The 64381-nt window shown below is 36.5% G+C and overlaps 2 protein-coding genes and 1 long non-coding RNA gene across 5 annotated transcripts; 1 reads left to right on the top strand and 2 right to left on the bottom strand.

Moving 5' to 3' along the window:
- The first annotated feature begins 24628 nt into the window (after positions 1-24628).
- Positions 24629-25561, top strand: LOC105042990 (uncharacterized). The gene is made up of 2 exons (XR_831617.4): positions 24629-24949; positions 25092-25561. It is a non-coding gene; the product is annotated as an uncharacterized lncRNA (long non-coding RNA).
- A 694-nt stretch (positions 25562-26255) lies between these two features.
- LOC140857445 (receptor-like protein EIX2) lies at positions 26256-32247 on the bottom strand. Of its 2 annotated transcripts, none has more exons than XR_012140917.1 (2): positions 29861-32246; positions 26256-26444 (listed from the first exon to the last, which is right to left on the bottom strand). XR_012140917.1 is itself a non-coding variant. In XM_073256292.1 (2 exons), exons 1-2 carry the CDS (start codon positions 31386-31388, stop codon positions 29949-29951), a joined length of 1368 nt encoding a protein of 455 aa, XP_073112393.1. In that variant the 5' UTR covers positions 31389-32247; the 3' UTR covers positions 29757-29948. The 2 variants fall into 2 exon arrangements, 1 of the variants encoding a protein (XP_073112393.1); XM_073256292.1 differs by lacking the exon at positions 26256-26444 and having other exon boundaries at positions 29757-30853; positions 30926-32247.
- A 26454-nt stretch (positions 32248-58701) lies between these two features.
- Positions 58702-64087, bottom strand: LOC105042992 (ruBisCO large subunit-binding protein subunit alpha). Of its 2 annotated transcripts, none has more exons than XM_010920378.3 (8): positions 63929-64087; positions 63659-63827; positions 63315-63436; positions 62482-62689; positions 62111-62256; positions 61684-61990; positions 59437-59888; positions 58702-59296 (listed from the first exon to the last, which is right to left on the bottom strand). In XM_010920378.3, exons 1-8 carry the CDS (start codon positions 63983-63985, stop codon positions 59006-59008), a joined length of 1752 nt encoding a protein of 583 aa, XP_010918680.1. In that variant the 5' UTR covers positions 63986-64087; the 3' UTR covers positions 58702-59005. The 2 variants fall into 2 exon arrangements, with proteins under 2 accessions (XP_010918680.1, XP_010918679.1); XM_010920377.4 differs by having other exon boundaries at positions 63659-63830; positions 63929-64082.
- Positions 64088-64381: the final 294 nt, after the last annotated feature.

Below are 64381 nucleotides of genomic sequence, written 5' to 3'. Positions count from 1 at the left end.
TAGTATCAGATATCTAATCGATCTGCTCGTATCTGCAATCTGTCAACGACCTTTTGTAAGAGCCAACAAGGCCCTCGAGCCAACTATTCTCTAGCTATTTTTCACATAGGACAATCCATGAGCTCTTTATAACTGATCAATTTATTATAACTAATTTTGATCTAACAAACTAAGGTGGTTATCCAAAACCACCTAACAAACAAGATCTTTCGAATCAAGTGATTATCAACGGTCTAACAAACTCTTGTATATAAAGAGGAAAAGAAAACTCTCTAAGGATAAATCAAAACTAAATTCTCAAGTTTGAAATTCTACTGAACCCTCAGTTTTCCGATTTCTCCATTAAAAAAAACTTGAGTTCGCTTACTTCTTCATCTCCACTTTACTCCTTTTGCTCTTTATCTTTTTTTTTTTGCGCTGTGTTTTCAATCTCCAATTGACTTAACCACTGAAAGATTCTGAATTGAAAGATTCTCCTTTTGATTTGTGGGCTTCATTGTAAGTTCATAAGCAGACTTCACCACATTGGTTCACCGCAAATTATCACCAGCTCAATCTTGAACCGACCTAGTCAGTTTTGTCCGAAACGTCACAGCAACAATAACTAGATTTGCTACGATGATATTAATATTTTTTATTAGTACTGCACGCTGTCTATATCCGACAATAGATTATACTAATATTTATTATATTTTATGATCATAATTTTACTTAAAAATAAAAATATAAACACTAATGATCCTACTATATTGCATTTAAATATCTCATAAATTTAATATTTTTTTTATTTTTTATTATGATAGCATGGGTCATAGCTTGGGGAAGTAGATTTTCATGTTTTAATTATAATAAGTGGCTTGTCCTTTATGTTATCAAATATTGACTTGTTCCCATCTTTTGTTGCAAACTATGTCGTTAAAGGGTAGTCAAGCTAGTTTAACCAATCAAGCTTATGAAACGAGCTAAAATTTTCAGCATTAGGGGGGGTAAAAAAATCCAACTAAAGCAAGCTAGAAAGATGTTCTTCAGTGCAACATGTCTTATACATTTACACTGACCCACGTGTTTTGTGTGTTGCTCGGCATGCTGGATTGATTATCAATAGCCTATAATTAGTTTTGGTATCCCTCTCGAAGTTGAAACACAGCAACTGATTTTCTTCAATGTATTGCATAATCTAGCAATCTTGACCATGCTAGCCAATCCTCTAAACTTCTAAGTGACAGCTCTACCAAAAAAAAAAAGAAAAAAAGAACTTCTTGAGTGACGGCACTAAACTACGAGATTGTAAAAGATTTGTTTCACACGCTCAAGGACTCAATATGTAAACGATTGGGGCATCCCTGGCTTGTTGGGTGCTAGTAAGTAGTTAGACTAGCGCTGCTTTAGGCATGCAGCCGTCCAATGGGATCATTATTATAAAGCGTGCCTTCAAGTTGTATCAAGTTCATGGAGGTTACAAGGAGGAGCAAGCAAGAAGTATAAATTAAAATAGAATGAGAACAAATTAATGAGAGACTGAGTTATAAACAATAGATTAATAGAGATGAATAACTAAGAAATCAAATTACTAAAGATGCAAGAGGTTCTCAAGCGAAAATTGGTTAAAAAATTATGTGATGAAATAAGAAAAGATATAAAGACGGTAAGATAAAAAGCTCAGAATGAGCAAATTCATTCTTCACATAAATGAAGCATGCATCGGATTCAATGGTAGAGAGAATAGAGTAATTCCTTCCGGCCACTCAATTTATGTCTCTTAAATCAGAATGAAATAATAAAATGGTGATGGTGAGGCTTTAGATCTTTTATGCTTCTGTCAATAATCAACAAACCAAGTTATAAAGTCTCTATTTATATTATAAGGTCCAAGCTTCATAATTCAGGTTGAACACTACTTTTTTTTCTTGATGCGATCAAAAAAAAGAAAGATTTTATTTAACCTAATTATTGCGGCCAACTCCCTATCGCCTGTCGTTGGTGATGAGCACCTACAAAACAGCATCTACACAGATCGAAATTATGTCCGACGGAGATCCTCCGATGCTTAAGTCAGAATAGGAATTGATGAACAGTAGTATATTTGAGTATCGAAAGTAGCAGAGCTCTAGTCTAGAAGTATCTTAACAGTACTGTTTTCTTATCCTCTTTTTATAGATGAATCTGATGTAACCATCGAGCATGTAGTTCTGCTTTTTATGGTGCTAAATCATCAGACCATAACTGTAGAGTTAGTAGGCCGTTAATTCTTAGTAATTGCCGTGACACGTAGTCGATAACTGTTTATAACGGTTACAGCATGTTGAGCAGATTAGCCGACTATATGTCGATAATCCTGATATGTCGATAAAACGTCCGAGTGATCATCAGCCAGTAGCATATGTTGGCGGCTTTTGATCGAAGATTATTTAAATTGCCTGCTGTTGATCGATAATAGCCGAGTGTCAGTCAATGTTCCGACCATGAGTCGGTTCCAACCGGTGCAAGGTCGGAGTGGTATGTTTGGTCGGTCGGTCTTTGTTGAGTCGAGTGTCGGGTGGTTGACTTGAGTCAGAGGTAGATTGACTTTTTCCAACAGTTACCCTCCACTCCCAAGTCCAAGGTGAATTGACGTGTGCTACCACGTAGTTTGTCACATTAGACGAAGGGAGTCTTTTCAAGTCATGTCGAACCCCGATTTGGCTACTAGCTCCTCCGAGATACGAGCGTTGGCTATTTTTATCGTTTCGATGAGTACAGAATCATCATGTGACTGCCATATTGACAGAACGATTCGGTATCGGATGTCAGTGTCAAACGTCGTTTCGAAAAGATGAATCAACGTCGGACGATATAATTCTGACAAGTAGGTCTTTTCCACGTGTCCGGATGTCATTGGGTCAGAGTTTTTCATATGGATAACGATGACGTGGCTCGATCTGGAGTAGGTGTGTCGAACCGTCCGAATGATGATTGGCCCAAATGTCATCATGTGTCAACATCCAATGAGGTCTTGGTTTTACCACTCTGATCCTAACTGTTGGGAGATCTTATATATATAGGGTCGCTTTCAGCCAATTTTTTACTTTTCATTTATCTTTTTTGCTATGAAAGCTCTGCCGGAGGATTGTCTCAGCGCTTGAAGGCTTCCTTTCCTTGTCCACTTCTTCTTTGAGTTTTAGGTCAAGTCCTTGTCTTTTAAGCCATTCTCTTCTTTAGCTTTCTTTTCTCCCATGGCTAGGGGTGTTTCTTCTCAGGATGGTCAGTTGGAAAATCTGACTGATGACTCCCCATCGGGTCTGGAAGTGGAGACTTTTTCACTTTTGAAACCGAACGTTGAGCAGCTTCGAGAGCAATATCGCATCTCGGAGCAGTATCAGCTTTTCGCCTCTGATGTCGATGATCGGATGAATGTCCCTCCTTCGAGTCAGGTGGACTTCTATGTCGAAGATCTTCAAACGAGTCTTCGATTTTCTATTCTTGAGTTTGTCTGAAATATTTTGGATTACTATAGTCTTTGCCTTGCTCAGCTAGCACTAAACTCGGTCTGACTAATAATTAGTTTCGCTTTGTTATGTCGGTTACTGCTGACTGCTCCTTGTCCTTTCTTTTTTCGTGCTTTCTTTGTTCTCCGACCTCATGCCAAGGCTAAAGGTTGGTGGTTCTTCAACCCTCGAAAAGGGTTTTCTTTCATTACCGATCTTCCATCGTCAATGTTGGGAATAGTGTCCCAAAGCCAATCGTCAGTCTGTTGACGGTTGTGCTCTTTTTTATATTAGTACATGAATTATAAATAAATAAAAATTATTTTGATATTTTTTCATCACAAATATTTCATCTTCTAATGAACTCTTGTGTTGTGGTGAAGTCCTTAGGACTATTTAGACTCGACAAAGGAAGATTTGTCGCTTAGTCCTTAAACATGTTCGCGACCAAATAATACGTTGTTACCAAGGACGACAACGTTTATCGAGCATAGGTTGTTGTGTGCCATATAGGTTGGTTGTCCTCATAACCAAAGAGTGTGGAGACACTGGTATGGCATACAGGTGAGATGTAATGGTACATCTGCACTGAACGTGACCAACTCCGGAGCTATTTCTGCTGTCAAGATTTGCTCCGATGGGATATTGGTATAAATGTCCCTCCGACCTGAGACCGCCACGGTGACTTGCAAGCAACTCACTGCACTTAGGCACTGGACTACCTGAATTTCTAATTCAGTGACGGAAGGTTGCTGGGTGTAGTCAAGTACTTGACTTGTCGATGCGTGTGTCAAGATGGGATTGACCACTCCAGTTTAGGAGCTGTGTACAGTCGTATTTCAATTTAGCAAAACCTTGGTTAGGGTAGTCCTAGTGAGGAGTCACAGGACTAATTGAGTTGAGCACGATTCGGATGATATCATCGGGGTTGACAGTTTAACCCTGAGTCGTCCTAAACACAGGGGTCAAAAGGGATGAATTATACGGTAACTATATTCACGTAGGTTCTGAATGTTGCGATTGTGATTATTCGACCTATCTGATCGTCGGGTACCATTGCTAGATCGTCACTTCGATAGTACAGGAATTGGTTCCTGTGCTATCGGTTTAGGTTCGAACCTGCGAGGTCACACACATTAGAGGTTCCTTTCTGATCTGATGGCTGATTATGAGTCTTATCTATCTGAGACTCTATGATTGAGAATTAGGATTCTCTAATCATGAGTTCCATACATTTTGGGTACCGGGGTCAAAATTTTGAATTTCAAATTTTGAATTTGAAATTTGAACTCTTTGATCAGGGTTTCATATCGATGGTCTCTGATGTCTGATTGCTCATTGGATTTGAACTCAATATTTATGAAAAGTTTAATTAGTGATTTAATCACTAATTAACTTAATTTGATTGAGTAATTATTTTTGGATCAAGTCCAATTGAATTGGATTCAGTTTGGATTGACCCGTTAGGTTAAATATTGACCTAATCGCTAAGGTGGTTTAGTCCCTGATTTGATCAGAGATTAGGTTTAGTTAATTCCTGATTTGATTAGGATTTTATTGAGCCTAATTAAGCCTAATTATGTTGGGTTTAATCTGGTCTAATTGTGCTTGACCTATTTTAAACTAGGTTGGCTCAATTTGAATCAAACCACCTTGTTTTAAATTCCCTACGACACCCAACTTCCTTGCACCCATTTGAATTCACGAGAAGAAACTTCTCATGAAATTTTTTTTACGCAAAACCCTTCCCCACGCCCTCATTTGTGCGCCATATGGATGGATAAAATAATTAGTTAGCCATTCAAATTCAAAGCATGTTTGAATTTGAATGGATAACTTATCACTTGCCCTTTCATCCTTATCTATTTTGTGCGCCACATTACTTACACGAGAAAAGGTTTCTGGTGAAACATTTTTTACGCACAAAGAGCCACGCCCCTTCTCTTCTCACGCCCAAAAGGATAGGGATAAGTTGGTTTTCGTTTGAATTCAAATGTGTAACCTCTTGTCTTTATCCTCTCACGCGGATAAGACACGTTCGACGTTGTTTTAAAAAGAGGAGAAAGGTGGGACGTACGTAGAAATTTTAGGAGAGAAACTTTGGGGCGTGAGGAAGGCTTCTGCGGAAGGTGAAGGTCCAAAACCTTTCGAGAGAAAAGAAAGAAAAGAGAGAAAATTGGACGCAGGATTTTTGGTGTGTACCCTAGGGTTTCTACCTAGGGTTCGGGAAGTGAGATTGGTGTGCCACGAGTGTCGTGAGTCCACCAAATTTTAGGGAGAGATCCATCAGCCTCTCAAGCAACTGTGCAGATGATCCGGAGCATCCGAGAAGTCAGCACACATCGATCGAAGGAGTTCGATCAACATCTGCCATCAAAAGGATGAAATCACGAACTAGCATTCGTGAGGAGCTGATCAGACGGGAGCTTCGTGTGGATGATCCGCAGAGACCAGACATTTGTGTGGCTGCGACATGACGATCAGAGCCCCCCGACGGTGATCAAATTGTGGTGATCGACTACCCGCAAAAGGTGATGTGTTCTGAACACAGTACTGTAAAATGTTTACTGATTCAAATTTGAATTTTAAATTTAAATGCATGCTGTTGTATTATATTTAGATCCTAGTGTAGGGTTAATTAGTATTAATTAATGAGATTAATTAATAATTCCACTGTAAAATAGTAATTTTGAAAAAGTTTTAAAATTACTATTTTGCCCCTGCACTAAATTTTTGCTTCAAATGGTATCAGAACATGGTTCTAGAATATGATATACATATGCATGCGTAGATTAAGGTGTAATCTATAAGTTTAAATTTGAAATTCAAAATTTAAAATTCAAAATTCAAAATGATTTGAAATTTAAAATTTGAAATTTAAAATTTGTTAGAAGTTTCAAATTTGAAATTCAAAAATTTGAAATTTGAAATTTGGTTGAAATCTCAAATTTGAAATTTAAAATTTGAAATTCAAAATTTGAAATTTGAAATTCAAAATTCAAAATTCAAAATTTAAAATTTAAAATTTGGTTGAAATCTAAAATTTAAAATTTGAAATTCGAAATTTGAAATTTGAAATTCAAAATTTAAAATTCAAAGATTGGAAATTCGAAATTTAAAATTTGGTTGAAATCTCAAATTTGAAATTTAAAATTTAAAATTTAAAATTTGAAATTGAAAATTCAAAATTTAAATTTTGAAATTGGTATATTTAGATATACTTGATCCAAGTAGCAAGTAATCTAATTGGGTTGGTTGCCATGGCCGTCCGGTCATAGGAGAAAAGTAGGGTTTAAAGGCCCGCTCTTCCCATTCGATGGGGTCTCCTATGGCGGTAGGGGTGCCGATGCAATTATATCCTATGCCGATGAAGCAGCGAAAGGACTTAATTAAAAAATTTATCATGAATGTGTTAGATTAGATCTAAAAAAAATTTATGATTTATTTTGAGTTATTTTCTGTTATGAAATGAGCAATAGAATTGCTGTTTATGAAATGTGCTGACCCGTTTGTGAAATGAGTTAACATATTTGGTGAACAGAAAATAAAATCTTTCAAATTTGAAAATTATTTTCAAAATGCCAAACCCTAACCCATCAGCCCAAGTACTTAATTAAAAGAATTAAGTGTTGTCTAGTAGGTCTAGAATTGTGAATTAAGACCTAAGACAATTGCATAAACTTGTGGGTCAATGGGTTAGATGAATTAGGTCCATAATTGGGTTAGACCTAAGGTTAGTTTAAAAAATGGACTAAATGGAGTAATTGGTCAAATCTAATCAAAAGTTGAATTAGATTAGGTCAAGGATACTCTAGACTCAACTTCAATAGTTATAGTTGAATGGGTCCATGTCTTTAACTAGATCAAGATGGACTTAATTCATGGCTACGCGGTGGAGCCCTATTTACTAAGTTGATCAAAATTAAAACTAATGAACCGGTTGGTGTCTAAGGTAAGTTCGGCAGTTTTGACCAGTGGTTCTTAAGCGGGAGCTACTCGCATTGATTCGATCATTGACGAGTTAATGGCAAATCCCCACCACTGATCTCACTTACCTGGCCAATCTGGTAAGTTAGATTTTGATTAGATCACTTGGTGATTAGAGCTCACCCATGTCATTAGGTAAATCAGTGTGACTGATTTAGGTGCTCCTAATGCCAGCTTTAATTGAATCTTTTTTAATCTGACTTGGTGAAGTCAGTGGGAGGATTGAAATTGGCTGGATGATTTCTTCTCTACTATTCTTTAATAAAATTCTCAAAATTATTAGGTCCCTAAAATGATTAAGTTATAATGATAACTAAGTCATAGCCTCCCATTAAGTGAGTGATAATGAGTCCATTAGTTCAATGATCATTGGAGGCCCAAAGGCCTGGTGCTCATTGGCTAATGGAATTATTATTCATAATATGATAATTTGATTGAGTCTTTCTGATGGTGGTTAGGTTGGCCGGCCAAAGTCGGGCCTGATCATTTATTGGTTCGATTCACTAAATTAAGTCATGTTAATGGTTGGACCTAACCAGATCTTTTCAGTGAAGGCCAAAGCTTACTGATTAGGTTCTGGGGCAAAATCAATTACTAGAAGTTGTTTAAAGAAATAACTGGTTAAGAACCTACCCATAGATGCACATGGGTTGACCAACCAAAGTTGGGCTCATGTGTAATCTGTGTGGATTCTAGTACCCATTAAGGAATTAAAGTAATTCCTCGAATTGGAGGATGAGGCTACCAGTTCGTAAAAATATTGAGAAAAATTTTAGACTAAAATCTAAGTCTTTAGTATTAATTTATGTACTAATAGAGGTCTCGTTTTCCTTTAAGCAGCTATGGCCACTACCCTGTCGCTCCGGTCATTATTAGATAATGACAAGCTCATGGGACTCAATTTCGATAGCTGGTATCGAAAATTGAAAATCATCCTTGAGCATGAGCGGATCCTTTATGTAGTAACGGATCCAGCACCTGAGGAGCCAGCTCCGAACGCTAGTAAGGCGATCCGAGACACTTACTTGAAGTGGCTCAATGACCGCACCACCGTTCGATGTATTATGCTGGCAGCAATGAATGACGAGTTCAACCGAAGGTTTGAGAGCGCCCAGCCACAGGAGATGCTTCAAATGTTGAACGACTCCTTTGGCACGCCTGACGATGTTGAAAGGCACAAAACTAGTTGTGCCATTTTCAATGCTCGGATGAGGGATGGGGCCTCAGTCACTGATCATGTACTGTACATGATCGAGATGATTGAGCGCCTAAGCAAATTGGGCTTTCCTCTGCACGAGCAGCTCGGTAAGGATGCGATCCTTAATTCCTTGCCCAAGTCCTTCCTCCCATTCCTTACTCATTTTTGAATGACAAAGCCTGCAGTAAACTACCACGGATTGTTGGGGTTGCTGCAGAACTTTGAGAAGGATCACCAACTCCATAAGGAGTCGGTGAATGTAGTGGGAGGGTCTTCTTCTCGTCGTCAACCCTTTGGGAAGGGGAAGAAGAACAAGAAGAAGAAAAATAAGAAGGTACAATCTCATGCTGGGACAGTAGCACGGGGTCAGACCAAGAAGCGCAAGCACGACCAGAGCCAGGCGGAGTGCTTCTTTTGCAAGAAGCACGGGCATTAGAAGAGGAACTGTCCTCAATACATTGCCTCCCTGGACCCGAACAGACCAAAGAAGAAGCAAGATAATTATATGATAACTCCTTACAACTTTTTGATTTGTGATACTACTGCCTGGGTATTGGATACCGGAAGCCCTTATCATATTTGTAATTCGATGCAGGGTCTGCAGGTCAGTAGGAGATTTGATGAACGCGAAAGGTTCCTGAATGTTGGAGATGGAAGCAAAGTTTCAATTCTAGCTTTAGAAATCATGAGTCTGGTAATCAATTCTCGTAATGTAATTCTGAGTGAATATCACTATTGTCCAAGTTTTTTATTAAATATTATTTCTGTAGGCCTTTTGGCCATGTACGGTTATGATTTTTTAATAAAAAGAAATATTTACAATATCATTTTGAATGGTGTTACAATATTTGTTGGATAATTAAATAATAGAATTTACTTACTATCACAGCCTGTTAATGTGGTTCAAAAATTCGGTAAACGCTCTAGAATAGATAATGTGTCAGAAGTCTACCTTTGGCACTGTAGGCTAGGTCATATCAATAAGAACAGGATAAACAGGTTGGCTCAAGAAGGAATTCTTGAAGTTAGTGATTGTGAATCACTTCCAACCTGTGAGTCCTGTCTTCTTGGGAAGATGACCAAGTCACCTTTTACTGGAAAAGGTGAGCGAGCCAGTGAACTCTTAGGTCTGGTACATTCTGATGTATGTGGACCCATGAGCTCAAGTGCAAGAGATGGATTTTTCTACTTCATAACCTTCACAGACGACCTGTCTAGGTATGGGTATGTCTATTTAATGAAGCATAAGTCGGAATCATTTGAAATGTTCAAACTATTTCGAAATGAGGTAGAAAAACAAACTGGGAAGTGTATTAAAACTCTTCGATCTGATCGAGGAGGTGAATACCTTTCCAATGAATTTCTGACGTATCTAGGGAAGAATGAGATTCTCTCTCAGTGGACTCCTCCTGGAACACCACAGCATAATGGTGTGTCTGAAAGGAGGAATCGGACCCTGTTAGACATGGTTCGATCCATGATGGGGTTTGCTGGTCTGTTGATCTCCCTCTGGGGATATGCGCTCGAATCGGCTTGTTACCTTCTAAATAGAGTTTCGAGTAAGTCTGTAGCCAAAACACCATATGAGATATGGATAGGACGTAAGCCAGTACTCTCGCACCTTAGGGTTTGGGGGTGTCCGGCTTATGCTAAACGTTTAATTACAGACAAGCTTGGACCTAGGTCTGACAAGTGTAATTTTATAGGGTACCCAAAAGAGAACAAAGGGTATTATTTCTACCTTGCTGATGAGCAAAAGGTGTTTGTCAGCCTTAAGGCAATCTTTTTAGAAAAGGAGTTCCTTAGTGAAGGAACTGTTGTCTCTAAAGTCGAACTTGACGAAGTTCGACAGGTGGAAAAATCGACACATATTACTGAACCTGAACCGGATTTGATTAGATCAGATCCAGAGCCCATTGATTATGCACCCTTAAGGCGGTCTGGTAGAGTACCACATCAACCGGACAGATACTATGGTTTTTTGGTCCGGGATAGTGATCCTGTCGAACTTGATGAAAACGATGAGGATCCGATCACCTACATGGATGCAATGCAGAGACCTGACTCTGAGAAATGGCTAGAGGCCATGAAATCTGAAATGGAGTCCATGAAGGTCAACGATGTGTGGACATTGGTTGACCCACCCGAAGGAGTAAAACCCATAGGGTGTAAGTGGGTCTTCGAAAGGAAGAGGGGCGCAGACGGAAAGGTGGAGACCTATAAAGCCCGTCTGATTGCCAAGGGATATCGTCAACATTATGGTATAGACTATGACGAGATATTTTCTCCTGTGGCAATGCTCAAATCCATTCGGATCATGCTTGCGATAGCTGCCCATCTGGACTATGAAATCTGGCAGATGGATGTGAAGACAGCTTTTCTAAACGGAGAGCTGGACGAAGAGGTGTATATGATACAACCTGAAGGATTCACATCCACAGATGAGTCTAAGGTGTGTAAGCTACAGAGGTCCATTTATGGACTTAAGCAGGCATCTCGGAGTTGGAACATACGTTTTGATAGGACGATCAAAACGTATGGCTTCGTTAAGAACGGAGAAGAGCCCTGCATTTATAAGTGGGCTAATGGTCCAGTAGTAGTATTTCTTGTATTGTATGTGGATGACATTCTCTTAATCGGAAATGATATCCCTGCATTACAGGGAATAAAGATTTGGCTATCGTCACAGTTCTCCATGAAGAATCTGGGAGAAGCTTCTTACATCCTAGGGATGAGGATCTATAGGGATAGATCCAAAAAGTTGCTTGGCTTATCCCAGTCCACGTACATTGATACTATGCTGAAAAGGCTCAGCATGAAAAATTCCAAGAAAGGCTATCTACCGATAGGTCATGGAATTTCTCTCTCAAAGAGGGATTGTCCGACAACACCTCAAGAGAGAGAGCGTATGGATAGGATTCCATATGCTTCGACAGTGGGATCTATCATGTACGCTATGACATGTACATGATCAGATGTGGCATACTCACTAGGGGTAGTGAGTAGATACCAATCTGATCCAGGAGAGAATCACTGGAAGGTTGTTAAAACCATCCTGAAGTATTTAAGAAATACTAAGGACCAGTGGCTTATATATGGTGAATCGAACTTGAGACTTATAGGGTTTACAGACTCTAGTTTCCAGTCTGATCGCGATGATAGCAAGAGTGTGTCAGGATTTATTTTTACCCTTTATGGTGGGGCTGTCTGCTGGAAGAGTTTCAAGCAGCACACTGTGGCTGATTCAGTATGCGAGGCGGAGTATATTGCTGCATCAGATGCTGCCAAAGAAGCGGTGTGGCTGAAAAAATTCATCACCGAGCTCGGAGTAGCACCCTCCCTTGTTGGTCCAGTTCTGCTCTACTGCGACAGCTCTGGAGCCATTGCTCAGGCGAAGGAACCAAAGGCACACCAGCGGACGAAGCATATTCTGCGCCGCTACCATCTCATCCGGGAGATCGTGGATCAAGGTGACGTCGACCTTCAGAAGATCGATGGGAAGGAGAACCTAGCCGACCCATTCACTAAAGCCATTGTGGTGAAGGAGTTCAACGACTACAAGTTGAAGATGGGTATTAGATACTGCACCGATAGGCTTTAGACCAAGTGGGAGATTGTTGAGAATAGTGTCCCAAAGCCAATCGTCAGCCTGTTGACGGTTGTGCTCCTTTTTGTATTAGTACATGAATTATAAATAAATAAAAGTTATTTTGGTATTTTTTCATCACAAATGTTTCATCTTCTAATGAACTCCTGTGTTGTGGTGAAGTCCTTAGGACTATTTAGACTCGACAAAGGAGGATTTGTCGCTTAGTCCTTAAACATGTTCGCGACCAAATGATACGTTGTTACCAAGGACGACAACGTTTATCGAGCATAGGTCGTTGTGTGCCATATGGGTTGGTTGTCCTCATAACCAAAGAGTGTGGAGATACTGGTATGGCATACAGGTGAGATGTAATGGTACATCTGCACTGAACGTGACCAACTCCGGAGCTATTTTTGCTGTCAAGATTTGCTCCGATGGGATATGGGTATAAATGTCCCTCCGACCTGAGACCGCCACGATGACTTGCAAGCAACTCACTGCACTTAGGCACTGGACTACTTGAATTTTTAATTCAGTGACGGAAGGTTGCTGGGTGTAGTCAAGTACTTGACTTGTCGGTGCGTGTGTCAAGATGGGATTGACCATTCCAGTTTAGGAGCTGTGTACAGTCGTGTTTCAATTTAGCAAAACCTTGGTCAGGGTAGTCCTAGTGAGGAGTCACAGGACTAATTGAGTTGAGCACAATTCGGATGATATCATGAGGGTTGAAAGTTTAACCCTGAGTCGTCCTAAACACAAGGGTCAAAAGGGATGAATTATACGGTAACCATATTCACGTAGGTTCTGAATGTTGCGATTGCGATTATTCGACCTATCCGGTCGTCGGGTACCATTGCTAGATCGTCACTTCGATTAGTACAGGAATTGGTTCCTGTGCTACCGATTTAGGTTCGAACCTGCGGGGTCACACACATTAGAGGTTCCTTTCTGATCTGATGGCTGATTATGAGTCTTATCTATCTGGAACTCTATGATTGAGAATTAGGATTCTCTAATCATGAGTTCCACACATTTTGGGTACCGGGGTCAAAATTTTGAATTTCAAATTTTGAATTTGAAATTTGAACTCTTTGATCAGGGTTTCATATCGATGGTCTCTGATGCCTGATTGTCCATTGGATTTGAACTCAATATTTATAAGAAGTTTAATTAGTGATTTAATCACTAATTAACTCAATTTGATTGAGTAATTATTTTTGGATCAAGTTCAATTGAATTGGATTCAGTTTGGATTGACCCGATTAGGTTAAATGTTGACCTAATTGCTAAGGTGGTTTAGTCCCTGATTTGATCAGAGGTTAGGTTTAGTTAATTTCTGATTTGATTAGGATTTTATTGAGCCTAATTAAGCCTAATTATGTTGAGTTTAATCTGGTCTAATTGTGCTTGACCTATTTTAAACTAGGTTGGCTCAATTTGAATCAAACCACCTTGTTTTAAATTCCCTACGACACCCAACTTCCTTGCACCCATTTGAATTCACGAGAAGAAACTTCTCGTGAAATTTTTCTCACGCAAAACCCTTCCCCACGCCCTCATTTGTGCACCATATGGATGGATAAAATAATTAGTTAGCCATTCAAATTCAAAGCATGTTTGAATTTGAATGGATAACTTATCACTTGCCCTTTCATCCTTATCCATTTTGTGCGCCACATTACTTACATGAGAAAAGATTTCTCGTGAAACATTTTCCACATACAAAGAGCCACGCCCCTTCTCTTCTCATGCCCAAAAGGATAGGGATAAGTTGGTTTTCATTTGAATTCAAATTTGATTTGAATTCAAATGTGTAACCTCTTGTCTTTATCCTCTCACGCGGATAAGACACGTTCGATGTTGTTTTAAAAAGAGGAGAAAGGTGGGACGTGCGTAAAAATGTTAAGAGAGAAACTTTGGGGCGTGAGGAAGGCTTCTGCGCAAGGTGAAGGTCCAAAACCTTCCGAGAGAAAAAGAAAGAAAAGAGAGAAAATTGGGCGCAGAGTTTTTGGTGTGTACCCTAGGGTTTCTACCTAGGGTTCGGGAAGTGAGATTGGTGTGCCACGAGTGTCGTGATTCCACCAAATTTTAGGGAGAGATCCATCAGCCTCTCAAGCAACTGTGCAGATGATCCAGAGCATCCGAGAAGTCGGCACACATCGATCGAAGGAGTTCAATCAACATCTGCCATCAAAAGGGTAAAATCACGAACTAGCATTCGTGAGGAGCTGATCAGACGGGAGCTTCGTGTGGATGATCCGCAGAGGCCAGATATTTGTGTGACTGTGATATGATGATCAGAGCCCTCCGACGGTGATCAGATTGCGGTGATCGACTACCCGCAAAAGGTGATGTGTTCTGAACACAGTACTGTAAAACGTTTACTGATTCAAATTTGAATTTCAAATTTAAATACATGCTGTTGTATCATATTTAGATCCTAGTGTAGGGTTAATTAGTATTAATTAATGAGATTAATTAATAATTCCGCTGTAAAATAGTAATTTTGAAAAAGTTTTAAAATTACCATTTTGCCCCTGCACTAAATTTTCGCTTCAGTCCATCCATAGGTGGAAGAATTAGTTTTTCTTTGCTTCCTCTTCTCTTTCCTAAGGCTTTCCTTCTTGCTGGGGTGATCCAAGAATCGGCTCTAATGATAATAGTCGGATGGAGGCTGACGATCGGGAGGACTTCCATCAGTTGAAGGATATGGCGGTCCTGCTGCAGAGGGAGCTCATGACCAAACAGGTTCTTTATGATGTCGGCCTTAGTTCGGTCATTGACTTAGGTATAGTATAGTCGGTAACCTTCAACTTCATTCTTCCTTTGCTTGTTTCTGGATTGTGCTAACTTTTGTTCGGATTGCAGCCATGCAACCGAGGGTGCGAGTGTCAAGCACCGACATTCGTCAGTATGCTGCCAGGAAGAGAGCCACATTCGAGGCTGAACCTTCACGACCATCAAAGAAGAGTCGAGCTGCAATCCTGACACAAGCTCCAGCTGCTGCTTCAACGCCTGATCCAGTTGCTGTTTCAATGTCGGGTCAAGTTGCTGCTTCGATGCAAGCTCGAGCTACTGCTTCGATGCAAGCTCAAGTTGCTGTTTCAACACCGACTAAGAAACTCGATATGCCATCTACATTGGTTCTAGAGCCGGTCCTGGTGCTGTCCGCTCCGACAGCACTTCTCACGATGCCATCTGAAGGAACTGCCATAGCAAAGTTGGTTGATCCGTCAACCAAGGAGGTTCGGGCCGAGGTGGAGGTTGCTGCCGAACCTGAGCAATCAACGGCTGTGCCGATCGCTCCTTTGATAGGAGTTTCTCTGACGCAGTCGAGTTCAAGTTTTCCCACGCTCTTAAATATGGGACTGCCGACAAGCGATCGGGGAAAAGCTCCAATGACTTCTGCGAAGCGTCAGAGGGCCACACCGTCCACTTCAACCTTGTGGTTTCCGACAATGAGTTGGCGCTGGTCAATCTGATATTGGCTAAGCAGCTTCTCCACATTGCAATTCTCCCGACTGACCAGGAGAGTCGGAGAAGAAGAACAATTGCTGAGATGTTCTCATCCTTCTATCCGATTATGCTTGGGGTAAGCTACTTTTATTTTCATTTTCATCATCATTTTTTTTTGTTTATCATCTGATCCGACTCTTCTTCTGTCCGTAGTTAATTCATGACATGTTTGCTTTAAAAGCTGGCTACGATAAGTTTGGCGACTTTCGTCGAATATGATGAATAAAATAACAGTTGTCAATGCTGAGAAAGTAGCTGCCATCGATCAGCTTAAGTCGGCAGCTGAGTGGGAGGCCAAACTTCAATAGAAAGTTTTTCGATTGACTGATGACTTAAAATCTTCTGGAGCCAAGCTTGAGTCGGCTCGTCAAAATATTTTGGCTCTTGAGTCACGTGCTAAGAGCAAGAAACGTTATATCCACCAGCTCCGATGAGAACGAGATGGGTGTATCGTCGAGCTCGAAGCCGAACGTGGACGTCATCGAGCCAACCTGGAAAGGTTGGCACTGATCGAAGAAGAGTCGTCTTCCGTATGAGCCGACATTGAGTCAACACGAGCCGATGCTGAGTTGGCGAGGGCGGAAGTGGAGTCAGTAAGGGAGGCATTAGATCAAGCAGTCGAAGACTTCAAGAATTTAGAAGAATTCAAAGAAGAAATTCTCGAAGATGGGTACGTCTCCTACTACGTCGGGTATGAAGATGGTCGAGATACGGTCAGAAAGCTATACCCGAATCTCGACCTTAGTAGCATCATCTCTCCAGGGTTGAAAGATGGAGGTGCTGAAGATGATGCAGTGTCGACTGAAGGAAGGGCACTAACAACACCAGAAGTCATCCAAATCTCCAAAGCTTCTCCAGAGCAAAGGGATAAGGACGGTGATGAAGTTTGATCGAAGTCATTTTGATTTTCTTTTATAATCAAACACTCGTAATCGGACCTTGATCTAATTTTGTAGTTTCTTTGTGATAAATAAAAAGAAAATTTTCAAGTTAAGACTTTTTATCTGATTCTGCTCATCTATAATGCAAAGTAATTGTTTAGCTACCGAACATTAATCGATGGACTAAACATTTGATAGAAACTTATAGAATCATCCGTTAGTTGCGTAGTCTTTATGACATACTTATGAGAATTAGGATAAACAATGATAAGTCGAATACCTTAGATCTGATGTCTAATCGATTTATATGTCAAGTCGTTTGATAATCGATGGTAAGCCAAATATCCTTCGACTGGCTGTAGCCAAATCGATATTATTCCAATCTGACCTTGGTCGCATTGGCTTAATATTTCGCTTAGTTAGGACTAAGTTGATATATTAGTCTTTCGACTATGATCAGCTTTTACAGTAAAAAATCTAAATATATTTAATACCGATACATTAGTCAGTACGACGGCCTTTACAATGAAAGCTGATATAATGAGTGTTGATTTTTTCAGTAAAAGATCGAGATAAATTCTGTATTGAAGTATAGTCAATAGTTTGGCTTTTGCAGTGAAAGCCGACATATAGTCAATGGTTGACAGAAGCCGATCAAGAGTTGTGATTCTGAAATTCTGTATTTCATTCCAAACAATGTATACATGGGCAATTTTATTGATGGTACATCTTTAGATTGTCGGCATTACATGTTCGTGGAATAGCCGAGCCTTCAAGTGTTTTTAGTCAATATGCATCGGCCTGAGTGCTTCGATGATCCTATAAGATCCTTCTCAATTCGGAGATAGCTTTTCTTAATTCAAAAATTTTGAGACTTTTGCTTTCCTTAGGATCAAGTCTCCTGTCTGGAAGACCTTCGGTTTGACTCTTGCATTGTAGTATCGGGCCACTCTTTACCGATATGCAACCATCCAAACTTGAGCTTGCTGTCGAACTTCTAAAAATAGATCTAAATCAGCTCTCTGACATTCGAAAGTATTTGGTTCACTATATTGTTCAACCCTTGTCGATGGTAATCTGATCTCAAGTGAGATCATTGCTTCTATCCCACAAGCTAAATTGAATGACGAGTCTCCCATCGATATGTGAAGAGTTATTCGGTATGTCCATAAGATCGGATACAGTTCTTTCACCCAGAGGCCTTTAGCTTCATTCAGTTGGATTTTGAGTCCATATATAATTATTTGATTGGTCACCTCCACTTCTCCGTTTGATTGTGGATGGCCAACTAACGTGAGTTTGTACGTAATATAAAATTTTGCACAAAACTCTTTGAAGTTTTGGTTGTCAAATTACCGACCATTGTCAATAATGATGGTGTGTGGCAAATCGAATCTGCATATGATTGATTTCTGAATGAAGTCTTCCATCTTACTTTTGGTAATTTGTATCAGAGGTTTAGCTTCTACCTATTTGGTGAAGTAGTCGATGGCAACCACTATAAATTTTTTCTGACCAGATGCCAGAGGAAAAGGATCAAATATGTCAATTTTCCACTATGCAAAGGGCCATGGTGCAACAATCGATGTAAGCTGACTGGCCGGTTGGTGCTAGATATTTGCATATCTTTGGCATGGTTCACACCTTCGGACAAGCTCAGCTGCATCTTTCTTCATGGTGGGCAAATAGTATTCTTGTCGTAATACTTTATAGGCTAATGATTTGCCTCCCAAATTATTTTCGCAAATCCCTTTGTGAACCTCTCAGAGTGCATAATCGACATCTGTCGGTCCTAAATACTTCAGTAGGAGAAGAGAGAATGACTTTTTGTAGAGATGTCCATTCATTATGATATATAGAGAGACCGTCCATCGGAGTTGTTTGGCTTTTGAGGGATCTGTAGGAAGAGTTCCATCGGTCAGATACTGGACGATTGGATCCATCCAGCTTGGTTCAACAGTAAGTTGTAACACCTCCTCAATCTTGTCGATACTCGATTATTCGAAGCATTCAACGAATATCCGACCCAACGAGTTGAAAGAAGTAGTTGCAAGTTGGAAAAGTATGTCGGTCCGAGCATTTTCAGTTCTTGGAATGTGAAAGATCTCAAAGTATTTCAGAGTTGATATAAGATCCTTCCTCTTCTGAAGATACTTGATCATGATAGGGTCTCGGACCTCAAATTCATCTTTGATGTGTTCTGCAATCAATTACGAATCAGTGAAGACCTTCAGGCTATCGATGTCAAGCTCTTTGGTAATTTTCAAGTCAGCTAAGAGCACTTTATATTTGACTTGATTATTTGATGCTTTAAAGTTAAACTGAAGGGCATATTCAGTGACTACCCCTTTGAAATTTGTAAAAATGAGACCAGCTCCATTATCCTACGCATTGGATGCTCCGTCAATGTGTAGCACCCAAGTCAATCTTTGGTCGGGTTCGGGAGTCTCGGACTGCTTTATTATATTATCAATTTCATCCTCCGATTTATTGTCAGATACTGTACACTCGACAATGAAGTCGGCTAGAACCTGTGCTTTCATTAATGGACGTGGACGGTATTGTATGTCAAATTCATCCAATTTTACTGCCCATTTTGCCATCCTACCTGATGTATCAGGTTGATATAAGATCGCCTTCAACGGTTGATCTGTCAAGACTACGATCGGATGTGTCTGAAAGTATGGGCGAAGCCGTTGCGATGATATAATCAGAGTGTAAATTATTTTCTCTGCTCTTAAATACCTCACTTCAGCATTATGCAGCACCTTGCTAGTATAATAGATAGGTCGTTGGATTCGATTTTTATCTTTTTGGATGAGCACCAAACTGATCGCTTCAGTTGAGGTTGCGAAATAGAGGTACAGTGCTTCTCCAACCTTAGGTTTTGTGAGCAAAGACAGAGAGACCTAGTATTTTTTTAAGTCTTCGAAGGATTATCAGTATTCATCCAACTATGAAAAATCTTTCGTCTACCGCAAAGTCTTGAAAAAAGGTAAACATCTTTCAGCCGACCTAAAAATAAATCGATTGAGTACAGCGATTCTTCTATTAAGTTGTTGTACCTCCTTTTTGGAGCTCGAATGCTTCATGTTGATGATGGCTTTTATTTTTTCAGGATTAATCTGGATTCCTTGTTATGATACAAAAAATTCAAAAAAATTTTCGAAAGTCATCCCAAAAGCACACTTAGTCAAATTCAATTTCATCTGATATCGTCGAAGTGTACTGAAGGCTTCCTCCAGATCTCGAACATGCTCTAAAGTTTAGGAGCTCTTCACTAGTATGTCATCTACATATACCTCCATATTTCGCTCGATCTGTGTTTTGAAAATCTTGTTGACAAGCTGTTGATAGGTGGCTCTAGCATTTTTCAGATCAAAAGGCATCACTTTATAACAGTACATACCTTTATCGATTACAAAGGCCGTGTGCTCCTCGTCTTCAGACGTCATCTGGATTTGATTGTATCCAATGAAAACATCCATGAAGCTCAAAAGTCGATGGCCTGAAATCGCATCAACCAATTGATCAATCTTTGGTAGTGGAAAGCTGTCTTTTGGATAAGTTTTATTTAAATCTATGTAGTCGATGCAGATTCATCATTTTTCATTGGCCTTCCTCATCATTACCATATTGGCAAGCCAGTCGGGATAAGTAGCTTCTATGATGAAGCCTGCTGTAAGGAGCTTGTCGATCTCTTTGTTAATGACCTTCTATCTTTTGAGGACAAAAGATTATTTTTTCTATCTCACTGGCCTGACATTCAGATTGATGTTGAGTCGGTGAGTTATTACATCCAGAGGAATGCCCGGCATGTCGGTAGCTGATCAAGCAAAAATATTGATATTTGCTCTCAGTAAATTTATTAGTTGCTGCCGCTCCGGATCAGACAGTTGCAATCCAATTTGGATCATCTTCTTTGGATCTTCCTCTTTTAGCGGAATGAAAATCAGTTGTTCAGCTGGTTCACCCTTCTCCTGATTCTCTCTTTGATTTAATTTGTCGATGGATAGAGAGTCTTCAAGTTTATTATTTTGAGTGAAACTAAAAAACAGTATCAGGCTAACCGTTGGTCTCCACGTATTTCTCCAATTCCATTCTTTGTTGGGAATCGGACTAATAAATGGTATGTCAAAACCACAGCTCTCAATGCATTAAGGCTTGGTTGTCCGAGTATGGCATTATAGGTCGAAGGAACTCGGACAACCATAAATGTCACAAGAATAGTACTCTGCAGTGGTTCAGTTCCTGTGGTTAAGGGGAGAGAAATTTTTCCTTCCATAGTCACAGCATCCTCAGTGAAACCGACCAATGGTGTTGAGACTCTTCTGAGTCGATCAGTCGATAGTCGCATTTGAGAGAAAGTCGAGTAAAAAAAGACATCAGTCGAACTTTTATTATCTACAAAGATTCTTTTTACATCATAATTTACTATTATTGTTGAAACAATAATAGCATCATCATGAAAAGTTTGAATTTCTCGAATATCCTTTTTCGAAAAAATTATTACATCATTTAGTCATCGTCTCTTCGCTGACTCATCTTTGAAACTTGCCCCCCAATTCGATCATCCAGAGATCATGTTGATCACCCCTGTAGTCAGTTGATTATTGATGGCCTCCTCAGTTTGCGGCTGAGGTCGTCGATCAGTAGGTAGTTGAGTCGGTTGATCTCTTCAATACTTTTCAAGGTAGCCTCATCAAATTAGGGCCTCTATTTCGTCCCTGAGCTGGATGCATTGTTCGATATCGTGACGGTGGTTATGATGAAACTGACAGTACTTCCTCCGATCACAGTTCCTCGAGGGTGCCTTCATCGGTGGGGGGTGCCGTAAATATTCTGCTCCTTCAATTTTTATGAGAATCTGTGCACGGAGATCAGAGAGAGGAGTATATGAGTCATATCTGTCGTAATTCGACTTTGGGCCGTAGTTCGACTTCGGACTCCGTCGTTGAGGTGAAACTTGCTTATTGGAAGGTGACCGACTTGATTCAGTCAGAGCTCCACCTTTCTTCTATTTCTTCTTCTGATCTTTATTTTTTATCTAGCGTCGGTCAGAAGTAGTCTCGTCTGCGTGGATATACTTATACGTACGTTCGAGAAGTTCAGCATAAGTTCGGAGAAGAGTTTTGTCTAAGGAGTATGCGAATCTGAACCCCTTCAGACCTCTTTTCATGATCAATATGGCCCTGTCTTCATTGAGGTCTCGTTAAGTGTGGCCATGTTGAAACGAGCCACAAAGTCTCTCAATGTTTCAGTCTCTCTCTGTTTGATTGAGAAGTGACTGTCAAAAATTTGTGGCGGCCTTTGACTCATGCTGAAGTGAGCTACAAAAGAATGCTCGAACTGCTCGAAAGAATCGATGCTCTTCAACTAAAACCCGGACCTAAGCAGCTTTTCGAAGAATTGCCGGAAAGCCAATGCATAAGAGGGCGTCGGTTGCCCCCTGGATCATCATCAGAGCTTTATAGCTCTTTAGGTGGTCAATTGGGTTGATGGAGCCGTCGTATAGCTCCACTTGTGGCATCTTGAACCAAGATGGGATCGGCTCGTCTAAGATGTGCTGAGAGAGAGGCTGAACGGTGTGAAAATCGTAGTCACTAGAGGATTTCCGACCTTCCACTTGGAGTCGGGCAAGTCGGCGGTCAATCTTTTGAAACTTTCGTTCGTAGTTGTCCAACCACTGTTGTTGGGAGACCCCGGAGGTGAAAACTCCCGATGAGCTCGAGGGAGAAGGAGAAGGTGTCCGCGACTGTTTTTCCTTCCTAATACTGTGGAGATGGGAAGGAGAGGGGGAACGCCGCGAGCGATGGGTGGCACGATGGGAGTGCTGAGAATATGGTTATCCGTCTCGATGGGAGTGTCGAGGCGACTGCTCTGGAGAGGGAGAACATGATCGCGTAGGGGGTGGTGGCTGTGTCTAGATGGCACCAACTGTGCCATCGGTTGCTCCACTGGCGGCTGTTGTTGTTGCTGGATTTGCTGTTGTTGGAGACTTTTAACTGTCTCCGTCAGAACATTCATCTACTGCACGAGTGCAGCGATTTGGACATCCGTGGTGACCACGGGACGTGAAGAATTGGGCTCTGCTACTGAAAGTGAGGGAGGAGCATCTTTCTGATGGAAAGAGTGCCTTGTCGATTCGATTGTCGAAAGTTGGGCTCTGATTTTCAGCATGATGAATTGCAGATCTTTCTTTCCCCCTATCTGGTGCGCCAATATATTGTGGCCAACTCTCTGTCGCCTATCGCCGGTGATGAGCACCTGCAAAACAGCATCCATATAGATCGAAATTATGTCCGGCGAAGACCCTCCGATGCTTAAGTCAGAGCGAAAATTGGTGAACAGTAGTATATTTGAGTATCGAAAGTAGCAGAGCTCTGATCCAAAAGTATCTTACCAGTACTGTTCTCTTATCCTCTTTTTATAGGTGAATCTGATGTAACCATCGAGCACGTGGTCCCGCTTTTTATAGCGCTAAATCATCGAGCTGTAACTGTGGAGTTAGTAGGCTGTTAATTCTCAGTAATTACCATGACACGTAGTCAATAACCGTTTATAACAGTTACAACATATTGAGCAGATTAGCCGACTATATGTCGGTAATCCTAATATGTCGATAAAACATCCGAGTGACCATCGGTCAGTAGTATATGTTGGCGGTTTTTGGTCGGAGATTGTTTAAATTGTCTGCTGTTGATCGGTCTGTTGATCAGTAATAGCCGAGTGTCAGTCAATGTTCCGATCATGAGTCGGTGCCAGCCGATGCAAGGTCGGAGTGGTATGTTTGGTCGGTCAGCCTTTGTTGAGTCGAGTGTCGGATGGTTAACTTGAGTCGGAGGTCGATTGATTTTCCTCAACACTAATTAACTCGATTTTTTTCAAAAAATTTAAAAGATAAAAAAATTATGAAAGTAGGACTTACTTAAGTCTTTTTTTTATTGATTAATTTAAAATTAAGATACACTGGCTTTATTTATAATAGTGAGTTTCGTCCTTGCATAAGTGAGATCAGATTCCTCCTCTAAATTTTAATAGGACTCTCTTATGTAAAATAAATATGAGCAATATAAATAAATTTTAAAAAAAATAAAATTCTCTATGAGATATATCTCGACTCTTATATCAAGTTTGCCTTCCGCCGCTATACATAATTCTTTTCGAATTGGAAGATATACCTAGTCAAATTCTCATCAGAAAAGAAAACTTTCATTTGATCGATCTATTTCAGCCTCAGGTCCCAAATGATAAAATTTAAGCCCATCACCAAGAGCATGGCCTTCAAAAGAACTAAAAGGATTGGAGCTTATGCACGAATATGGGAGTTAAATTAATTAATTTTTTTTTTCAAATACCATGTCTCTTTTTGATTCTTGAATTGAATTAAGTCTCTTTAACCTTTAAGATACATGTTCAATCTGTGCATATAAATTACATGTAGTGCATTCTCCTATACATGCAATTCCCCTTTGATTAAATATTACTAATAAATCATGCTTCTGCATCCTTTTACCATTCTAATTGATAATTGACATCAGAAGGACTTCATTAACCGGAGTGAATCATACACAGCATAAATTTGAGGAAAAAAAATTGGGGACCTGATCGATACTTAATGCGCCATTATGTAGTGCTATGTTTAATTATATTATGAAATGGGGGGACATTGATTGATATTACCCAAACAATATTGATGCATGGTCTTGGGTGTGACTTAAATTTAAATCATGCTAGTGAGATTAGGCCTAGTAGACGAGCTAGATCAGTTATTAAACAAGCCAAGCCATGCTAGGCTTGGCTCAGTTGACCTTACCTAAATTAGCTCAAGATATTAATATATAAGTAATATATATTATTTTTATAATTTTTTAGATAAGCCATTCATGAACAACGTGAGCCTCGCTTGAATTTGAATGAGCTAGCATGAGCTCGTCTTAATTATATAACATGCTGAGCCAGAGTCAGGCCCAGTATGATGCAAGGACCCAGATTTTTTTAAAATCTCCCGCACGAATCGCAAAGCAAGCAAAAAGAAAGAAAGAAAAAATATGAACCTCACGCGCTGGGCGTATGAGGTGGAAGAGGAGGGGACTCTCGAAGGAGTCCTCTTCGAATGCAACCGGAAAAAGGGTTCCAAGGCTTGTTCAAACTCCGGCGAGGCCCTAGGATCCGTGCCTATAAATCCCTCTCCCATCCTCCTCAACAAGTGACCCAAATCTCCAGTCAATCGTCAGCGAAATCGCACGGATTAGAGGAATTCTTTCCGTCGAACAGTTTTCCATGACCACCGTCAATCAACCCCAAAGTTGAGGTAATAAGCTTCTATTCTTCTTCCTCTTCTTTTTCTGAACTTTAGAGAGCTTTTGACGGTCGGATTGGGTCGCCGGCCGTCGGATTTCTTAGGGGTCGGAACTTTCCCTATTTTGTTCCTTCTTTTCCTTCCGTTGGACCAGTTGCAGTCACCGGATGCGAACTTGCCGTGGTCGCTGAGGACCGGAGCCATCATCACCGGTGTTGAAAGGTCGCCGCCGGTCGTGGTTGCCATCGTGGGGGCGGGGGAGTGGGGTTGGCCGGCCTCGCGAAGAAGAATAAAGTCTCCCATTAGGGGTATTAGAGCTAGGGATCGTATGCATCATTATTTTATTAGTTGTGCAAGTCTCCCATTAGGGGATACCAGGGCCGAGAAAGATCTGGAAGGTTTGAGATAGCTCTAGGCCATGGATGCCCCTCCCCAACCCTTGAGTAGGAGCCAACCATGAGGAGGGCATCTGAGATTGGTTGGGGAAGATTCTCGGCCCCATATGGACTAATGAAAAGGGCCCTATATGGGTTTGTCATCCAAGATTGCTCCTCCACTCAATAGCATAAAGATTTGTACGATGAGACTTAATATAAATGTAATAGGAGAGAACAAACGTTGATATGTGGATTAACTTCACTCTTTTCTTACACAGAAGCATGTTTGTGCCAAAGAATTACTTCTGGGTCAAAGCCTTGAGTCAATGTTTGAAGGCACAAACAAAATTTTCATCAAAAAACAAAAGGTGCAAACAAAATAAATTCATAGTTGGTCAAGTTTGTTTTCAAAACTAAAGGAGTGAGCGAACCATATGGCACAATACTAAATAGATCAGTATCTTTTGATTCCATGTTTGGTTGGCAAGAATTGGGAGTTAGGAATAGTTATTAGTTCTATCTAGCCTATTCTTATGTTTTGCAGCTCATTTTCATATGGGAAATGCTTATTCTCATGAGTATCCGATTCCTATGAAAAGGAAGAATCTATAACCAAGGGACATAGGTATCATTTTTGTAATGTTGGAGACATATCCAAGTAACAATGAAGATAAGTTCTCCTTATATATTCTATTTATTAATATTAGTTTTTTTTTTTTTGGAAGGGAAAAGGGGGGCAACAGAGAGCTACCCGCCTAATTTATGTCATAACAAGAAACAGATACGTATTACGTAATATATACAAGCTGAGCGTCATGGTAAAAAAGAAAGGATTAGATTCTAGAAGGCGATGTCAAGCTTTCAAGTCTCTTCGAAAGGCTCTGTGCCTCAGAATTAGTCTTAGATGGATAGAGAATGCTCTAGCTTCTTAAAGATTGGAGGATGTTTTGTAAAATAGAGTAAATAGACCCTTTCTTGGTTAAGAAGATACGTGCATTTCTCTCCATCCATACCTCCCAACAAACTGCATCCATAAGCATATCCTCTATCTTGTTGTCCAAATAACTTCTATTCTTCTTCCTCCAACTCGTCCAAAGGTTAAAAAATGAAGACGACCTTCCTTTCAGTCTCTGTTGCAGCTTAAAAATAATCTATAAACTTCAAATGAGTGTGTATCTAAAGAAAAGATGATTAGTTGTTTCCATATTTGAGCCACATAGAGCATAGTCATTACTAACATTCTAACCTTTCTTGATGAGTATCTTACCTGTGTGTAGCTTATTATTAATATTAGTTATATCATTAAAATATAATACAGAATATATTATCTATTGTGTAATATAACATTATATAAATTTGTGTTATATGCACTATTATTACACATGTTAAACTCATGCTATTATAATTGTATGGCTATTTTTACTTATATTGAACATATATAAGTATATAATATTACTTACTAAATAATATGGTTTTATATACTATATATGTATTGATACTATATTATTAACTGATAGTTCTATATTATATTACAGATAATTATATTATATTCAATTATATTTATTAATAATATTCTTTTCATATCTTAATATACTATATTTATGTTAAATTGTTCTTGCATTATTAATTTATATTATCATAACAATAATATTATAGTAATTATTATCTTTTTGTAATATATGAATATGGTCAAGTCATTTATGAAAAGGTATAAGTAGCACCAATAAAAGATAAATTGAAAGAAAGATTACTTATATGTTTTGGACATGCATAATGTAGATCGAGAGATGCTGCAAAAAGAGTTATTTGATACATATAAAAGAAAGAATGGTAGAGACAGACTAAAAGTCACATAGGAGGATGAAGCTGTAAGAAGTACTTGATATCACTATATTTTTTTTGAAAGTGTAATCTAAATAGAGAGAAATGGAGAAAAAGAATTCATGTAGTTGACCAAAACTAGTTCGAGATCATAGCTTAATTGGGTTTAATTGATTGATATATGTATATTGTTATTAAAATGTGATAACTATATTGCTATATTGTAGCTGTATTATTTATACTTGCATTATTGTGGAGAACTATAATAATCTTAATATTAGAATAGAAAATTAACATTTTGTTAGAAGATTATCATTTTTTTATAATGTTAATATATATATATATATATATATATATTACAATATATATTAATAGCATAAGTAACACCAAATAATACTTTAATTCTATTACCATATTTGTAGAAACTATAAATTATGTAATATCATATATTATATATCACATTATGTTATTTTATCATATTTTGATAAGTGTTATCATTAGTTTATAATGATATGGTGTCAACAATAATATTCGTAACACTGGTTGTATAATTTTACTAATATAAATACTAATATAACAATTATGTACTATAATAATATTGGTTATAAATAATATATCAGATTACATGTTATAATGTTTATTTCATTCTCTTGAGAAATTTTGGGTTGCAAATGAGCCAAGCTATATTCGCAAGCTACTCAAGCTTGACTAAAGTTCAAGCTCAAATCGACTCAACTATTATCAAGCTTAAATAGCTCAAATAGTTTTTCTAGTTGAGCTTGAGTAGCAAGATATTTGACTTAAAGGCTAGCAAGCCTATTCGAATTTATATATATTTTAATAATATTATTTTTATTTATAATACACATATATATACAATATGAGTAACTAAAGCTCAAATTCTAGTTTGAGCATGGCTCGATTGATATTTGAGTTGAGTCGATCTTGAATATTATTTTTTTTCATTGAGTCAGGCTTGAATTTAGAATATTAAGGTTTGATTGATCTCGGGTCAAGTTTTGAGCTTGCATATTTTGAATCGAGTTAAGCTTGAGCCTCCAGCTACTTGGCTCAGCTCAACTTGGCTTGACCCCACTGTAACTTGAGAGTACCAAACTTATTGAAAAATAGAAATTGAAACTAATCATCATATAGGAACATATTTTATAGATATGAGCAGATTGTGCTTGATTTCTATTTGCGGCAACCAAATGTGGCTTAAGAATGACATGGTTTACATGCCTTTCTAGTCTAAGACTATATGCTAACCTCCTATTCTTCATTCTTGTCGTCATCTATTTTTTATGTTTTAAATTTTTTCTTCAAAGATGTAGGATTAGTGAAGGTTGGTTGAATATAGGAGTAAGGATATATAAAACCCATTTTTTCTGAATCAACACAAGAAAGTTGACCATCTGGACAAGCTGGCACCCTCATATTCTAAGGCATTCTTTTAATTTTTCATTTTTATCAAGATTAAAAATTCTATGAGTCTTGAAAATCACCTTTTCTTTTCCACCAATCACCGACATTCTTCCCTTTTCGATTGTGCGGAACTTAAAGAATTAGAGTCGGGATGTATCTACTTTTTACTGTTTCATCATAAAAAAAATAAAGTTAAACCAGTAGTGATGGACATCCAAGGAGTAGCAAATGTAGTTTCCCACATCGAGTCAAAATAGATAAGTGGGGCATATGGAAGTCTATTTAACCATTTTTAGTATTATGTCATGTCGGTAATCTTGAAGTGCTTATGTTTATCTTCTTATAGGTGGGGCATTTTATGTGAGATATTAGGTGTTTTACTACGATGGGATCACTTTGCTGGTATAACATAAAAATTGAAACAACCAAGTCTAACTAAACATGGTTTCATTTATGAGCATAATGGTGCCAAACAACCATTGATTAGTGAGATGGATGAAATACAGATAGAATTCTAACTGAACGATATACAAGCAGCAAAACAACAGAAGGAACAATCATTAAATTCCTAAGTTCAGATTCTTACATATTTGGACTGGGGGCACTCCCACCATCATTTAGAGAGAGAGAGAGAGAGAGAGCATTATAATTGCATCACCATCCATAGAAAACCATTTAGCTACATTGTGGTTGTTCTTCCCTATGACAAACTTCAGCTTGGCAATTTTTATTGCTAATTTTGTACAAATCCAGTCGCATATACTATCGATGGATCAAAGATAAGAAAGCCTAATATCTTATAAAGTATGAGAAACACCTTTTTCATTAATCACCAAGGTTCTTTCCTTTTTTATTAGGTGGAACTTAAAGAAATGAGTCAGGAAATATATCTACTTTTCAGTATTTCGTCATGCAGGAAAAATTATAATAATAGAAGTAATGGACATCGAAAGAGTAGCAAAGATAGTTTCCCACATGGAGCTAAATTAGATAATTACCTGAGGCACATCTTAGTCTATTTAATGATTTTTATTATTGTGCCATATAGATGAGCTTGAGGTGCTTATGTTTGTCTTATTATAGGTGGGGTATTTTATGTGAGACATTAGGTATTTTACTGTCATGGTATCATTTTACTGGTGTGACATAAAAATAGAAAAAACCGATTCTAACTAAACATTATTACATTTATGAGCAAAATAGTGGCAAATACAGATAGCATTTTAATGGATCGATATACAAGCAGCAAACCAACAAAAGTAATAGTCATTCAAAAACTTCTTGAAGTTCAGATCCTTACATATTTGGATTGGAGGTGCCCCCACATCGGTCAAAGATAGATAGGGAGAGACAGATAGAGCTACAACCATAGCATTATTTGTAACTGCTTAGCTGCACTTGTGGCTGCACTTCCCTACGAGAGACTTCAGCTTGGCAAATTTGATCGCTAATTCTGTATAAACCCAATCACATATTCTGTTGATGAATTGAAGATAAGAAATCCTGATATCCTTTTTGATCATCACCAGAGCAACAAAACCCCATAATCCCCAGATAAATCCCAATGCCGAGCCAGTATAAATCCATATCATATCATAGTCATCTTCATCTTCTTGATGTAGAGGTGCATTGGTAGGGCAATCTGGTAGTGGCTGTCGGCAGAGATTATGATTACCAATATAGATGCAGGGGTCATTGAAGGTCTGAAATTGATTCTTTGATAGAATTCTTCCTAACAAGTTATTATATGACAAGTTCAAATGACTTAAGTAATTCAAAGCAAGCATGGTTTGGGGAATTTGGCTAGAGAGATCGTTCCTTGATAAATCTAGTGATTCCAACTGCCTCATGTTACTAATATTTTGTGGAATTTTTCCAATGAAATGATTTCCAGACAAGTTCAAGAAATGTAGTCCATGAAGATTTGTCACTTCATTAGGGATCTCTCCAAAAAGATTATTCTGTAATAGGTCAATGCTTGTAACCAATAAAAGCACAGTTGTATAGTCAAGTTCTAATCCTTTTGCAGATATTAAGACACTCTCTTGGTAATCTGATGCTGTAGCATCATCTGAAAGCATTGGTTTGCTTCCTTCTTGTAACTTAGCCATGGCAGTGAAATTACTGAACGATGATGGCAGATTTTCTGAAAAATTGTTGTATGCCAAGTCTAAAACCTGAAGGGAAGACAGCCCAGATATCTGCATCGGGATATTACCATCAAAAGAATTTGATCTTACACGAAGAACTCTTAGAGATGAGAGGCTCTGTCCAATCCATGTGGGTATGTTGCCTGAGAATCTATTTTCATCAAGATCAAGAATAACCAATTGTTTACAAAGTCTCAAGAAGGAAAGAAATTTACCAGATAAGCTATTGTTCCTCGCGTGCAAAGATTGGAGATTAATAGGATATGCGACCGTACTGTTTGTATCTTTTAGTCTTCTGTTTTTCTGTACATCATGGTTTCCTGGTTGTGAGATGCTCCAGTAGTTTGGAAATCCTCTGGTTAGCTCATTGTTGGAGAGATCCAAAAGTCCAGAAAAAGAGTTGTTGGAGAGAATCATGAACCTTGCCTTCAAATTAGGTACCGGACCAAAAAAGCAATTAGAGCTCAAATCAAGAACTTCATAATTTTGGCTCCCCGAAGAACTTGGTATCCATCCTTCCATATAATTATGGGATACATTAAGGAAAGACATATCCTTATACCACAACCATGATGGAATCTTGTCTGAGATTCCAGCTTCAGAGAGGCACAATGAATCCAGATATATCTGGGTTCGAAGCCAAGCAGGAAATTTAGATCCCACATGGCAAGAGCACATCCTAATAATACTAGCATTGAAAGAAGGAATCCAACTGTCGGTTAGGTTCACCTTCCAGGAGTTGTAAGACAGATCCAAATAACTTAACCTTGTGAGGTTGGAAAAGTGCACTTCAGTCAAATATCCTGTGAAGCAGTTCGAGGATAGATCTAAAGTTTCAAGCCCAGATAACTGACCCAAACTTTCTGGAATTGCCCCACCGAAAGGATTGTTTGACAAGTCAAGAGATGCTCAACTCTGCAAAAAGCTTCTCCCATCCAATTTATTATTAATGCATTTAGACAATCCTTCTATGAGACTTGTGATATCTCCTCCAATACTGTTATATGATAAGCTCAACACCACCAACTTGCAAAGCGTCGACATGTTTTTTGGTATTTGTCCAGTGATATTGTTATCCCATAAATCTAAATACTTCAAGCTGGCAAAGTTCCCAATAGTTTCTGGTATTTCACCACTAATTTGATTTCCATCCAATGATAAGATCCTCAATTGGCTACGACTCCCCCAACATATCTAAAATAGTTGATAACCTGCCATGAAATCCACAAGCTGAAAGATCCAGGTGAACAAGGCTGCCAATTTTAAGCAGCCAGTGGGGGAAAGCAGATTGAAAATCATTGTCAGAGAGATCGAGCAGGATGAGAGAAGTGAAGTTTACATGATGTAGAGTAGAAGGAATGCCAGGAAGTCTGGTATAACTTAATTTCAAGACTAACAGAGACGCATGCATATTGATCTCATGAAGCCAATTTGATGCCTTGGAGAGGTTGGCAAAACTCAAGTCAAGGTACCGCAGCGACTGGATTCGAGAGAGCCATTGAAGGTCGTTAACATGTAGGGCTATTGGATAAATTTCCACGTACATATTCAATTCACCAACAGCCAAGTACCCACCCCGAAGGTCTAGATATTGCAGGCTCGAGAGATTTCCGATCCGGTGAGGAATGGGTCCACTGAACCCAGTGTTGGAGAGGTTAAGGTACTCAAAAGTGCATGAGAGAACCAATGAATTTTGGGATGAGTGCTCTAGAAAAGTTGTTCAGGCTCAAATCCAGACACCTCAAATATGTCAAGTTGGATATAGAAGGATTAACCTTGGTTGAGGTAATTTTCCAATTCCATAACCAACAAGCAAGTCATAAACATCATATGGGTATCTGAGGTTGAGCTTTACCACATGGCCACTGGTGTTGTCACAGCCGACACCCCTCCATTGGCAACAGTCTTGGCCTGTACAAGAAGAGAGCCAATCATCAGGGTCATAGATATCTGCTCTGATGGCAAGGAGAGCTCTCCTTTCGCTCTCTTGGAGCCACCTCCGCTACCTAGGCAGAGGCAGAAAGGGATGACTCCCACGCATAAGAGAAACCCAATCAACATGACATGCATAATGGTGAGGGATCCCCTCTTGCATCCACCACTGGCCATGAGAGGAAGTCCCGACACCAGCCTGAAGAAATTGAAATGGAAATGATAGACCATAAGAGGTTGCATGGAGGCCTCTGATCAGCATCCATGTGGATTTATAATGGAGGAATTCCATGCCAAGTCATGTTGTCACCTCCTTCTCAAGCCTAAGTTGATGACCAACTGTACACAATTTTGTCTGAATAATAAAGCTGGGTGGTATATCTGGCCTCCCATATCATCATTAAAAAGCAGAAGCTGGTGGTTGGTGGCTGACAGGGACCTGGTGAGATTACGTGTGGAATGGTGATCTGGACGATAACGATAGAGCATGTTTCATGCTGCCATCCCTTTGGTGAATGTTTTTTTCTCGCTTTCACAACCAAGTGAAAAATTGGATCTCCAGAGTCTTATACCAATCCATTCTCCCTCGTTATCAGGTCATATTACAATACAGAAGATAAAATTTTCTCTTGAACTGCTATTTCAGGATTTAGTTTTCTGCCTTTGCTTTTTTTTTTTAAAAAAAAAAAGAGCAAAATTTAGACCACTTTTATTTCAACTGTTCAATTAAGAAGGGGTAAAGATGGGGATAAAAATCCTCTAGTGAGATTACTGGAGCAAAGAATCTTGAGAGGGCTTCTTGGCGTGCCGTGTACCTCATCTCATAGGCTTTAAAGTATACATAGGACAAACTAAAAAATATGTAATAGACTCTCTCCGACGGAGGCTGAACAAAGAACGAAAGAAAGAACTTTACCAAAAAATAAAGAACGAAAGAAAGATAGCGGAACAGCATTGGTCAACGTCGTCCACTTGTGACATATAAAAGAATTATAATTGGCTGCTTTTTTTTTTTTTTTTTTTTGATACAGATCAATAATTACATCAATCTGATGTGAGAACAGTCCAAAAAATCATCATAAAAAATATTACATGAGACTATCGAATATTCATCGCTTTGACGTCAAATCCACTCTCTGGTATGAATGGTAACAAAGGAGGCAATTAACTGCTTTCTTTCTTGGACTTTATGGGAAAAGAAGCAGTAGAGGAGAAGCTTAAAAAAAAAAAACACTTTTTTTTCGTTCCCGGGCGCGCGCAAACGAAAAAAAAAAAAGGCCACTTTACAGTCATATACAGATTGAAATCTTATGTAAATTTGTTGAAGCTCAGATCTCAAAACTAGTTTAGATCGATGCATGTTAAAAATTTTCAAGCTTAAATTATAAAGTTGGAAGGTAGTCCTTGTACCATCAAAATTTCTACAACAAAGGTCATAAACGTAATCTAATTCCAGGGACGGTCTACTAGTCTGTTTTAATAAAGGACTAGGTAGTCCTTGTAACATAAAAATTTCTACAACAAAGGTTATAAACGTAATCTAATTCCAGGGACGGTCTACTGGTCTGTTTTAATAAAGGACTATCACGATGGTTCCAACATTCTATGGACTCGGTTGTACACAAGCAAAGACCCAATTTCATTAAATTTGAAATAGTTACTTCTATATAGAAATGTAAATCTATTTGGGAACTAGTATGTGAGTGATAGAACTATAATCCAAATTATTGATTTAGATAATTTTTTTTCCAAAAAAAATTGACTTGCTTTGCAATGGGAACAACTTTGGGACTTAGTTGAATTTAAAAAAGGAAACTCGACTTGTTTTACGTGCTAAACAACTTTTGGACTTAAAAAAAAAAAGAAAATCCTATTCCTTGGATGAAAACAAGTAATATATTATTAAGAGTCTATAGGTACTTTATCTTTTTTTTATTTAAAGGAAAGAAAAAGGAGCGCACCTATAAAACAAGGCAGCCATCCTATTTGAATAGAATAATAGTAATAATAATATTTCTCTTTCACCTAGTTCTTATTTTCGCTCCCTTGCCTCCGCTCTCAAGTTATTTACAAAAAACCAACAAATATCGGAGAAAGGCTTCAGGCAAGCAGCGAGCCCGATTCCAAGCAAGCCATGCGACAAGAGATCCAAAAAAAAAAAAAAGGTGGGGGGGGGCAAGAAAAAAAAAAATATATATCGGAGAAAGGCTTCAGGCAAGCAGCGAGCCCGATTCCAAGCAAGCCTTGCGACAAGAGATCTAAATAAAAAAAAAGAAGGGCAAGAAAAGAAAAGGAAGTCCGATGGTGGGAGTGCGGAATGCTTTAAGCATTTTCAATCAGTTTATTCCAATCTTAAAACCGGTATATTATCAATTTTGGTCTGTGAATATGATATTTAGTTAGCGTTATTAGCCATAGTGTTATAGCCCAAAACCCAGCCCAACCAAACCCAGCCCAGCAGACCCAAAAAAAAAAAAACAAGGGAATCAAACCGGGAAGAGGACTTCTTCTCCGGCGAGACCCGGGCGAGATCGGACTCCTAGGACCCCTCGGAGTCCTAGGGTTCCCTATAAGAAGACCTCCTCTCCCTTGAGACCGAACATCGGCCTCCTCCCTCTCTCTTTCTCTCCGATTTTCTCGAATTAGAGCCGCGGACACCATTTTGATTCTCGTCGTGATTGCCCGCCGACGAGGTCACCGGAGGCCAAGGTGAGTTTCTTTTTTCTTCCTCTCTTCCTTCCCCTTCCTCCCATGCTCTTGTGCGCGGCTGCCGACGACGAGAGTCGCCGATTTCTGGTCGGAAAAAGGGACCTTTGTTTTGGTCTCTTTCCCGTGGATTTTCCGGCACCGGCGATCGAAATTGACCGCCGGCCACGCTCCTCCGTGACCGGGAGAGTGGTCCCCCCTCTGCCGCCGGCCTCCGCCGCGGCGGCTGTGGCCCGAACGGCCGGTCAAGGCCGGAGAACCATCGTCCCCTGTTCGGCCCGGAAGAAGCCCAAGAAGAAAAAAAAAAAAAAAAAGAAAAGAGAAAAGAAAGAAGAAGAAAAAGAGAAAAAGAAAAGAAAAGAAAAGAAAGAAAAAGAAGAAAAAGAAAAGAAAATAAAAGAAAATAAAAAAATAAAAATAAAAATAATAAATATATATATATATATATATAAATAAATAAATAAATAAAAATAAAAAAAATATAATAAAAAAATGATGAGAGAGAGAGTTTCTCTCTCTCCTCTCTCTTCTTTCAGTCTGAACCCTGACTTTCTCTTTCTGGAATTGAACTTTTTTTCTCCACTTTCTCTCTCTAAAATTTTCTCTCTCTAGATTGTTTCTCTCTCTTGATGGATTTCTCTCTCTCTAAAGTTATCCTTCTAAGATTAGCGTAGTGGAAGGCTTCATCTGATGATTTTGATTGAGTTCAGGGAAGAGTCTGATTTTAAGTGAGATCTTGATTTGAAATTTATTTAGATTGAATTTTGAATTAAAATTAATGTAAAAATATAATTTTGGATAATAGGCACGAAAGAATCTCCTAGAAGTTAGTCGATCTGTTCATTCAGTGCTCCGTAAAAGGTAAGTAATGAATCATCTTCTCGAGATATTTCATATTTATTCTGAAAATAAATAATTATTCTCTGAAATTATGCATGAATTATGAATTATGTTTTGAAAGAAAAGTACTTTTGAAATGTTATGGTATATCGATTTATGCGCATGTTCAGTGAAAAATTATGATATATTATGATACAAAGTGTTTTGATACAGATCGGCTTTTTGCTCTCAGTCTAACTATGTTTCAGTGGGCTCTGTCAATGGGGATTATACGTTGGTACTCAGTGGACCCTGCCAGTGGGGGTTATGCGCTGGTATTTGTGGACCCTGCCAGTGGGGGTTGTGCGCTGGTGTTTGTGGACCCTGTCAGTGGGGGTTGTGCGCTGGTATTCTGTGGACCCCGTCAATGGGGGTTAAACATTGGTCATAGTCGAGGCTGTTGAGTTACGAGTATTTTGAATCGAATCGGATTTATAATTATATTATATGTGAATATTTGAAATTATTGGATTTGCATTAAATCAGCATGAAATATATTTTTATGTTTATTTGCAGCATTATTCTTGAAAATTATATAATATCTGAAATATCTAGTAGAGATACTTGTTACTTACTGGGCTGTCTAGCTCATTTTCTTTTTTTCTATTTTTCAGATTCAGATAATTAATTTCGAGTGTGGGAAGAAATATTGGGATAGAGCTTTTAGAGGTGAGATTTAGTATTGTCAACTTCAATTGAACTTATATCTATTGTTTTATTGTTAGCAAAAAAAAAAATTTATTGGATGTAAGACATTTGATTTAATTACTTGAATTACAGTTGAATAATAATTATTTGAATTTACTCCGCTGTGATGCATTGATATCGTGATGAGATGCCTTATATGCTTATGGAGAGAGTTCTTCATGAGTATGCGGCGGTTGCCGCGACCCTCGATTCACAATCTTGGGTCGGAGGCGTGACACATAGTAAGGACAAAAATACTATATATAAGCACTCTTGATAAACTATACAAATACACTTTGGATCCATTTGATTTGTAAGAACTTTTCTCCTTGAAAAGTTATTTCTTACATGGAAATAAAATTTTGATATGTTTAGTTGATCATAGAAAAGTAGCTTATTTCAAGATGGTTTATATTTGATTGACTATCTATTTTTCTAAAAAATTATATAAAATTTCTATTATACCCTTAATGGATATAAAACTATATATTTTTGCTCTCAAATTCTATAATATTAATACTAATATTAATATAATATAATATAATATAATATAATATAATATAATATTAGATCATAATAATTTATTATATTAATATAATATTACTATATATATTGATTTAATATTAAATATAATATTAATATTTTAATAAAATAAATTTATTAATATCTAACGTTAGATTCATGAGAAGAACTTTTCTCCTTGAAAAGTTACTTCTTGCATGGAAATAAAGTTTTGGCATGTTTGATTGATTATAGAAAAGTAGCTTATTTCAAGATGGTTTATATTTGGTTGACTATCTAGTTTCCTAAAAAATTATATAAAATTCTTATTATATCTTTAATAGATATAAGACTATATATTTTTGTTCTCAAAATCTATATAATATTAATATTAATATTAATATAATATAATATTAGATCATAATAATTTATTATATTAATACAACATTAATATATATTGATTTCATATTAATATAATATTAATATTTTAATAAAATAAATTTATTAATATAGATATTAATATAATAATAATATTTTAATATAAATATTATATTAATAATATTATTATTACTATATTAGTATAAATAAAAGAATATTATTGTTTCAATATAACAAAGTTATTAATATAGATATTAATATAAAATTAGTTTTAAAATTAATATATTAATATAAATATTATATAAATATTAATTAAATATAATATTAGTATAAATATTAAAATAATATTAATATATTATAAATATTATAATATTTATATTAATATAAATATTATATCATACTAATATAAATATTAGCATAATATTAATATGATATTAGATTAATATTTATAAAAATACTATTAGAAGGATAATTTTGAAAAAAAAAAAGACTACTAATTTTCATCCCATTAGGAAGTCTCAAAATCCTCCTCTATAATGGATTTATACTTTTCATGAAATGTAAAAAGTGTCATCCCATGGGAAGAGCTTTTTATATTCTCTTTTTTCTTAAAACTCTAATCAAATAAGGAGACTCTCTTCTACTTCTCAAAAATTGCCACTTTCCTCCTCCACTTTTCACGAACCAAATGAGTCCTATAGGTTTTCACAAATGCATAGATATAATTAATGTATGTTGAAACTTTTCAATTTTTTTACAACACCGATATATCCAAGAAAACTAGCATATGAACCTAGAAGGATTCCTTTGCTAGAAGGATGGAATACTGATCATGCCAGTTAGCCACCGATTTGGTATGATACCAATTTGGTACTGTATTGACAAACAAAATGTCATAACATGCCCGTCATCAAACCAGCAAACCTTTTTTTCATTTTTTTTAAATTTTTAACATTTGATAAAATGTAATCAATTTTTTTAGATTTTATAAATGATTTTAACTTTAATTTGATGGTTCTTGTTCTCTTTTTATATTTTCATTATGGTTAAAATCCTAATTTGATGTTTTTGTCACCCGACACACCTTAAATGATGCTTCTTGAGCCTAGTTAAACCATAATTCTAGCATGAAATAAAATTAAAGTAGATCAAGCTGGCAATATATTTGTAAAGAAAAATAGTGAAATACAAAATCTATAATTAAGTAAATATATTTAAGGATAATATATAGAGAGAGAGATTGGGCTCTGATCAATCGGAGCCCAGCTCAAATCCAGCCACACCCCCCCCCATTGGATTAGGTGTGGATCTCAATGCAATGCTAAAAGATAACGAACGAAAATGAGAGATGTTAGACTAAGCTGGCGTTGTTTAAAAAAAAAAAGTTCTATATTGAATGGGAGAATGAACTCATGTGGCTTTTGTTTGGATGAAGTGGCTTTTTGGGGAAACATAAAACAATCCCTTGATTGGGATGGGACCCTTAAGAGAAGCTCCCTAATTATAACCTATGTGAGATGATGTTTGAAAATAATAAAAAAGAACTCTTCCCTCTCTCTCGCCAGCAAATTAAATACGTTTCATTCTCTCTTTCTTCCTCTGTTTCTCACCAGCAGAACACTTCTCATTCCCTCTCTCTCCCACCAATGCAAATATCTCTCATATCCTTTCTCTCTATCTCTTTTTCTTCGACACAAACATTTCTCATTCCTACTCTTCCTTCTCCCTCTCCAACAAACTATATTTCATTCTATCTTCCTCTATTTCTTACCGACAAGACACCTCTCCTTTCCTCTCTCTCTCTCTCCAGGGTAACTACCTCTCATTGCCTCTCTCTCCATCTCTCTCTCTCTGAGGCAAACACCTCACATTTCCTCTCTCCATCTCTTTGGTGCAAATGCCTCTCATCTCCTCTCTCTCCATTTCTCTCCGACTGAAGCACCTCTCACTCTCTCTCTCTTTATCCCTCTAAAACTCTCTCTCCATCTCCTTCTCATCGAAATCGTGGCCCATCGTCTCATTCTTTCTCCCACTTATCTCTCTCTTATCGGAACAGTCCACTCAAGATAACCTCTTTCGTCTCTCTCCATCTCGACAGTCGATAGAATCAAATTGTTCTTTGCTAATTAAGTATAAGGTATATTTTAAATATTTTTACTTCATTACATGCTAAATATTTCATTGGATATATAAAATATATATGTGACATTTCAAAAAATAAGTATGAGATAATAAATAAAATTTGACAACATAATTTATTTTACCTGTAGATGATCATACAACATTTTAGTTAATAATGTACATTGAGAAAGCTTATAATCTCCTTCTAATATTATGTCATCTTAATCTACACCCAGTAGTATAGTTTCAATTTTATTGACATTTATCCATTACGTAGAGACCTTTCCATTATGAGAACCCACAAATATTTTAATTCATCAGCGAGTAGATGGTTGGACATTGGAATTTTGATTCATCGGATAAGAATTATTATCATGATATGAAAAATAATCAGATCTAATAACTTTATTATTGCATTATTTAGATAAGAAGAGTATTTATTAAAAAAATATTGTTCTCAGAAAAAAAAGTAAAAAAGTAAAAAGTTACTTATATTAGTATCATTTGGTAAAGTCATTTAGATGTTATCAACTGAGTTCAAACTTCAGACTTACTAATTATAAGATCTTTTAATATTCAATAATTATGCTTATAAATGATTAACTTTTAGCATGAGCTGCAGTTTGAAATGCATGGCTATGTTTTTGATTTTAATTATTATAGCACTTCTTTTGAATGGGATAGCACCATTTTGAATTTGATATTTAACTAATATGTTCTAAATTTGAAATGCATAAGTGAAATTGATATATGCATTTGAGTGCTGCTTTTATTAACTCTATTTCATTGACAGTAATTATATCGAATTATAGATATCATGAATGTGGAAAGTATGTATAATGACAATAGAACAATCGTCTTCAGTACACTAACTACTTTTGTAGGAGGAAATAATATGCATGATTATATTTCAGTCAATGACACTCCCAACTTATTCAGCACTGATCGTAGGCTTCTAAGGGAGACGATTGTGTTGACCAGATCCCATACTCAAGAAATACTGAAGGTTTAGCATTGCATGAAGGTATGGTCTTTGATACTCAAGAGGAAGCAATGAAAGCCTACAATCAGTATCCATATAGGAAAGAATTTGGTATTCGAAAGATATCATCATGAAAGCCTACAATCAGTATGCATATAGGAAAGAATTTGGTATTCGAAAGATTTCATTTTATTGATCCTCTAAGGGTAAGAAGATCAGCAGACAAGAATTTATATATTATAAAGAAAGGATATATAAGCTAAGATCAACATGCTAATTGATGGGTAAGATCATACAGCACCCATAATGCTGCACAAAGAAGGATAGAACATTCGCACTGGATGTAAAATAAAAATGCATATTAGAAAGAATGATGTTCGCAAGTGGGAGGTCACAATGCTTCACAATATTCATAATCATGAGCTCATTCAAAGCCCATCAAAAGTTCACTTCCTTCGATCACATAGAAAGATCACCATAGAAGAAAAAAAATTTATAGAGACTTTACATGATCAAAATATTTCAACTCAACAAATCATAGGTGCTATTTTACAATTGCATGGAGGTATACAAAATGTAAGCTTTACTAGAAAGGATCTAAGCAACCTTAAAACCAACCTCCAAAAATAGTTGTTCAATATTGATCTACGAATAATAATTAATTATTTTCGAAGTCGACAAGCCAAGAATCTAGCCTTTTTTTATGCCATCCAATTAGATGCCGATAATAGTGTGCAGGTGATCGCTGTCGTAGGTGGTCAAAAATAAATCTAACTCACTACTATATAGATAGAGTGAATCGGGATCGTATCCACAAGAATCAAAGGGCTGAGATACAATTAACTAAGCAAAAGAGAAAGTTTGGATTCTTAAAAGTTGGTAATCTTTTAATTAATACTAACTAATTTAAATCAAAGATAAAATTAAAAAATAAATAATGAAAAAGATGTCTTCAAATTTCTAGATAATCATAAACAAAAATTTTGATATTTATTCTGATCTAAGCAATTAAATTCATAATCAATTAGGAGTCTTACAAATAAATCTCAAACATAGAGCTATCTTACCGAGTACGAACCATATCCTATCAAGATCATAGTTCGTCCCACAAGTAAAGGCTATCAAACAATTAGATTGTACAGATCCTAACAGATTATGCAAATATGAAATTCTAAAATAAATTACTTTTGTTGAGCATGGATCATATCCTATCAAGATCATGATACATCCCACCTTTAGGTAACTTATTCAGGAATCAAGCATAAAAGAAAGTGAATAGAATTTGAAAGCACTTCATTAATTACAGAGAATAGAAAATAAATACATAAAAGTATGTGAGGATATCTGTACTCTCCTACAGATTGCACCTTAGCCAAGCATGACTCGAACTGGATACATCTTTTGGAAGATTCAAAACCCTATCATAGCACCTCCTCTTCCTGAAGCAATCTTCTTCTTCTCCACTCTCTCTCTCTCAAATCCTAAAACAAAATCTTAAAAAAAATAAAATAAATAAAGAAAGAGAAAAAGAATTTTTATGGCTGCCCACTACTTGCTGCTGCCTTTGTTCTCTATTGTTTTTTCACTGTTCACGATCCCCTATTTTTATAGGCACAAATTGGGTTGAAATTGGGTTAAAATTGGATCTGTTCACATTCAAAATCCTCAACCCATGCTCTCCGTTCAATCAAGACCAAATGGCTCAAATCAAGCCTTAAAAAGTCTCAAATTAGGTCGGCCGCATTCTTAACCATCGGATCAATCTCCAGATCAAACGAGGACCATTGGATCGCACACAAGATCTTCCCAGATTCCTTCTTTCAGCCGCCAATGAACATGGACCATCCGATCAAGTAGAAGAGAGCCACCTAGCTGTCCAATCATGTAGAAGAGAACCACCCAATCATGCACCATGATAAAGACCAGCAGACACTATTCTCTTGGACCGCATGTAGACCTGAGTGTGTTAGCTCATGGACCGCACAGTAGACCGCACATTGTACCTGTGGACCATCGTGGATAGAAATGCAAATTTTTTTCTGTGAACCACCGTGGATCGAGTGGTTAATTGGGCCGACCTACTTTCATTTTTGTGCTGATTTTGGGTCTTTTTTGAGCTGGTTTTTGGAAACATTTTGAATCTCCTTTCAGGATCCATTTTAAGTCCGAATTATCCCAAATTTTCTTCCTTTTAATTTGCAAATCGGACTCTTTTCATTGACAATCATCTTTCCTATAAAACATAAGCAAAAACATCAATTCTTAAGGAATAAAAATTAATTAGTATATATTTTGATACTTTTATTGAGATATTTATTATACTTATCAGCATAATATTTTTTGGATTGATGGAAGGTCAAGATTGACTTATCAATACTTTGGTGATGCAGTGACAGTCAACACTACATATATGACAAACAAATACAACATTTCTTTTGCACTATTTATCGATGTCAACCACCACATGCAGTCCATTCTATTCGGTTGCATACTAGTGCGAGATGAGTGCACTGAATCATTTGTCTAGATCTTTCAATCTTTTCTAGAGATACTTTATAGCAAGCACCCGAGATGCATATTAATCGATCAAGATCCTACAATGAAAAAGGCAATTGAGCATATTTTTTCTAATACCATCCAGAGAATGTCTGTCCATTCTTTTTAATACAAAGGATGGACTCAAGGAAGGCTTCACCATTGCATCAATGCTTCCATCTCTCTAAACCAATTTAAGCATCATTGGGATGTGTTTATCAAGAAGTACTCCTTGGAGTCCAACGTCTATCTTGATCATCTATTTAATATATGAGATCAATGGGTGCCTGCATACTTTAGACATATATTCTTTACTTCTATATCAACAACACAGCACAGTGAAAGTATATACTCATTATTTAAGGATTATGTGGACAATTACATGAATGATTTTAGGTTTGTTACTTAATTTGAGGTAGTTTTGGAGAGTAGATATGATTGAGAGGATGAGGAGGACTTCCGCACGTACTATGCTCAACCAATTTTATGGTCGAAATATCCAATCGAGAAATATGCTCTTGAAATATATACAAAAAATATTTTTAAGCCTTTTAGGAGCAACTCAAAATGACCACAATGTATGATATGGAGGAGGAGAAGAATTGTACAAGTTGTATCATATAACTGAGATTGAGGCTTTTACTGAAAATCTAATTAAAAGAATACCAAATTATGTAATATGTATCATGTTGGAGGAGAATTTTCATGCTCATATCTAATATTTGAATTCAGTGGTGTTCTATATGCTCATGTGTTAAAAGTTCTTATTGTTTTACAAATTCATCATATCCCTACACATTACATATTAAAATGCTGGACGAAATCTGCCAAAGAAGGAGGTACTAATATGGTACAAAGTATAGGTGAAATTCAAGAGGAGACGGCATCCATAACTACAAGATTCAATAGGCTATGTAAAAAGCTTTTGAAATTAGCATATGATGGTTGTACCCTCCAAGAAATATATGATCTCATCATGAATAATGTGGAGTCCATCATGAAAAAGTTTATTCACTGAAGAAGAACCTACTTAAACAATAAAGTATTATAGATGAGAGCCGTACTCAGTTTTCAGTAGCTACGATGCAATGTAGCCAAGCAGAAAAAAAATAAATGATAAATTCTATCTTATTTAAAGATCCTCCAGTTTTTAAGTATAAAGGTCATAAAAAGCTTAGCAGTTTCAAGTATCCAATGGAAGTTGCAGTGAAGAAACAGTGGACATGCAAGAAATATCATCAAAATGATCACAATAGTCGAACATGCAAGGCAAATATTAGTAAAAGTTACATAAGATTATAATTAATTAGTGTTTATTCTATTTTGACAAAATCTTTTCTTGTGACTTACTAGATGGTTGTGCTTTATGCAGGTAGATGATTTCGAAGCCTAAATTAATGGCGATTCATCTAAGGAAGAAGAATTCGATGGCCGTGTAGGATCATCAGTGTTTTAGATCATATGGTTTTTATTATGATGGGCAGTGTTTTGAGTTGTATAGATATTATATATAAATGATGTACATTGTTTGTTCAATCATGAAGATGTAAACATATATAGTTTACAGAGTTGTGAATGAATATTTTACTCCTACACAAACATGCTTGATTTGTTCTGTTTGGTTTTGTACATCTATGTCGCATCGATGATCATGAACTTTAGATATTTACTCTTCATAATAGAGAATGCAAAGTGGTTTAGCACAAACTGACCCATGTGAAGACAAACAAGTAAAGATATATGGTTATATATTATTCTAAATGAATCTATTGGTCATACCCATCTTAAACTCTATTTTTCTAAATAAATAGAAACTCTCCATAATAAATACAAAATTGCCTCCTCATGACTTAGATCATCAAAAGGTGCCTTCCAAGATAAATACAAACTCCATATAATAAACACAAACATTCCTAGGATAAACAGAAACTTTGAGGATTACTCTCTATCCTCTATAGGAGCATGATAGGATAAACACAAACTATCCCAGAATAAATACAAATACTATATCATAAATAAAAACTTCATATAATAAATACAAATTCTATAATGATAAACACAAATAGTCTAAAATAAATACAAACTTGAGATTCAAAACTTAGGTCATCCAAGATCCTCCCAGGATAAACAACAAGAGCAGAAGATAAACACTAACTTCTGTTGGAATAAATACAAACTATTCGAAAATAAATATAAACTTCATATAATAAACACAAATATATCCAGGATAAACAAAAATTTTAGGGAGTGCTCTCTATCCTTTATTAGACCATGGCAGGATAAACATAAACTATCTCAGAATAAATATAAATACTATATAATAAATACAAACTCTATATAATAAATACAAACTCTATGACGATAAATACAAACAGTCCAAAATAAATATAAACTCGAGATCCAAAACTTAGGTCATCCAAGAGTTCTCTCAGGATAAACAATAAGAGTGAAGGATAAACACTAACTTCTATTGAAATAAACACAAACCATTCGAGAATAAATGTAAACTCCATATAATAAATACAAACATATCTAGGATAAATATAAACTTTGGGGATTGCTCTCTGTTTTTTATTGGACCATGACAGGATAAACAAAAACTATCCTAGAATAAATACAAACACTGTATAATAAATAGAAACTCTATATAATAAACACAAACTTTATGATAATAAACACAAACGGTCCAAAATAAATATAAACTTGGGGTTCAAAACTTAGGTCATCCAAGGATCCTCCCAGGATAAATAGTCAAAGGGAAGCATAAATACTAACTTTTATTGAAATAAATATAAATCATTTGAGAATAAATACAAACTCCATATAATAAACACAAACATACCCAAGATAAACAAAAACTTTAGGGATTGCTCTCTATCCTTTATGGACATGGCAGGATAAGCACAAACTATCTTAGAATAAACATAAAAAAAGCAATATAAATAAAATAAAGCTATATAATAAATAAAAACTCCATATAATAAACACAAACTCTATGACAATAAACTTAAATGGCTCAGAATAAACACAAACTTGGGATCCAAAATTTAGATCATCCAAGAATTCTCCCAAGATAAATAACAAGAGGGGAGGATAAACACTAACTTCTATTGAAATAAATAAAACCATTCAAAAATAAATACAAACTCTATACAACAAATATAAATATTTTTAGAATAAACAAAAACTTCAAAGATTACTCTCTGTCCTTTATGGGACCATGATAGGATAAACACAAACTATCTCATCATAAACGTAAATATTGCATAATAAATAGAAACTCTATATAATAAATATAAACTTATGGTGATAAACACAAATAGCTTAGGATAAATATAAATTCTATACTGAAGTTTCTATTTATTCTAGATGGTATATATTTATCACCATAGAATTTATATTTATTATATCGAGTTTCTATTTATTATACAGTGTTGGTGTTTATTTTGAGATAGTTTGTGTTTATTCTGCCATGGTTCCATAAAAGACAGAGAACAACCTCCAAAGTTTATATTTATCTCTAAATATTTATATTTATTATATGAAAAAATGTTAGTGTTTATCCTCCTCTCTTATTGTTTATCATGGAAGGACCCCTAGATCATTCAATTTTGGACTCTAAGTTTGTATTTATTCTGAATGATTTTGTTTATTATTTCAAAATTTTTGTTTATTATATAAAGTTTCTATTTATTAGATAGTATTTATATTTATTCTAGGGCAATTTTTGTTTATCCTATCATGGGATCAAAAAAGACAAAGAACAACCTAGGATAGTTTGTGTTTATCCTAGGTATGTTTGTGTTTATTATATAAAGTTTGTATATATTCTCAGATGGTTTGTATTTATTTAGTAGAGGTTAATGTTTATCCTCCTCTTTTATTGTTTATCATAGAAGGACCCCTGGATCACCCAAGTTTTGGCTCCTAAATTTATGTTTATTCTGGATGGTTTGGGTTTATCATCTCAGAGTTTTTATTTATTATATGAAGTTTTTATTTATTATATAGTATTTATATTTATTTTGAGATAGTTTCTGTTTATCATGTCATGTTATCAAAAAGATAGAGAGCAACCTAGGAAAGTTTGTATTTATCCTGGATATGTTTATATTTATTATGTAGAGTTTATGTTTATCTTCGGATGGTTTATATTTATTTAGTAGAGGTTAGTGTTTATCTTCCTCTTTTGTTGTTTATCATGAAAGATGCCTGAATCATCCAAGGTTTTGGACACCGAAATTGTGTTTATTCTAGATGATTTGTGTTTCTTATCTCAAAGTTTCTGTTTATTATGTGAAGTTTTTATTTATTATATGGCATTTGTGTTTATTTTAAAATTATTTCTATTTATCTTATCATAGGATCAAAAAAGATAAAAAGCAACCTAGGATAGTTTGTATTTATCCTAGGTATGTTTGTGTTTATTATGTCGAATTTCTGTTTATTCTAGTATGGTTTGTATTTATTTCAATAGAGGTTAGTGTATATTCTTCTTTCTTATTGTTTATCATGGGGAGACCCTTGGATCACCCAAATTTTCGACCTCGAGTTTATATTTATTCGGGGCCATTTGTGTTTATCCTATCATGGCATCATAAAAGATAATATTACAACTTCTAAAGTTTGTGTTTGTCATTGTGCTATTCTTATTTACTCTAGCAAGTTCATGTTTATTTTCATCAAAAATTTATTTATCCCTCTTTCTCATTCTCTATCATTGGGGGGGACACAAATTCTGTTACATATATGTCCTAGAAGCCAATATGGCTGATACATTGTAATAATTTAGGACATAATTTTATACTTAATATATTGATATGATCAATGAAAAGATAATTTCTTTTTCATTTAAGTGTGATGTGTTCTTGAATCGTCCATGAAATTAGTTTCGATAATATTCTCAAAGTATTGAGAATTAGAGACATGTATTTTATTCCTAAATACTCTTGGTCATAGGATCATTATGAGGACGGTGATAGATCCGGATAGACTGACACACAAATCACTTCCTTCAGGATAGATGAGTCTCTGATCTACTGTATAGAGACACAGAGTGACGAGTACGGATGGTTGTTAGAGAACAACTAGTACTGAGCGTGATCATATGAGAGATCACTTGAATTTTATTCAATCATCAATGATTGTCTCGATGCTGTAGTTGTGTGACTGATCTTTTGACTTAAGATGGTACTGCTGCTTGCAGTGAGGCTGCTGAAGTTTGACTGACACATAAATATGGGTCTCAATGAGCCCTTGTAGTAGATGTTGGCAACAGTTGGTCCACTATAAGATTGGGATGCACATCTAGATAGGATCTATCGATCTTGATAGAGAGGTGTAGTCCTATGAGATTTGAAAGGCTAAGTCCAAGAATCTATGGCATAGTAATGTGATTGATAGAAAAGAGTTTTCATAGAAGTCACAACTGGACTTGAGCTAATCAAATCTATCATATGACTGATATTGAGGTTTGACGATTTATCCATGACCTGTCATCTAGTCGGGACTCACGATAGAGGACTGAATCATACGTTAACTACACTTAGAGATTCATTTTAGTTCTACTGAGTTGCCACTACATACTGCTAGGTGTCACTGGTGGATTGTGAAAGCTCACTAGGATTGTTCTGGATCAGTAATCTTTGTTGAGCTAGAGTGAAATTATTCCGATCCATTGAAAAGAGTTTCAATGATACAATGATAGAGATCATTATATATCTCACTATCAGATAGAATTGAACCTATGGGTCACATAACAAAGGGATTAGGCCTGGGATAAGTAATTGAGCTTATGAAGTATCAATTGGATTTAGAAAAACTTCTTGGGTTTATGATAATCTTGCTAGCATATAGTTTGACCCAATTCCTCTTTCTATTGGGATTACTTATTTGATAAGATAATTCTAACTTAATTACCTACTAATAACCTATATGAATAAGATTCATGAGATCAATTGTTGGGTGTCTAAAGTTATGGATCACATAAATTAAGGGTGCAAGTCCAAATTAATTTTCTTGATAGTTATTCTGAGGCACCACCTTGATTTGATCAAGTTGGGTGTGTCTATTGATTAGAGAACTTTTAGTTCTCTTATGGGGCATCTCTTGGATGTATTTTGGAGTGTCTAATTACAGGTGCAAGGACCCTACTTGTTGGTGCCTAAAGGATCTCCTAAAGTAAGTTGGATAACTTAAGTTAATAGGAAATCCAATGCACTTATGCCAAAGGCTCTCTCCATGCCCTCTCTTCCTCTTCCTTTCTCTTCTCTTGGGTGTTTTACACGCTCATCCCTTAGGATGCGAGTCCCAAGGAGTTTCATGCCCAAGATGTTGGGCATCCCATAATTTACTGGTTGCTGGTATTTTGTAGCAGTACAAAGCAAGGAGAAACTTTAGAGAAGAGGAGAAGAAAAGATCAAAGAGAAAGATCAAGTATTGATCGCGATCCAGGCTTCGGTCAGATTTAACAGGCTGAATTTTGGAAGAACTAAAATTCAGATTAAAAAGAGCTATTCCAGACTGATCCTGAGTGGATACTCATAGAGGCTGGATACTTGTGCGGCTAAGAAAGAACCTCTTCTCTTTCAGATCCAGATTCGAAGAAAAAGATTGCGAAACAGATATGTGATTTGATCACAATCTGAATTTCAGCATATATCAATTTCAGCATATGAGATAGATCCATGTGGTTTTATATTTTCATGCATGCATAATTCAGATTAAAAATATTTTAATCTTATTCTCCACAGCGATGTTTAGAAAATAAAGTTCTTGAAATATATATGCATACACCAATGCTCGAATTCCAACAAATTCACCTAGTAGAGCATCTGTAATTTGTGAATAAAGAAGATTAAAACTCTCAATAATGACAAACAAAATCCAAAGTGCACAACAAAAATCATTCTGTACAAACAAGCACAAATTGACCTATCATAACTTCGAATACAAAATTATCTAAAAAATAATAATCACAATAATAGCAGAATTGAATTATTATCAGACTTGTCAATAAACATGATAACAACCCGTAAACAAACTTAAAGAAACACAAAAGACAAACTTAGATGTAATCAAACCCATTGCAAAAATCGCACAAAACAAACTTGATTCATTGGTTACAAAATATTTTCATGCATGAAAATAATCGCTCCATTACAGTAATTAATTTTTTTACAGGAGATTTCATACAACTTTATTCACAAGAGATTCCCAAAACATCCAAATATTTTGACAAAATACAAATATCTTACAAATATACACAAAAAGTAGAGCCAACACAAATATGTCACAAAGATAGCATAAAGCAAATTATAATGATCCTACCTTATGACCCTTCACGATCATCTGTGTAGCATATCTGACACCATAACTCCAACACACAAGCATCCATAATTATGATCAGGGCCCCCATCACCATAGTCTCCATAAAATTCATGATGTAGATGGCACAATCAGGCCTGCAAAATATTTCATGCTCATAGTCAATAAAATAAACAAATGATATGCTGGATTAGTTGATACGGATGTGTGTTGGCACATATGAGACCAAAAATTAGAAACATAATTTTTTTTCTAATAATATAAGGGGCATAATGTATTATTTGGCACTATGCAGTACTTGGCATGAGCTATTTTTGGCATGGACCATTAGTTGGCACGATGCATTGTTGGCACGATGCATTAGTTGGCACAGATATGATTTGGCATAAAACATTAGTTGGCATGAAAAAGATTAGTTGGCACTTACAATTACATAATTTGGCACATTCCATTATTTCGAAAAAAAAATCATGCCTCTTATTTGTATAATGTAAAGACACATAAAAAATCAAATTATTATAACAATTACCCAGCACCCTATTGTGAACAGTCAACAAAATGGAGTGGCCAATTATCCATATCAACAAAATAGACATCTCATGCAATCTTAGTCAATCAGGTCACCTACAAACATAAGATTGAAAACCAACTACATTATTAGCAATACATGGGTATACACAATATCCAATAAATATAGTCATTACTTACAAATCTTTTGGTGATAACTCTATACTCTGCACCACTCATAGATGTATAGTGTCTGAAATATTGGACCTCTATATCCATGATAAGCAGGTGTCAGTGCTAAGACGAGCATATAGGCACGAACATCTGCTTGACTTCAGCCAATGAACGAGGCATAAAGTCTCACACAGCTTTATTAGAAATTTTCTATGTGACCATCAACATGCTCTAAAAGGATAAAAAATATGAAATATACATTAGAGTACATAGTGCTAGACCAAAATATGATATTACATGAAGAATGCAAAATAATTATCGTAAAGAAAGGTCGCAATATAAAGGTAGACTCCAAATGCATTGAAGGATCAGTCAAAGCACGCTGCTGCAGAAGGGACTAAAAAATATCTATGGTTTCCATAGTCCATTATAAAAATAAAAATTAACTTGTATATATCTTTAATTTATCTAATTTAGTACATAATACATACATCGTTGTCAATTAAATTCCCAGATAGGATGTCATGAACTTATAGCCGATTGATGATGCTGATCCTATCACTCCAAACTAACGATCTATATGGTGAAATTAGTGTTAGAACCAAAGAGAATTAGTTTGAAAGATATCAAAATTTTATAAGGACTACATACCAATCGATTTTTTTATTTTAAAAAATCTAGGACATGCCGACGTTCCCCGTTATCCAGAAGCTGCAAACCGGAGAAGTCACAATTGGTCTCAAAAAATCTCTGTGTATCGCATGAGCATGTCAGATATGAATGAAGTATGAATGCTCTACTAAATTATAACTTTACTTACCATGTCCTTGTCCCTATGGTGGATTGACTTCTTTTTGAACTTTCTTATGGCATCCAAAGTACTTGAAGGTAGTGAGACGAAAGGACAGGGTAGAAGATAGGAGCCTCTAACTATCCACTATGTAACCCATCTCTCGGTAGCTTGTGAGTTTGCATGCTCCTAAGATACTGCCGGGCTATCAGCACTCACAAACTCAATAGGCAGCTCATCTACCTCCATCTCATGAGTGCTCCCCTCTGCATCCTTCCTCCTCTCCTTGCTCTTCAATGCCGCCTACAGCTCAAAAATCAACTTATCCTCGGAGACAATCCTCCGAAACTCCATTTTCTTGATGTCATCTCGGGCCCTCCTCCTCCTAACCTCCATAGAGATACATCGGTATTTGCGCACGAACTGCAACTGCAGATAAATAGACAATAATTAGATGCACTAGCGATAAATTTAAAAATAAAAAATAAAATTATGAGAGGCCAATATCATGGGAGTGCTCCATGCACTATCGGGTCTAGTCCTCTTCCTAGCTGCCCTACTCATTCCACCTTCATCTCTCTCTATGTGGCAGCTAGAAGGTCCCACCTCAAGGAGCAACACCTCATCCTATGTTGCTCGTAGTGGGTCTCAAATCTAAAAATAAAGACAAAATGGTTAGACTCTTAATCTTAGAAAAGAACTAAATAATACCAAACGTCAAAAGTAATAATACATCTCATTCTTTTAGGCCCTTCAAAACCTATCCAAAGTGGGCCCATTTCTTGAACTAGGTTTGTCCCAATTTAGGATTCGAGGAAGCAGGCCATAAAAAGATGGTTTGACTATGCCAGTTCTCTCAAAAAGCCAAATCTAAAAGAAAAGGAAACAATTATTAGGTGACATAATCAACAATTAGGTATACAAATTCAAAATGATAATCCTCATGAAATAAGTAGATAAACAAATAAGTTAATATCTTTCTTACCATCAAAACTGTAACACGATCATTAATATAATCGATGCTTTTTTTGGCACTTCTTATCCTTCTCTTTACCTTCTCCACAGCCTCTGGAATGAATTGCATCAAGTACTCATGGACTGCTCTGGCTCATGCATAGCGGCCAATCCCCTATGGGGTTGATAATGGAGAAGATCCACGGTGCAATACTAAAATTTGATAATGAACATAAAATTGTACTTAGAAAGCAACAAGTAATTGCACCATAGATCGGATGGTAGAGAAAGATGAATCAGACAATAATATCTTAATCCTATCTTTCAATGCATCCCTCCTAACTATTTTCTCTACAAAATATGTGGTTCTAACCACACACTGGGAAGCCTTCTTCGTATTAATGGCTATCCCATTCAGAGGTAGCTCCAAAATAAGGACGACATCCTTAGCACGAAAGATCAACATCTGCCCTCCCAAATAAAATTCCCCCTACTCTCATCCCAGCAATGGAGGAGTTGGTCTACAACTGCTCGCTCCTATATAATGACTGGGATGTCGAGTATATATAGTTGAAGGGTGTTGCTGTATCAACATCCTATGGGCATCCATCAATCACTCTCCGATGCCTTTGATGAAGTTCACATATCTCCTTAGATAGTATTGATAGTTAATCAATCAGGGAAGAGCTCTCTTTTGTTTTCTCAAAACTCTAGAGCTCTTCTTCCGGCTCCTAGAGAACTTTGCATGAACCATCTGTAAGAAATAATAGAGATCAATTATAAATTATTTGCAACTTAATAAAAAATAAAATATAAATAATATATTAATAAATTAAGCATCTTACTACAATGGAGATCATTTTCTTACTTAGCCGTTGACTACGATAAAGTCATGCAAATAAATGACTATTATTAGTCATAACAAAGAAGAATAGTGTTCTACCAAAAAACAGAAGAAGAATAGTGAATAATAACAGTAAAAAAATGTTTTCTTTTATTCTATACAAGATAACGCACTAATATCACTTGAGTAGGTATGAAATTTTGAATTTATAATAATATTTTTTAATTAATAAATGTTATATAATAATTATTATAACCATATTACAGGTAGTTGCCTAAGTAGTTTAGTCAAAAAAAAAGGTTATAAAAGATAAGGGGGTTCTCTGAAGCAATAACCTTAGCCATTAAAATATTAGAACTATATTATGTTAATCATGATATCCAGATCGTATTTTTTTATAGAAGTAGTACTTTATAGAAGTTACAACATGTACCTAAGTCCTTGTGCATCTTGGACAAAGCAAAAGTAGGTCAAAAAAAACATAACGAGCTATTAAAAGTTCATAGTGACCATTCTCTCCCCCATATTAATCCTGAATTTCTCTTTTGAGCAATTTTAAAATCCTGACTAACTACCTATCCTACTATTGCAGATGAGAAAAATCCATTTGCCATTCATTAATAGATAGGCATTATCTACAAGAATGATTGATGTACATTAATCTGCACAGGTAAATTACAGTACACCATGTATAGTATTACTCACAATCTAGCAAGTAAGATTGTGTTTACAGTCTTAACGATTAAGAGAAAAGACTGAAACCTGTATAGTTCATCATCCTCACTTGAACATATCCTGTCCTTCAACAATATAGACACTAGAGTACATACCCCACCTAGTGCACCCCCACCCACCAAGAGAGATCCTACAAAAGAACAATGTCCCATTCTCAAGAAAAAAATGCCCTGTCGAAATATTTGTTACCTTCCCCAGTCTTGCATTATGAATACCTTCCAAACACCGAGATTGATGTCACAAGAGAAAAATATGTATCATTAGTTCATTTGTTCTCATGTATCTAAATATTTTCTTTTTGTGATTGATTATGACTTAGATATATCAGAGATGCTATGATTATATTTTATGCCTCAATTAAGAGGATTTAAAACTTTTCAAGCTATTGATATAAAGGAAATAAATGAGGAAGATACTCATCTGATATAGAAGAGGTGGACCTCTGCTGTATGTGGGGGCGGCGGTGGCTGGTCACAATGCTGGTTGGGTGCAGCGGCGGTGGTGGCGGCGCCAGTTGGGGGCGATGGCGGGTGTTCATGGATGGGGAAAAGAGAAGATGGTGCGAGTGGGAGTTGCGAGTTGGGAATTGATAGGAGATAAAGGGCATTCAAGTCCAGCCATTTATCAATATTATTTTATGTTAACTACATATATTTGATAATTTTTGAATTAAAAATATAGTTTTATATATCAAAAATTCAAAAAAATATTTTCTACTGAAGAAAATACTTTTGAATTATTTATACATAGTATTAGTTCTTCATATTCTCAAAGCATTCAAGTCCAGCCATTTATCAATATTGCTCATCTTAAATAAAAAATGAATGTCAGCGGTCCTCCTTTGGCCTATATTTTTGGAGGCCGTAATATAAGGTTAGCCTTCTGGTATGCTTTAAATTTCAGGAAATGTGGATTTCTTTTAAAAAAATTGTCTGATGTGCACGCAATGATGGTAGAGCTTGCAATTTACTCCGAGGACAATGTGAAAGAGGGTTTTGCCATCTACATGTTCGGTTATTACTGTGACAAATCACATTCTAGATTCTTAAAAGATACTGGATTCTTGCACCTACAACACCTCTGGTTAAGGTTGCTACCCACAATTATGGTTTTAGAAAATCAAGTGAGTGCAAGGAAGACATACTTCACTATGACAAACCGTGCCATTATTATTATGACTGACCAATCAGTGCTTTTAATTATCCTTGTCATGAAAGTGTGCTGGGTCTCACTTTTATGGCAGTACTTTTTAGGGCATACATGCCATATAACTCAGATTTCAAAAGCTCTCTCTCTTCTCTGGATTCCCTTTCCAATTGTATGATTACTTGGCCTCTGTTATTACCTGTACAATATTTGTACAAATATCAATGGCGCTTCCACTTACTATATGCGCTCGTGCAATTTTTCTTTAATTTTATGTTGCTATTACTTCAGATCAAAAACAAGCCTTTTTCCTGATGTCAATACACACTCACACGTATGTCAATTAGTTGAGTTACTTGGCATCTCTCTCTCTCCCCCAACTTTGAAATTTAAATTACCCATCCACAATGGAGATGACTTGTCGCTGAAGCACTAGCAACACATATGAGAGAAAACAAGAACAGATGTATGCATGTTTGTTGCATCATCTCTCACCTGAAATAAAGAGCGCGAGTGTCCTTTATTTTATCATATTTTTGCTCTAGTGGAAGTGTGATGTTTATAAGAAAATGTTTGGTCGACGAGGAATCTCTTGTCCTTGATGGTGAATGGCTATATTACCTGGACAAATAACAATCATTTGATTTTATAAGTAACTTTCCTTTCCTATTTTTTTGGTCTATTTTTCCTAGAACATTATTTCGTTCGTGTTTCCAACCTACCGGAATGAAAAACAAGATCATGTATTATGTCATTGATGAAAATACCAACATGCCTAGTTGAAATGTGTTTAGAATTGTATACGATTGCATATTACAGACAAAATATGCATTAGATCTCATCTTAATACTGACATATATATATATATATGCAAGCCAATAAAAGTGCTTATTATGATCTAGGAGGGTTATCAGACTCGATGTGAACTACTTTAACCACTATAAATAGAACTGAATGAGATCTCGAAACAAGATCCACCACATCAAAAGATGAATCATGAGTCAAATTTCTGATGGTTATAACTTGATATAGCATCCAATTATGATGATTTTAAAAAAAAAAAAATCGAATGATTTTTCAAGATCTACAATATGCACCCCCCCTCCCCCCTTCAAAGGGTACAATGTACCTAGCATCAATCCCAAATTCTATCAACTAAGCCTTGAAATAGGTTGATCAAATCAAAGTTTCCTTTGTGAGAAAGGTTTTGATCAGATGTATCTTCTAATCTAAGAGGAATCAAATGAAGTGATAAAAGTAAAATTGATGTAAAAATCAAGATGTACCTGTCTTTCAAAGGGCACAATGCATCTAGTGATCCATTCAAAATTCTATCATTTAGGCTTGAAATGAATTGATCAAATCAAAGTTCTCTTTTCGTGAAAGACTCTGGCCAAACATTTCTTCTAATCCAAGAGAAATGAAGCGGAGTGAGAAAAAAAAAAATTTGACGTAAAAATCGAGATCTACTAATCATTACTATTTTAGGAAAATCAGTCCCATTAGAGTTAGGAGAGGAATCTGATCTAAATTATATAAAAACTGACCTCACTATTATACATAAAGGCTATGTAGATTTAATGATCATCAATGAAAGCAAAGGAGATAAATCCTATTTTCACAATTTTTCAATCATTTGTTAATTTTTTTGAGAGATTTAAATTAAGCAAGTTGAGGAAATTATTCTTTCTCTCTGATCAGACCATATTATTTGAAATCTAAACATGGCTATGCATGTAGGTGGATCCTCGGTAGCTAATGCAAGCTTTCCTTTGATGATTCCTTTTGAAGTCATCTTTGCTGCCAAATAGAACAATATAACTGTTGTTTGGGTAGCTAGAATGAGATAATCCTTGTAGTTGCTGTTTACATTTGCCTGTGACGTTTTGAAAACCTACAACAACTACATTCATTACTGTGTTGTCGATTTAGCTTATCCCATTATGTCTAAAGAATTTTCCCATATATGCAAGCCTATCTTTGTGAACCAAAATTTGTGGAATTTTCAGATCGTTAATTCTCGGGCGCGTCCTCATCCCCTTCCTTTTCAATTAGTCTTTCGGTCTACATAACTGTTTATAGTTCAGATAAAAATTATGACCATTAGTTTACAAAACTGTTTGTAGTTCAGATAAAAATTATTACCATTAGTCTTCTGCATGGCACTATTATTTAAATTTTTTTGATCCTATATAAATACAAAAATCAATATGTGACTAATATATACCTATATAAATCCTCATATATTTTAAACAACAACGTCCTCACAAATTAAAGATTAAATCCAAATATCCATTCATACATACAACCACGATCGATCCATGATCAACATCAATAAACTTACACTATGCTATTTTTTAATACATATAAATTAAAAAATGAATCGGATATCATTTATAATAACTAAAATCTCACTTCAAAATATTAACAAAAAATATTATTTTAATTTTTTAATTTTATATAAATATTCAAAATCTTTCTAACAATAAAATACATACCTATATAATCTTACACACATATATTCAAAACTTCACCACCACACAAGTTCTTTCTCCATGCGAAGATCAAAAGATTTTATAAGCCCATTAGGCGAACGATAGCAAAAGGTTGACGCTCTAGCGATCAAGATTCAGCACGTTCACCAATACAAATAGCCTAGCGAAGGCAGTTGATAGCCGTCCAGATTTAACATGTTCAACAACAAAGAGCAGCCTACCGAACGACGGTGTGCAAACTCGTCGCTCGAAGTTTCTCATCGGCGCCCGATGAGAGAAAACATGCCTTCACAAGAGAGTCTGGAAACTCAAATTTTATTTGATTGGGCAACTAGATAGGATTGGGTTATTATCTTTTTCCTTTTTGTTCTTTTCTTTTTTGCTTCATCTGATCAACCACTAATTATGCAACAACAACCAGCCAATCCTGCACTTCGTCCAAAGTTTTAACAGAATGCAATACTCAAGGAAAAGACAAAACCTCGATGAGGGGATAACACTGCAAGGAATCAATGCTGCAACAATATTGTCCCTTTTCCAGTTGCACTCTACCCATTCTGAAACATCTAACCTAATTTTGGGAGACCAAATCGGGCATAGTGCTTAGATGGCAAGACTACCCTCAGGTGGTTCAGCTACTGGTGCCTTTGGTTTGGGCTTCTCCACAACAATGGCCTGTGTTGTTAGGACCATTCCAGCAACTGATGCAGCATTCTGCAGTGCACATCTTGTCACTTTTGCAGGGTCAATTACACCAGCTTCCAACAGATTCTCATACTTGTCCGTCATTGCATTGTAGCCAACCTCCCACTCGCTATCCTTGATTTTCTCCACCACCACTTCTCCTTCCACACCCGCATTATGTGCTATCAAGGCAGCCGGTGCCAACAATGCCTGTCCAGACACAAAATAGCAAGTCAATTAGTCGAATAATGTTTTTTGGAGTTTACCTACAGGGAGTTCACAAGGCCTTAAGTTTTTAGCTGATGAAGTCCTTATGAAACAACTTGATATACACCTATTGTTGGACTTACCTTTTGCACAATGTCAGCACCAAGGCACTCATCTGCATCTTCAAGCTTATCCTTCATAGCAGGAACACGGGTAGAGAGGTGAACAAAAGCAGCACCACCTCCAGGAACAATTCCTTCCTCTATGGCTGCGAAAGTAGCATTCTTGGCATCCTCAACTCTGAGCTTGCGATCCTCAAGCTCCGTCTCTGTTGCGGCACCAACCTTGATAACTGCCACGCCACCAGAGAGCTTTGCAATCCTCTCTGCTAGCTTCTCAGAATCATAAACAGAGTCTGTCTCAGCAAGCTCCTTCTTGATCTGGGCAATTCTCGCCTGTATCTCATCCTTCGTTGCTGCATCTGCAATGATGGTGGTAGAGTTCTGAGAAATGGTAACTTTCCTTGCCGTGCCAAGCTGCTCCACTGATGCATTTTCTACCAATAATCCAAGATCTTTCGCTTGAAACTCAGCTCCTGAATAGGCAAGTGATGAAAAGAATAAAAACAAGACAGCAGATTAATGGACAGACATATTTGCAAAATGAACAGCATAATTGCAAATTGGGATTTTATTGAAGCATGATTGAAACATCAGGTCTCTCAGTTGAAGGTTGTGTTGGAAATAAGTAGAAGAATGGTCAAATCACTTTAAAAATCACAACCAAATAGTATATCTTGAAGTATAATACATCTTACTTACAGGTTATCCTTACAAAACAACACACTAAATGGTACTCGGAAACATGAAACATCCAGAAGAATCCAACACATGAACCTTCCAAAATTGGATTCAAGGAAACACCTGTATCTTATATACCTAAATCTAATTATGTAATCATTGTGCTTGACCTACTGTTCCTCAATAGCATAAAATGATACCATTGATTAAATGTTTGCCAACTGTTATGTAATACTTGGTAACTTTCACATGGAAGTGGCAAAAGTAGACACATAGTGATGATCACATCAACTCTGATGTCATATAAAGTATCAAGGAGTGCCATGAAGTATTTTAGTGTCCGACATGTCAAAAAAACTAGCATAAAATTTCCAGTCTCTAGCTAACACTCTTAACTGTAAAGATGTCACGGACTTTACACTCTGATGGAACATAAATTCTACTGGAGAGTATAGTTCTCTGAATCCTTCCCCTTCACACACAACAAAGAATTTTCTATAACTACTAGTTCAAGGTCTCTCAACAATAATATCAAAAAAAAGAAACTCATAATTAAATGACATGAAAAAAAAAAATATTCTACTCTCAATAATTTTCATGAAATAGATGAGAACAGGAAAATATAAAAAATATATAGTGTAGCTCTGGCATAACCATGGATTTTAAACAAATTTTATATTCTTATTTGTTGTCTCTCCAGATTACAGAGAAAACAGGTCAACAGTTTTAGGACCTAGGAACTCCAAATTCAACTAGGGATTTCACTTGAAGAAGAAGAAGAAAGAAAGAAAAAGTTGAACCCTCCCTCAAAAAGTAGAAATTACTTGGCTCCATCTAGCTAGGTTTTTGACTTTGTAAACTTATGAAGAATTAAGTAAAGTTGGCCTCCTTAACAATCTTAACTCAAACATCAAGCTAAGTTACATGAAGATATGCATCAATAATAACAATTAAAACATTTTGCCTGCTGTATATAAGGATTTTTGGTCCAGTACAAGTCCTATAATTTAATACCCAGGCATAGAGTTCACTTGTTTTTCTTCAAAAAGTTAATCATTTTAAATGAGACAACTAGAATAAATTGAATTTGGGCATCCAATTGGACTTAGTTGGATCTAACCATTTTGGCCTATTACTTAACCTAACTGTGAGCCCACGACCTCAACAAAAATGATTTGCAGACCTATCTACTGAGCTAAGTAGCTAAATGACTAAAGAAAGAACTTTTTTGGCATAATCATTCACAAACGGCTTCAAAACTTCACAAGCCTTATAATTTAATAATACACCAAATGCTCAAGAGACAACAAATTTGAAAAGTAAGGATAAAATGCAAAAAAAGGCTTAAATGAGAACTGCTATCCCATCAGAAAAAGGATATTTTAGATAAGTAAAACCACCAGTAATAATCAGATGATACCAGTTAAAAACAAGCAGATGATGACCTTCATAGACACATGCTCTTTGCTACCAAATGCAGTCAGAATATAGATTTAAATTCGCATGAGGATTGGGATATAAAACTATTTAGTGATTGCAGGAAGTAGCACTACAAAGTAGAAACTAAGAAACAGAAACTCTAAATGTTACCTGTCACAATGGCAATATCTTGAAGAAGAGCCTTCCGCCTCTCACCAAAACCAGGAGCTTTGATAGCAGCAACATTAAGGATACCGCGCAGCTTATTCACAACAAGAGTTGCCAAAGCCTCACCCGTTACATCCTCCGCAATAATGAGAAGAGGAGCTCTCAGTTGTGTGGTTTTCTCCAACAAAGGAATTATTTCTTTAATTGTTGAAATTTTCTGGTCAGTTACTAGAACTTTAGCATTCTCAAATTCAACTAGTAACTTCTCAGGGTTTGTGACAAATTGTGGGGAGACGTAACCTCGGTCAATCTGCAATGGTGGTTTCAAAAATACACATAATGGAGTCAACATGCTACACCATGTGCAGATTTCAAAATATAAAGGAAACAATGAGTAGGGTAGTTTAAGGTCTTGGAAACTGCAACAGACCTCCATTCCTTCTTCAACATCAACAGTAGTCTCAAATGATGATGAAGACTCAATAGAAAGAACACCATCAGGGCCGACTTTATCAATAGCATCAGCAATCATGCTCCCCACAAAGTCATCATTACCAGCTGAGATTGTTGCAACAGCTGCAACAGCAAATAAAAGGATTTCAATTAAAAAAAAAAAAATCTATTTACAAGGATCTAAATTAGTAATATCATTAGTTTTAATACATGAATGTCTTTTCTAATTACACAGGTGAACACTTTTTAAAGTGCAATGCAACTATTGACCTAACAAAGTAGCTGATTTATCCCAGAACGAAAAATGTGACAGCAGTTTGAAGCAAATACACATCAAATTTATAATACCTTTGATATCACCACGTCCTTTGAGAGGGCGAGCTTTCTTCTCAAGCTCGTCCACCAGCCCCTGTACAGTCTTGTCGATTCCCTTTTTGATGGACACAGGATTCGCACCAGAGGTAACACTTAGCAGACCCAGTTTAATGATTTCTCGTGCAAGAACTGATGCCGTCGTAGTGCCATCACCGGCAGAGTCATTTGTCTTGCTAGCAACCTTCAATAAATAAAAAAACATGCTCCCTCACTAACCCATTTTCCTATTTATGACAGGCATAACAGCACTGAAGCATGAATAAATTTCTCTCTAGAAGTGGCCACAGTCATTGGATCTTATAGGCTTAATACTGGCCATTCATAGCTCTTGAATCTTATTATTAAGTTAATCTTGATTATACAAATACTGTCCCAACTTTCTTGGCCCAAAAAAAAAGTTCTCCCTAAGTAAGGATTCTCTCCCCCCATGTATCAAATCAACTTAAAAGTCTCTTTTACAATTTTAGTTTACATAGTTTCATATACCTCATAATTAGCGCTTTAGATCTCTTCATGCCTCAAGCAAAGTAAGAAAAATATCAATTTTGTCAACATATATAATTAATTGCATTTGAAAGCCGATAATTTGTCCCTTTTTGTCATTGCATTTGAAAGCCGATAATTTTACCCTATTTTGCCCTCCAAAACATGAATTTGTGCGTGTATGCTTACTCATAATAAAAAAGAAAGGATGAAATTTCATGAATAGGTATCACTGTAAGACATGAACAACCCATAGGACAAAGATTATATTAAAAGCTAAAACAAGGCAATAACAGATGGGTGCTATGGAACTATCTATCTACCTCACGAATCAACGCTGCACCAGCATTCTCCATCGGATCCGCAAGCTCAATAGCGCGAGCAATAGTGACCCCATCATTAACCACTTTGGGGTTCCCAAACTCATCCAACACAACATTCCTCCCTTCAAGTCATAATCAAACCAACACAAATTAGTTCATCTACAATCAAAAAACCCCAATGCTCAACCACAAAACAACTCAATCAGCAATAAATACAAAAAGTTAAAATTTTTATGGCATTCGTGACATCAAAGCACTTAATTCAGACAGAAAACATACAAACAACTACAAAATACAGCAAAAAATTAAAAATAAAATAAAGGAACGTAGGCAAATAAGAATACCTCTCGGGCCGAGGGTGACCCCAACGGCATTAGCGAGTTTCTCGACGCCGGCTTGGAGGGATGTCCTGGAGCTCTGGTCAAAGGCGATGTCTTTGGCCGCCGCCCTCACCACGAGTTGCCGGTGGCCACCGGGTTTTTGCCCCGGGCTCGCTCTCCTCCTCAGCACGTCCTGCTTCACCTCCGAGACCACGAATATTAGCAAAGGAGGAAGAAGGTATTCAACCTTATAACAAAGAATTCAGGGAGAGAACAAGAGAGAAGAGATGAGACCTGGAGAGGGGAGAAGCGGATGATGGAGGCGGTGGAGATAGCGTTGGCTGAGGCCATTTCGCCGAGGGAATTGAAAGCTTTTTTCGCTGCGGACGGAGAAAAGGGAGAGGAGCTGAGGATAAGGTGAGAGGAGGAATGACACAGAGACGGGTTTAGGGGTTGGCGTGCTTTGTAGAGTGTGGGCGGAGCTTCCAGAAGATTCGGAGACGCCCCGCGGTTAGGCCGAGTCTGGGTTGCTTGGGTGCACTGGTGCGCTGTTTGGCAAGGTTTTTTTTTTTTTTTCGAAAATTACGTTTTCACGTTTACTGGTTTAGACGCATCTCACGAGCAACTTTTTTTTTTTGAAACGTTTTAATTACACAGTTTGAGTTATCAAAAATTTAACAAGGTTCTTTCATTTATCTTCACTAGAAGAGCGATGGCACATGACCATCGCATGAAATCGTAAATCAA

Source organism: Elaeis guineensis, chromosome 4, assembly GCF_000442705.2.
Source record: "Elaeis guineensis isolate ETL-2024a chromosome 4, EG11, whole genome shotgun sequence".
Taxonomy (NCBI): Eukaryota; Viridiplantae; Streptophyta; class Magnoliopsida; order Arecales; family Arecaceae; genus Elaeis; species Elaeis guineensis.
The sequence above is the reverse complement of the archived record's forward strand: the minus strand, read 5'-3'. Positions and strand labels throughout refer to the sequence as shown.

What these genes read in the sequence shown, in the direction of transcription:
- LOC140857445 (XM_073256292.1), bottom strand. Translation starts at nt 31,388, where the DNA reads ATGTGCTCTTGCCATGTGGGATCTAAATTTCCTGCTTGGCTTCGAACC. An exon ending in GAGGAACAATAGCTTATCTG is followed by an intron (nt 30,854 to 30,925) that starts GTAAATTTCTTT and finishes ATAGATTCTCAG; the next exon opens with GCAACATACCCACATGGATT.
- LOC105042992 (XM_010920377.4), bottom strand. Translation starts at nt 63,985, where the DNA reads ATGGCCTCAGCCAACGCTATCTCCACCGCCTCCATCATCCGCTTCTCC. An exon ending in AGGACGTGGTGATATCAAAG is followed by an intron (nt 62,257 to 62,481) that starts GTATTATAAATT and finishes TTGCTGTTGCAG; the next exon opens with CTGTTGCAACAATCTCAGCT. An exon ending in ATGTTGAAGAAGGAATGGAG is followed by an intron (nt 61,991 to 62,110) that starts GTCTGTTGCAGT and finishes CCACCATTGCAG; the next exon opens with ATTGACCGAGGTTACGTCTC.